Source organism: Paramisgurnus dabryanus, chromosome 1, assembly GCF_030506205.2.
Source record: "Paramisgurnus dabryanus chromosome 1, PD_genome_1.1, whole genome shotgun sequence".
In the NCBI taxonomy this organism is placed as follows: domain Eukaryota; kingdom Metazoa; phylum Chordata; class Actinopteri; order Cypriniformes; family Cobitidae; genus Paramisgurnus; species Paramisgurnus dabryanus.
The window spans coordinates 53,859,009-53,924,923 of record NC_133337.1 but is presented as its reverse complement, the minus strand read 5'-3'; the positions used below and the strand labels follow the sequence as shown (position 1 = coordinate 53,924,923).

General features: G+C 39.1%; 1 protein-coding gene across 1 annotated transcript; it reads left to right on the top strand.

The window, feature by feature from the left end:
* The first annotated feature begins 21,483 nt into the window (after positions 1–21,483).
* On the top strand, positions 21,484–48,197 carry jcada (junctional cadherin 5 associated a). The gene is made up of 4 exons (XM_065242336.2): positions 21,484–21,619; positions 37,450–37,915; positions 41,067–45,115; positions 46,666–48,197. The coding sequence occupies exons 2-4, from the start codon at positions 37,563–37,565 to the stop codon at positions 46,698–46,700; spliced, it is 4,437 nt and encodes a 1,478-aa protein (XP_065098408.1). The 5' UTR covers positions 21,484–21,619; positions 37,450–37,562; the 3' UTR covers positions 46,701–48,197.
* Positions 48,198–65,915: the final 17,718 nt, after the last annotated feature.

Sequence of the window (65,915 nt, the reverse complement as noted above, 5' to 3'; positions counted from 1 at the left end):
AGAGAAAACAATGCGTCTATATTTGCAGCTGGCATGCATCGGGGCATGTGGTTTCGTTCATAATAACTATTAATCACAGTTTTGAAGGCCTGCTGAATTGTGAATGTTTTGTTGTTTAATTATCAATCAAATATTTAGTCATGTCTCGTATGGTTTTACAGAATATCTCAATAAGTCTGTGTTTTAATGACATGATATATTACACTACCATTCCACTCTCTTGGCAGAGATGTATTTGAAATGTATAACGTTTGAATTGGACGTTTATTATAAATTCAGGAATCTCAAAATGTCTTCAGGGCAGTGCTCTCTTCCACCAGTGGCTAGGAAATCAAAACATAGGCGTGTGGCATGGAAATAAGGAAGTATGAAACAGTTTTTTCTTTTTCTTGTTTGGCTGGCGAAGAGATCCAGCGCAGCCAGAAACACATGGTTTTTATTAATCTCACGTCCAGTGCGGTGAACAGCTCTCTGGAGCTCCTAATGACCTCCCAGAAAGCATTTGTACGTATAAATGTCAACTGTATTATATTTATGTGTTATTTTGGTTTTATCCGGAATGCATCAGCTATGTGTGAAATCTATTCTGCGCTCAAGGAAGATTGATATTGATATATTTTTCAAGTGCTAGGTATTACACTTTGAATTCAGGCCAAACCACTTAACATACAGGCTGCATTTTGGATTTTGATAGCGTATTAAAAATGTATCCAAATTTGACATATTTGCAACTTTTAATTGGTCTTTGTACATTTATTTGCATACAATTGTGATTGCTATTTTCTTTGTTGCATGTTTATAATTATATGGAATATATGTGTACAAACCTGAACCTGCTTAAAGAGGACATTCACAAGACTTTTCTAAGATGTCAAATAAATCTTTGGTGTCCACAGAGTACTTATGTGAAGTTTTAGCTCAAAATATCTCATAGATAATTTATTATAGCCACTTTGTAGGTGTGAGCAAAAATGTGCAGTTTTGGGTGTCTCCTTTTAAATGCAAATGAGCTGATCTTTGCACTAAATGGCAGTGCTGTGGTTGGATAGTGCAGATTAAGAGGCGGTATTATCCCCTTCTGTTCTGACATCACAAGGGGAGCCAGATTTCAATGACCTATTTTTTCACATGCTTGAAGAGAATGTTTTACCAAAACTAAGTTACTGGGTTGATCTTTTTCATGTTCTAGGTTGATACAACCACTGGGGACCCAATCAGTGGTGTAGCGTCTGGGCATGCAGGGTATGCACGTGCAAATGGGCCCGAGCCAATAGGGGGCCCGGCCCTGGGCCCGCCCCAGCTTTTAATACAAATTTTTTTTTCAATTTAATTTTTATTTGTGGCCGAATAAATTTATTTTTGTATGCATATCATGTGTAGTGATTTCTTATTTCTCCGTAATGTCTAATTTCTCCGTCATTTCTTGTTTGCATTTATAATTGTTTGTACTCCACATCTGCCTTAGACTATTACGCCATAAATTTTTTTACATGACGCATCGCCATGCCAAAAAAAAGAAAACACAGTGTGAAAGGTTACTATAGCGGCTATCTACATGAAAATTAAGGATGGACAAATATAAACATAAAAGTGGGGCCTTAAAGAGAAAAGAGAAGGCGGAAAAGTTAGTCACGAGCCAAAACATTTCGTTTTTCTTTATTTAAATCTACCCTTTAAAGTAAAAAAGTAAAGTAAAAATATTTGACTACCTCATTAAAAGTATATGTTGTTAACAGACCTACGCGCCACAGTTAACAGTGCCAACTGGCAAGGTTGGGGGGGGCTTTGGCTTAAGGGGGGCTTAATGTTTTTTTTTGCATATGGGCCCGGGACTAACTTGCTACACCACTGGACCCAATTATAGCACTTAAACATGGAAAAAGTCAAATTATTATGATATGTCCCCTTTAAACCTTTGTCTTAAGCTATCATGCGAGAACTGGATATTTATTTCAAAAATGTAAATCTGGGTTTGATTTGTGATATACTTGTTAGCTACGGCTAATATTTTAAAGGTTTAAAAAGCGTACCCTAACTACATTTCTGAATAATGTTTTTAGTAAGGTATGTTTGTTAAAATTTGTTATATTTCCTAATTAAACTAAGGCCTAGTCCTGGTTTAACATAATCCCTGTCCGGGAAACCGCCCCATGTTTTAGTCGGTTGTGTTTCATTAAAATTAAACCTCAAGGACCTCATATATCGATTTGGCATGCCGTGCGCTTAACATAAATAAGTACCAATTTATTTTTGTATGTGTCTGCTTCGTACTTTTAAAAATCCCGCAAAAAAATGAGAAAAAACAAACGGCTCTAATGGACATTCCACAGAAAGATGCAGTGATGTACCAGGAGCAATGTATTTTAGGTTATGCAAAAGTGTAGGCAAAGGTATGTGGACCTGGGTTGTATTTTTATCTCTCTTATGCTCTCGTACCTATGGCCTTAATATTTTCTATTTCTGGCTTCCACAATGGAAATTTGCAGCTGTGGACTATGATTTGGAACATCAAGTATTCCGATAATATCAGATGTGGATTGTGCGTACGTGTGTACATTATACTTTTATTTGAGTTGGCGTACTCTGTTTTCTCATTCCTGTATACAGGTATAGTAAATGTTTTTCCCGTGAATCAGCCGTGAGGGTTCAGTTCCAGACCTGGCCATACTCAGTCTGTTTTTTTCTCTCACACAGTCAGTCCTTTTACGTATTGTGTCTTCGCAGAACTTTTAACCTCTTTATCATGGCTAACGCCGATGCTGCTTGGATTGACCTAACCGGTGAGGTTAGAGATGAAGGCTGGTGTAGTTCAAAGGTTAATACAGGGATCACCGGGTCATGTGACCTCTTCTGTAGGGTTTGTGTGAAGAGTCCTGCTTGATTTAGGGCAGTAGGTTGCATGCTTTAGTAATGACATACATTTCACACTAATCCATGACTTGGCCAAAACCAACATTTGAAGTTTTCAAGTTTTTAAGTCTAGTTAGACAGAAAGATAAAAGACACATAATCCATGAAAAAAGACTTGATGTCCGATGTTAAGATAGTGGTAGAGATGGGTGGGGAGGAATGATAAATCCTATGATGTTATCACTCTTTTGATCACATGCAGAAATTGTTTTTACAACCGAACCTACAAATGGCGTAATTACACCCCTTATGTGTTTTATGTGCTGAAGTGAGATTGGGTGGGGGTGAGGTGGAAGTAAATGGTTCAGTCCAAATAAGGAATTGAAATTAACCACAATCAAATATAGATGTTGTTGACTGTTACTGCAGAACCACTGAGGATAAATGGGTGGCCCTCAGGGGCCAAAGTTTTACCCGTGCTCCAAATCAGGGTGGGGAGGAGAGGAAACAAAGCATAATAAATTTTCAGAATCTGTAAGTTCTATAAAAGTCTATATACTGTGAAAAATAACACACAGTGGGCCAAAAAAAGTATTTATTGAGCAGTGAAGCAACACTTAAACATTTTTAGATGCCTTTGAACCATACAACCAAAAAATCCATAGGATAATTTTAAAGCAAAACATTAGGTATAAAACAACACAAATAATTCAAAATTAGGAAAATTCTGGTTGTTAAATGCTAATGATGAAACGATATCGATGTGGAGGTTACTTTACCAAAGCATCTCTGTGAATTTTTTTGGGCCATAGTACATTGCTGTGTACTATGATGTTATTCTCAGATAAACTGTATGCTTGCTTGCTTGTCACTGGTCAAGTGTTGAGAACCTGTTATGCCACTGTCTTGTGATTGGCTCTATTTATAGACTTCTGTTTTCTTGGTTGGTATCTGTGTTGATGATAAGGATTCCGATATCTCACTTCCCCGCTTTTTATCTGTTGGAATGCAAACAAGCTATCAAATGTTGCACACAGCAGAGGCAAACTGGGAATTCTGTAGGCAAGGAATTTTTTTGGAGGGGATGAGATTATTAGCTGATGGTTATGTAAAGGTCACACTTTGTCGAAGAGGAATTCCCAGACTCAGGGCAGTCACTGGCTGGTATTCCCACAGTGAGTATGTTGGGATGGGAGGAAGGATGGGCGGAGAGTGTTACTGTGAGGTCATTTCATGAGGTGGGAAGATGGGCTGGGCTGAGAAGAAACATACTGTGGATAATGGAAAACTTCTGTAACTGTTAACGTTGAAAATCCCACCTTGTGAACTCCCGATTTTTTTGGACATATTTTGACCATAAGTGGTCTCTCTCTCTCTCTCTCTCTCTCTCTCTCTCTCTCTCTCTCTCTCTCTCTCTCTCTCTCTCTCTCTCTCTCTCTCTCTCTCTCTCTCTCTCTCTCTCTCTCTCTCTCTCTCTCTCTCTCTCTCTCTCACACACACACACACACACACACACACACACACACACACAAGTAGCAATGTGTCTGTAAATTGTTTAATCCAAAGATCCATTGTAGCCTTTCTAAATGGTTAGTCTAGGACTCAACATAGGCTCAGACAGCACGTCCACAGTCCATTGACCACCTTATGCACATATTTCATACAAAATAGCAATGATTCTGTGAAAGCGTTCATTCCAATGTATGTTTTTTTTAAATCAGTCAACTTGGAAAGAATGTTTGAAGTATCAGGTTGAATCGGAAATGCAACCTAGTCTTAAAGTCTCAATCTAATGATGAGATTAGGAGTATCAAAGTTTGATTTCAATCTTTGGCATGACCTTACTCAGTCAATACTAAAGATATCAAAGTTATTATTACACTGAATGTACTTTACATTATGCAGGATAACTTTATGAGGAAAACACTATGGGGCGGTTTCCCGGACAGGGCTTATCCTAGTTTCAGACTAAAATGCTTTAATTTAAAAACACCTTGTCCTGATTAATTTTAACATATTTCGTTGATATTGTTTTGTCTTAAGATGCACACCTTTAGTGTTTTTTGTAAGGTATGTTTGTACTTCTTAATATTAAAAAGGCTGTGTACTGGATTAACCTAAACCCTGTCTGGGAAACCGGCCCTTAATCACAAAAAATGGCATCGGCTGGGTTTTCACAGGCAATATATATGTGATATTAAGTATTTTAAAAAAGACATTGGAGGGGCGGTGTTTGGACTCTTCACAGTCCATAGCTTTTCCACTGTATGTTTACTCTACAGATATTCATAGTCACATCATTTAGATTAATGTTTACATCCAGGAGTAGCAATGTCTAATCTACACTAGTCAACATTTGAAGTGGATTAAAACAATTAAAACCAATACACAATAATTTTTGTTTTAGGGCAACTTGATTAACTTTTTTGATCCACTTCAAATGTTTACTAGTATATTTAAGATAAACCTGCACCTAAATAGCATACACAAGAGTTTTTTTTTTTAGATCAGATTTGTTTCTACCTGTATTGTAAATGGGCAGTTTATTGCCATAATAAGTCCAGTGTGGACCAGACTTTATGCTATTCAAAAGTCTGGTTTCTTGAGACATTCATCATTCATCCCACATACTGGACCAGCAATGAGACAGAAAGAGAGGAAAAAAGAGGCAAACAGGGATTGGTGCTAGACTGTGTGTTGGTGGTCTGGCTGCAGTTTGGCAGGACCTCATTGTGGTGTAGTCTGGGCGACCCAGCAGGTGGGTCTGAAGGAGTAGCGAGCCATAAGCTATAATATAAGCTTGGCATTCGACCTGCCTACTCTTGGGATCCAAAACACGGAGCTCCTCATATAAAATTGAAAAAAACTAAATATCCTTACTTTGCAGATTTCAAATTAGCTTATTTGCTTTACCAATGTGTGGTTTTGAATAGGGATGAGACAGTTTTGAGTGATGACTATATAATTAGATGTATGATATATGATAAGGCATACAGTAGTAGTAGTAAACCACAGAACAGTGCCAACCACCTTTAGCCGCTGCTCACCAGTCTGGAAACAGAGCTTTGAATACATGCAGGCTTATAGTGTGTCTGTGCCATGTTAAAGCTGTATAAGGTCAGGTTTAAACTGAGAGAGATAGCGCCACTCAGGCTTTTATCTGTGCGTGTGAGATCAGGTTTTACAAGGTCTCCCCAAATCCCACAGATTTTAACAGGCACATTCCCACAGCACTACCTGTGTGTATGTGCTCACATACTGTACTGTTTATTCATTTTTGAGTGTGAGGCTTTCTTGATCTGCTCATGTGAGTGCATTTGTGTGGTCTAAAAAGTAAACTTTGGATACATAAGTCACTTTAAATTAAATGTTTTTGCATTATACAACACAATATCAGTAACACGTTACTATGAGGTTGTGGGCTATTAGTTAACATATAAGTTTATTAATGCGCTAACATGAACTAACAAGGAACAATACGTTGTCTAATGCACAATGAATTTAAAGCAACACTAAAGAGTTTTTGCTCTTTTCTCCCCCTACAGGTTGGAGGCAGAATTGTCCATTACCACTGTCGTAAATAATTGTTTGCCTCCCCCGAAATGAAACCCTTTTCTTTGCAGGCTCCGCCATGATGACCATTGAAAAGCTGTATGAACGCTAGGTAATGGTATCTTTCTTTTAAATGTACCTGCCGAGTATGCTCCACCCACAGCCTGCAGGATGCTTCACTGCCGTAAAGCAAGTTTTTGTAGTTTCACTCACACTACAGGACCGCGACCCGACAGTTGGAAACTTCTTTAGTGCAGGTTTGGCCCATAGAGGGCTGCAAAGCGAATGTGAAAGTGCCGTTCTCCCTGTTTTGAGTGGATGAATGACTGAAACTTTTTTGGAAGCGTTATTTTAAGGTAAAAAAAAACTGGAGTTGCTTTAAAGCAGACATATCATGCTTTTAAATCTGTCCTTTTTACATATAAATCATCTATTTGTGGTCTATATAAAGCGAAACTGCAATGCTTGGGTCTGAATTCCTCATTATTATAGCCCCACAGGCCCCCTTTCTACCCCTTTCTGATGTGCATCTGAGAGCAACTCGTTTTGGTACTGTCTTTTTAAATGCACGTCATACCCTGCCCCCTCTCCAGGTTGCAGAGGTGACACTCGGTTAAACTCCACCCCGTTCAGCCATTTTTGTAGTTTTATAGCAGAGATACGATTATCTAGCGGCACAGAAACTTTTTATTCACTCGTTATTCACAAAATGTCAACAACGGAAGACTTGTCCATCCAGCCTTACATGTTCGCGCCAGAGTCGGAAATGGAGCGAGATGAAAATGAAGACGACGAACCTGCAGAACAACATCTTCATATGGAGGTATCGCAATGGTGTGTTAATGCCGGCTGTCTTATTTCAGAATATTTACAATTATAAAATTGACTATTATTCTTAGTTAATTGTAAGTTGTTGTAATATGCTATAACTTAATCCCGGGTTGATGACCACATGCGACATCCGCAGGCTGCAGCCTTCGGATTGAGAAACAGCACTGCTAAACCATGACAACCGTGTACTTTACTGTTTTTTTAAGTTATTTACAGCTTACAGAAGTGCTCTGCTCGTCGTCTCCAAAGATAGAAGTAATTGCCCCCTCAATCAGACGAAGTCTATCGGCAAATCCTACTTTATACTGGTGGAGGTTGGTGAAATAGTTATCCTTGAAGTGCTTCGCGCACTAAAAAATGACATTTCCGTGAAAAATAAAACTCAACCAGGCACAGGTTCAACAACCGAACATTTTGATTTACTCTCTCGTAACTTCTGCATCCTTGAGCTTGGACTACAATTTGCAGCGAGAAATTGAAAATGGCGGATTGCTCATAGTGTTGGGCTGGAAGTCGATGTCCTTATTTAGCAGTTCCGCTGCAAATACTGTGACGTAATTGTTCAAAAAACGTAATAGATAATAGAAAAATCAGAACCGGTTGGAAAATATGACCAAAACAGAATATAAAGATATCAACAAAGCACCTGAAGAGATTAATTTCAACTTTTATGTACTTCTAAACACTACAAATATACAACAATATGCATTTAAGAGCTAAGAAAGTGGATTTAGCATGATATGTCTCTTTTAAGTCGCACTCTGGGTAAAATCAGGTTTTTATTGTTATTAATATGTCTATCCCTTACAAAAACTAACCATGGTTTTACTACAGTTAAGACAAAAACAAAAATATGCTTACTCTAGTAAAACCATGCTAACCACAAAATAACCATGGTTTTACAACCATGGTTTTCAAAAACCATAGTTAAACCATGGTTAGTGTAGTAAAACCATGGTTTTGTTGATAGTAATCAATACACCAAAAAACATGGTTACTACACTTACCACAATAAAACCATGGCTAATTTTCGTAAGGGACGTGTTGTTTTTAACGTTTTAAGAAAAGCCATGTGCAAATTCATCATTCAACCCTATTGCTGTGTATTTTTCCATAAAATTAGAGACTCGTTTCCATGGTGTAAAATCGCCCTGGCTTCCAAAGTCACAAACAAATTTGAACGCATGGATCAGTTTGAGTTATAGATATTATGTATGGATGCTGCATATACTCGGCGCCGAAACGATTGCAAAACAGCTGCTTCAGCTCTGCTTCTGTGCTGCTCACACTTGCAGTGTGAGTGCTTTAACCTATTAACATCAGTGCTAAAAATGCACAGTTCACGTATGCATTGCGTGAAACCGAACTTAGCAGTTATTTGTATGAAACTTCCGAATCTAGCATCTATTTACTTATATATCTATGGACTAAATTGCATATTCATATTCATATGTATGGTCCGAGCTGTGTGATTGAGTAGGGGCGGGGAACAATTTGCATATTCATATGTATGGTCCGAGCTGTGTAATTGAGTAGGGGCGGGGACTAATTCACATATTCATATGTATGGTCAGAGCTGAGTAATTGAGTAGGGGCGGGGACTAATTTGCATATTAATATGGATGGTCCGAGTGTGATTGAGTAGGGACGGGGACTAATTCGCATATTCATAGTGTGCAGAGTTACATTCAAGCTGTTTTTAAGCATGATAAAATTACTTTTACTATTATGATGCTCAAAGATGAGTTTTAACTGATAAAAATCTTGACTACAGGGAGACTTTAACATAAACAATTGCATTAGCATTAACTAACAAAGATTAATAAACTCTAAAAACTATAATAAAGTTCATGTCAGCTAATGCATTTAGTAATGTTAACAAATACATCCTCACTGCAAAGGATTACCAAAAATAAAAGAAAGTATTTTATTGTAAAGAAAAATTATAAAAGCATTTTTCAGGCAAACATTTCTGTCGTTCAGTCAAAAAAAGTATAGTATTAAAATATGGACACCTCCTGGCTGGCAAACAGAATGGGAGCTGACTTCATGCATCTACTAAAACTCACCTGGAGACCAGATTCCTAGCAAAAGATGGCTCAAAAAAGTAACATTGATTTTTGGAGAAAAGCTCTGGCATGTCTGGTTATCCGAGGACACCGGGTGTAAAAATCCTGTATCTAATGTATAATTTAACTCATATACGTGTAACTTAAATTGGAGCAACTGTATATGGACGTTTGTAGGTGTTTTCTAGTTTAACAGCTTTTCCTTTAAACCAGACATTGGCCGAAAACCCATAAACTCATGCTTTTTAAACACACACCAAATATAAATTCCATATAGCTTTTTTACAACAAAAATGCCCCTTTTATATTTTTGCCAAATGGGTAATATGTCAGGATAGAGTCTTTGTCTTTTTATCCCCTCTCTTCATCCTTCTCCATTGTTTACACGGTCTTGCTTAGCTGGAGGAGGTTTCAGACCGCAGACCGGCGTGTTGCACTTGGACAAAACCGAAGCAGCAACAAATTCTCCTCAGTCACACTCAAAACAATCCTCTATTAACTCACACTGTTGCTGATTATATTGGCTAATATTACAGCTCAGATTCACTATCTACTTTATACATTGGTGTGGTCAAGAATGTTTTTGAAAACAATTATTAATGGAATGATTTAAAAACAATGACAATTTATAGCAATTCTATTATTGTAGATTAAAATCACACTAAGAGGCTGAATTACCCTGATCTTTCTCCCTCTCTCGCTCACACACCCTTTTCTAAATATCTCACAGCTGTTCTTTACACTGTAGTTGAGAAATAAATGTCTGACACGCTCTTCTAAGATGGGCTATGAGTTATGACAGTCCTTGAGAAGGCAAATGTCTCCCATATACACACACACACACACACACACACACACACACACACACACACACACACTTTCTCTAACTCATCATATTTCAGTCACCAGCATCATCTCTACACAAAGACTCTCTGGATGAGTGCTGGGGGGGCTGTTTACCATAAAGTCTATTTTTACTCTTTTATGAACTTGCCTATGTGTGATGCATATCAATGCTAAATGGCTGCTGTATGGATGAACCCAATGGTCCTAACATGTACCATTTATGTACAGATATGTATACATTTAGTAACAATATTTACCTTTGAGGAACTCTTTAGATGCAAACGCCCCAGTGACTGCTAGGCACCATTTTGACCCTTTTTTTTTAGACATTGTGATATACAGTGGGGTCCAAAAGTGTAAGATCACAATAGTATTTTTCGATTTTTTACACTTTGAAAAAAAATGAACGAACTGCAATTACAAATAAACATATGCTGCGTTGCTTAAACCCAAATGCTTGGTTGTTATCAACAACCCAGTATAGGTTTATTTGTAACCCAACTCAAAATGTCTAAGAATGTAAATATTTCTTCTTCATTTTCTGTAAAAAAAAATTGTAAAATGTGACAATTTGCAGATTGTTTTCTTCCTGAGCTTATCCTTTGGGAACTGAACATACAATATATCAGACCACATACATCTTTCTCTTTTCAGTTTAATAATATTTTTACTTTAACTGTTTATTAAGATGTTACCACATGAAACAAATGTTTAGGTTAGCCCACATTTTATAAATTTTTTTTTACAAAACTGTCTATACATTAACAATAAGTTACATATTTTCAATGTGGTTTCAGACTTTGGGATCCCACTATGAAAAGCAGACGCACACTTCAGATAGGTCACACATGTGGGGTGTGATGCAGGGAGTATTTGGTTGTGGACTTTACTGAGCGTAAAATGCACATGGCCAAATGCAAAAAGGTACAAGAAGGTACAAAAGTTGTCACTGGGGCGGTACCTTTTCAAAAAGTAAAATTTTGTACCTAAAAGGTGTATATTGGTACCTCAAAGCTACATATCTCTACCAAAATGGTACATATTAGGAAATTTTAAAAGGTACTGTCCCAGTGACAACTTTTGTACCTTAATTTCTGACAGTGTGAAGCCTCAATTGAAACTGCATTGTATGTTTGTTCGCATGTAAAGCTTTAGATCTCTGCTATGTGATGGTTTGATGTTCACTGGGGATATCTGCTTATTTTAAAAGTGATGGAATATTTCAAGCTTCTTCCCTCCCTGGTCTTCATTTAAGGATGAAAGAAGGTTTCTGGGCGACGTCTTGAGGTTCATGGCTCGATCCACTAGAAGAAAACACATTTGTCATTGGGTACATACGGTTTAGTGGGGAAAAGCCACAGGGTTTTAACAGGGCCAGACTGGAATGTGTCATCAACTCTCGTTATGTTTAAAACTGTATCTCACAAAACTGTCGTAATGTCCTCTTACTGTGTTTTTAACTTTTTATAAAGTAACACGCTCAATTTTTCACCGATGTGGAATGTTGTTTTTGTCTGCATGTTTTGTTTTAATGAAGATTGTTACGCTCCAGATGGTTGCTATCTTAAAATGTCTTTTGACTTATCCTTCATGTACACTCCTTTCTTCACCCAGTACCTACTATCCAGTTTACTTCTCCTTTCCCCCTATACTCCCTTTCTCTACTCCATTCCTTTCTGTTTTCTTTTATGCTAAATGTAGGAAGAGAATGAGACAGAGCTGACATCACTCAAATCCCAAATAACCCTGGTCAGTTTAATATTACAGTAAATATTTACACCATTACAGCTACATTTATGTTCTTAACAGATACTGTCTCTGCAAATAAGAAAGACATAAGGCAGTGTACGTGTTGCATAAGTGATGAATAGCATTACAGTTCCCCGCCGCTCACGGCAGTCCAGCACACACACAGCAGGCGGATAGAGTCCCAACGCTTAATGTTTGCATTTCACAGTCCACTAAAAGTGGATGAGGGTTTAAGGGAGTGGGGGGCGGCCAAGAGTCCCCATGATGAAAACTGCTTTATATAAACACTAAATAAGTTTACGTTTAAACGTAGGGGACTGAAAAATAAAAAAATGAATATGTAAGTGTGTGAGTTCATGCTGTATATATGCTCTTGTTAATAAGTTGCTGAGTTGAATAGAGAGGTTAAGTGTGTTTTTACAGTGTAGTGGTTTTGAGGCTCAGACTGCATTGTAAACATGAGGGTGTTTTCCACACACACACAAGCTAGAAAGCAGCACAAGCTCTGTTAAAATCTCATAAAATAGATGTGGCTTGCATGCAAAATGAAACTATTAAACATGTCCATTTTTCCATGAGAAAATTTGGTGTTTGTTGTAATTTATAGCACACAAAGTTCTCAAGATGATGTTTATCAATTTACACCACTGGCAGCATCAAACGAAATCGTAAACTTTTTGTTTAGTCGAAGTGACTTAACCAATAGTGTAAGTTTGGGGCGGGACTACCTGTTTGAAGTCAGGATGAAGATATTACTGTCAAATTTATTTTTGCATTTCTGTTTGTTTTTGAGAGTGGAGCAGCAATTACACACTTGGGTGTGTCTTGATATTGTGCTTTTAAAGTGTTTAACTATTCTAACTTTTACAAAAAATGGCAGTGGATAGGCAGAGAAAGCTTGACTTATTGTGTCGATGGATCCTAATTGCTTAAGGGCCTTTCCATGTAAGCTGGAACACTATGTCCGGTTTAATATACCTGTCATATATCATGCTAATGGACTACATGTCTCATATAGTCTCAGAAAAAAAGTATATACCATTGCAGTAGGCAATGTATCTTAATATTTCATATAGAACTGCACTCAAAAAAATTGTTTGTTCAATCAACATAATTGAATTAAGGAAAACTTTTCCACGAAATTAGATTAGGCTTGTACAACAAGAATACAATAAGTTAATTTAAACAAATAATCTTTTGTTGCACCAACTTAATAAATATATTTATATTGGTCATAAAATATCTTGTTCAATAAACTAAATTCAGTTAAGGAAAACTTTTCCACGCAATTATTTCTGGTCTGTTCAACAAAAACAAAACAAGTTAATTCAAGCAAAAAAGTCTAGTTAAACCAATTGTCAGTTTCTATATAATTCTAATTAGCATAAGCACACATTAGCATGCTAATGACACATTGGATGAACATGTGAAAAGAGACTGATCTTCAAACAGTCATTAACACAGTTATTGCTTTTTAAAATAAGTACGTATGTCACATCCACAACTTAACCACAAGCGCCACTCTTCTGTACGATGGTAACCAAACAATTCGTAAAAATATAACACAAAATCTTCTAAATCAATAAGATAAACCAACATTAAACACTATAAAGTGTTTCTCTTTACCTAAAAATGCATAAAATAACACTTAATTTAAAAAAATACTCTCCAAAGGCAGTTGCATGCAAACCATGCTGGGAAATACAGATTCACGGCCCAGTAAGTAATAGCAACAAAAATCATTAATGTGGTCCCAATATAAAATTATTGAGTTCATGTAATTTTTTTAAATTTAAGCAGATTGAACATTATAAAAATAGGTTGAGACAAAAAAAAATTGTGTTGTATAACTTGTTTCATTTAAGTAAATTAGACAAGGTGCAAAAATATTTTTTTAATATGTGCATCTTTATTTCAAATGGTAAAAAAAATGATGTAGTTATCATCAATTTAGTAATGTTTTTATTTATAAACATACTTATAAACTGATTACAGGCTTACTGACTTTTTTACAATTAAAGTCCCCATGCTATAAAACTGACAATTCTTATTTTTTATGGAATATTGCAGTGTTTATTAAAAACAATTTATCTGACTGTGTCAGTCTTTTTTAATGTGTCCTCAAAAACTTGAATCAAAATCTGAAAATGTACTTTCGCCTCCTTTTATGGCAATCATTCTCTGATGACCTCAGTTTGATGGCTAGGGCGGGAGCATCTGTTAACTCCACCCCCTCCAACTGTCAGTCAGCTGCAAGTTCTATTTCTGAATGAAACGCCTTCTTCACTAAATAAAATCAATTCACAGTAGAAAACACAAGTCACGCCCGCTAGATTCCCTCATGTGATATCACGTTTCACTCGGAAATACGTCACAACATGAAGTCAATCACAACTTCTGGTTCATTAGGACTTTAAGGGCAGTTAAAGATCTTTGCACATTGGGTCCGGAATTTTCGGACGAGTACGACCTCATGTTGTGTCAATCATGCTTACACACTGCCTCCGAAACTTTCATCTGGCGTAAAAAATATTCAGATCAGGTTAAATTGTCTGCATTTTTGTATCCGTAGCAAGCATTTTGAAATGTGTTTTGACAACAGAGCCACCGTACAACTGAACGCCAAAATCAAGAATAGCATCTGACAAGGTGATCCTGGCTGCACAAAGTATGACAAACACAGTAAGGAACACAAAGAGAAGAAATATAAAGACAGATAGAAAGTGGCATTGCTATTGAACAATTCGCAGTGAATAGTGCTAACTTTATGAAGATATGTTTCGCTAATTATTTCGCAACAGATAAATACATATGCGTCGGATACAGTGTGCAAGGTTTGTGTGCATAACGAATTTGCAGGATAACGAATACGAAAAAACTACTACGAAAATTACGGTTACAGTGTAGTCCCCAGGAGTCTTTCAACAGCCAAAAAGGATTTATGTGGGGACCTGTTTTGTTGTTGTAACATGTATATAACACTTATTTTTATATATTAAATACGTTTCTTACATGTTTAAATTACCTGCACTAGCATGTATTTACTGCAGCTGTGAAGCACTATGAAACAAAATAATGTTTAAATTGAATTTGTATTTAAATATTTACATTTATTGTATTTAAATAAGGAAACTACCCTCTTTTATGGCTTTCCTGTAATATTATTATGAATTGAAGACTGTTCAGATCTTATTTGATAAGCTGTGTTGTCTGGCTTTACTGAATGCAGTTCTGATAGCCATCTATGCTTACATCAGGCCAAAAGACTGATGTCAGATGCTCAGCATTACAAAGCCTAAAAAAACAGGAAGTATTTTCTAATCTGCCACTGACACGTGGATGTTAGTCCAATTCCAGACTCTTTTCACCACTGTGATGTTTTTGATTGTGTCTCTAAATCTGTCAATTGTACACTGCACAAATGAGATCTTTGTGACGAAGGTATGTGGGGAACGTTATCCTGAAATTTCAGAATACAAAGATTTTAGGATTAGACAGTTTAATGTTTGTTATCCAGGAACACATATAGCACATTTCACACATATGTCCTCAATGTTCACTCAAGGACAGGAGAGGAGATTTTCATATAACGCAGTAGAATGGCAGTTATGTAATACCATGCGCTGGCACCGAATTTCACGCTGGCAGATGATGGGTCCCCGAGGACTTCGATCACTCTCTCAGCTCTCAGTTCAATGTGTCTGAACACTTAACAAGACATGACAAAGTGTGCTGAGGATCTAGGTCAGCTATAAACTTTTTTACTATTTGTCGCTCTGTGTGTGTGCATTAGGCACGATATCTAACTTTAAATTCAGCTGCTATTGAGATTTTACTGTAGATTATACATTTTATGTATAATGTTGAAATAGGATCCATCTCTGCACCTTCCTGATGTGTTTCATTATGGAGTTCTCTTATACAGAAGTTCTCAATATAAGGTTGTGGGCTTGTCCTACATCAAAGTAGATCAGCAGGAGCCCTAATATCAACAGCTGGCAGCTGTTCTGAGGTTATTGGGCCCTACATGCTCCTCATATGTTTAATGTAACCCCTCTGCCAGTGCTCTGTCCTACCTCATGATATCCAGATGCCCCAGCTGAGGTAGAAACATAAACTATGCCCCGCCTTTAGTCTCTGATCTGATGCTGCCACCCATCTACAGCATACACACACACATACACCACTAACAAGGCTATTGCTTTCTACAGGCACCTATTGGTCTTTGTCAGCACAGGTGGTAGCCAAAGCAGCCTTGAGTGACTTTATAGATTTGTTCTGGACTGGTCGAGGACAGTTTTGTAAAAAAAAGAGAAAAAGAGGTTGTGTATGCGTTTGTGCGTTTGTCCTTTGCTATATATTTCGGGTTTTCTGAATCTTTTCCAATTTTAGGCCTGCATGTCATTTATAATACAAAAGGAATTTGCATATTTTATGTGATATATGGGAATTGTGTGATAGTGTTTTGTTTGATTTGTGAATTGTTTTAGAGGTTTAATAAAAATAAAAAACAATGAATCTTCAGTTCGGTCAGCCCGAAAGGCTTTTATGCCATAAATCAAGCTCCCCATATCTTTTTGAAGGCAGAATTGAGTACAAGATAGATGAAAATGGGGTCACCGTACGAATGTAAAACAAGATGTCTTTCAAAGAGTACCAATGATGGCTATTCAAGTAGCATACCAACAGAAGTACTATTGTTTATAATCACAAAAATCACAATTTAAATAGTGATGACTTTTGTGATTAATTGATTGATTAAGTATTTGTGTTTTCAGTCAGGAAATAAAAAGCATTTTTAAATGTTGTTAAAGTGAAAGTTCACCTAAAAATAAAACTTTATCATTATTTACTCACCATTATGTCATTTGATCCCCCAGTGTCTTCCGTGTCAGAAGTGTTGTTTGGGGTGGTCACCTTCCACTCCCATAGTAACCAAAAAACCCTTCAAGCTATAACAACACAAAAGTGTTAAAGGGGACATTTCACAAGACATTTTTAAGATGTCAAATAAATCTTTGGTGTCCCCAGAGTACATATGTGAAATTTTAGCTCAAAATACCATATAATGTATTATAGCATGTTAACTCTTCACCGCCACTGACAAGTTATCTTGTCAATTAAAGGCGCAAAAGAGGATGTTTTTCGCCAACTGAGAATCTAAAAACAGTTACTGAGTTTTTTAAATGAGCGCATCTTAGAACAGCCTCCATCCTTCACAGCTCATTTCTAGGTAACGCCTTCCAAAACTCGTGCACGAATATTTGAACGAGTGTTTGTTTACCACCGGCATATGCTGTGTCACGTCAGTGGATTCATTATGTGAAATGATATGATAATAAACACATAAGACGTTAGATCAGTCGACGCTAACTTACTCCCATTTCAACTAGCATGTAGCAGACTGGTCACTGCCTTACAACTACAGTACAAGAACAACGTCAATATACTTGAATAACAGTACAACAATAATTATTCCCCAAAGTAAGAATAATCACTGTTACCTGTCGCGAAAAATTTTGCGAACTGCGCGTCTGTCTTGACACCTCTCTGTTCCTTCATTGCTCTCCAGCGTTGAAATGTTTCTCCAATAACGACTCTGTTTACATTACGTTCTTCTGACAATTTTCTCCTATTCCCAGCGGCTTAAAAAAGTCTTTCTTTTGCGTCCTACTTCGAGTTTCTTCTATACCGTGGTGCAAATTCGAGGAGGAAAGCAGGATCGACAATGAAAACAAACCGAAACTTAAGACGGAGTTTCTTCCGCTATACGCATGCGTCGCCTGTGTTTAGTTACTGCGCCGAGTCGAAGTACTCCCAAAAGTGCTATTACGCATAAAATATAGTTCCTCTTTTAAATCCGTATAACTACTCGTCTTAAATAGGAAAAACGTTGATGTGTTTGGTCACTTCTAACTTTATCTCTGATTGGTACCATTGAATGAATGGGGCTAAGCTAAATGCTATCGAAGTGTCGCAGCGCGCTCCAGCGCTTACGTGCACGCACACAGATGAAAGAGGGATGTATCAACTCTTCGTAGTTAAGGTAATAACATAGTTTAATATTGAAAATGAGTAGACTATTCCTTTAACGCCTTAAGTGTGCACAGATGACGTATATTAATATTATTACTTTCAGTGCAGCTTATAAATAGTCTTTTATCATTTAGTAAAGACAGTTTCAAGTAATATTGCAAAAATGTATAAAACAAACATCCTCTTTTGCACCTTTAAGAGAAAACCCTTCCCTGCCAATGACGAGAATTTCCGGCTTTCCGCAATACTGGTATTATCAGTTTGTTCTTTCATTTGATATATTGTATGTTTATATATTTGAAGAAGAACATTTTCTGGAAGGCATTAAACCTAAGTAAAAACCATGAAAAATGCTGGCACTGGCTGGCAAATGTTTTTAAAACGCTGGCAGGGAAGGAGTTAAAATTGCCATTTTGTAGATGTGATCAAAAATTTGCCGTTTGGGGTGTGTCTTTTTAAATGCAAATGAGCTGATCTCTGCACTAAATGGCAGTGCTGTGGTTGGATAGTGCAGATTAAGGGGCGGTATTATCCCCTTCTGACATCACAAAGGGAGCCAAATTTCAATTACATTTTTTTCCACATGCTTGCAGAGAATGATTTTAAAAACTAAGTTACTGGGTTGTTTTTTTCACATTTTCTAGGTTGATAGAAGCACTGGGGACCCAGTTATAGCAATTTTCATGATATGTCCCCTTAAAATAAATGACTCCACTCCCAGTGTCCTGAAAAAAATGTACTCATCTACTGTCTTGTTGTGGATATCATTGTTGTTTCAGTTGTTACACATTATTTTAAAGTAAACAACCTAAAACAGTTCAAAACCAGAGAATGTGAGAGACAACACTTTAAAAAACATGCATTTGGGTTCTGAAGATCAAAGAAAGAAAAACATTCAAACTGAATGAGGGTGAGTCAGTATGACAATTTTTTTTTTTTTGGGTGAACTCTCTCACAATTTCAGTTCAGTCAACAACTACATCATTGCTCGCCCAATCATTGCTCAACTTCGAATGCAAATTACACTCGACCAAAACATCCCAAAAATGTTCTCTCTGGTTTCTCAATTTCCTATTTAACAGACGTGTCAGCAGCAATCGACGTGGAGACCGTCGAGTCGTTTCACTTAAACAAGTCTAAGGAATGGATAACTACACAGCCTGGTATTTGGTTCAGAGATGGTGCGGGTCCAGTGACCACAGGCCACTGTGCAGTCCCCAAAATAGCCGCTTTAAATTGTAGGTTCACTTTGGCCACAGAGAGTGGGGAGCCTGATTTCAGTGAATGTTAAGAATATGTCTACGAACACTAGTGGTTATTCCTGCAAATCCACATTTGGAAACATCATTTTACAAAAGCAAACCCCTGCATTGTTTTCCAGACTTTTTCCCCTTGAAACCACAAGTCTGTGTTTTGCCGCCTTATTCTGTCTGGCCGAATAATAAGATGTTTATGAAAGAGCCACGATGTTGCAAAGTATGTCAACCCACAAACGCCCAGCTCTGTAATGTAAAGATGAGACGTGAGTCTGTGTTTGCTTTTGTTTAGTTTAACGGTAATTGTGGATGAGAAATTCCCATCCGACACAGTTGATATTTTCATGCTTCGCCAAAATGAGCCGCTTGATCTATTTACAGATTAACTGGAAGCCAATTAAATAATCTAGCTGACAGTTTCTAGCTGACAGACTGTAAGTGCTAAATGAACCAGATCAGAGCTGAGCAGACAGTCCAAGGTGAAGCACACTGGCCGAGAGGCACCGAAACCTTGAGTGAGAGACAATCTTTCTGTTTGCCATGCCAAGTTGTGTATGTTTATGATTGAGGGGCCGGAGCTATGCTAGCTATCACAGCTGATTGATTGTCCTCCAAAGCCCATTACCCTGTGTTCAGGCTGCCAAGCCTTCTCTTATACACAAACTACATACACAGACCTTCAAAAGCTAACACTTATCTTATTCTATGTCCTTGTCGACATTAATAAGTAATCAGTTATAGAATTAGTGTAATGCTTAAAACATTCATTTCTGATTGATTGGCTAATACATTATACGATGATGTTATGTCCTTAATATGTCATTGGGAGAAAAAAAATACCAGATTCAGGCTATATGCTCGGTGAATGACTGATTCACATTAATATAAAATATTCATAATACACCCTATGTCTTGGGGGACTGTTTTTAATGGACATAACGTTGATATATCTCATTGCCTTATTATAAGTCTCCCTGACATTAATGGTTTCCAGGTGCGCATAAAATTAATTATTGTGAGGTCACATGAATTGTTGTATAGGCTACACGTGGCTTGACGTGTCCAAGCAGATAAGATATTCTGGAACTTCCCACGTCCTCAAAGGAATAGTTTTTTTGTACCTCCGTATTGTATATTTTGGGTTCTGTAATATCGGCACCGGTAGACCGGTCTCTACAAGCTATGACTTAATAATGTTTATCTGAACTTTAGTGGAAGGGAGACAGACCTAAACAATGGATAGATTTACAGGAAACAGATAAGCAGCAACTAAGCAATTTAAAGTCGGCTGAAATTATCACAAACATTTAAGCGGCTGGAGGTCCATGACCTTCCGAGTTACTTCAACAGATGTCTAAGTGTAGTATGACCTCACAAAACAAACCTAGTGATTTCAGTGGAAACACAAGTAAACCACAGCTCAGATCAGCTCCGGTGATTTCTATTTGAGAAGGGTAGATGGTGCATACCCACTCCTATTCCAAAAACTCTGTGTGGATTCAGTTATATGTAACATCTGTGTCAATATTATGAGATCTGTCAGCCTTTTTGCACTTTTTAAATTGCTCCAATGGAACAGCTTTCCATCTGTAAATGGTCAGCAATGAAAACCCTCAGTCAGGTTTGGGGTAGTGCGTGTGTGTGTGCAGCGTGCGCGCGTTTGGGTGTGTGTGTGTGTGAGAGAGAGAGAGAGAGAGAGAGAGAGAGAGAGAGAGAGAGAGAGAGAGAGAGAGAGAGAGAGAGAGAGAGAGAGAGAGAGAGAGAGAGACAGATAGAGTATGAGTATATGCTACTGAACTATGCAAAGCTTCCAAGAAGAAATTTTACCCCTCAATATTTCCTGGAACTTGAATCACTGACACCAAGTCTTAAATCATTGAAGGATGTAAACAACAAACTGTAAATTTTCAAAATATGCCCTGATTTAAAAAAAAATGATGAAATCATAAGTAAACAATACTGAAGCTTTTAATCACATTAAGTGTTCCTGTAACTAAGTGAAGGGCAAGGGTTCGATGGAACATGCATGCTGATAAAATGTATACTCTGTGATGCACTGGAAGTCACTTTAGATAAAAGCATCAGCAAAATGCATAAATGTAAATGTGCCACTAATGCATTATTAAGTGTAAAGTATTTTAAAAGAATATGGTATCAAAAAAACAATTGTAATTCCAATGTAAGCATGAATCCTGAGAATGAAAAAGACTCATATGGGGCGTTTGTGTAATAGTGGAATGGGATGGGGTGGGGTGTATTTTAGATTCGTCAGTAAAAGTTTACCCACACACATTGGGAGGAACCATTCCCCTCTCCACCCGACGCACAGCAGACACATCCCTCTGCTCTGCACAACCCTCAGATATGCACAGCACAACATCAGGAACTAAAAACAGGATTCCCTGGGACCTTAGAAAGAGCACATCTCAGGTACGTGCCAAAGGACATTATATATCTTCAAACGGGCTAATTCACGAGGCGTTTTTAACGTGAACGCGCTTTCATCTACTGACGCTGGTAACCGTTCGATATAGGCTAGGAATGACGCGTATCGGGATAAACTTGCGAGATAACGGACTCAAATCTCCATGATAACATTCACTTGTGAATCTAGCGTCCTGTTATGTGCCTGTATCTGTACTGGATACGTACAGGCATGATGATATTTTGAACAGGGATGAATTGCACGCCACTATATATGATTTGTTAGCATATTTGTCCCGTTTTATCTAAAAAACATCCTCTTTAAAGCAGACTTGCTTGCTGCTTGTCTGAAATTATGTGTTTAGAGGTCGGGCGCAGTGCGCAAGATGTGTGTGTGTGCTACATAGCGAGGTAAATGGTGAAAATACAGTGCAGGGATGAGGTTTATCCTTGACATAGCATGATAACTTTGATGTCAAGTTATGTTTATTAAATCCTTTAGGAAAATGAACCATGGTTTTACTGTGGTGAAAGTGAACTAGCTGTTCTGATTTAGCGGGCTGATTTATATTACCAGAGTTTAACTGTTTTACAAATTTTGTGTTTCTATAGGGTACCTGTAATGATCGACTGAGTGGTGGTTTACTGTGGTTTTAAAATAAAAAAACATATGGTCACTCTATAATTTTGTTTTCCGTAAGGGATGTTTTAACAACTTAAATGAAACCGCATGGAAAGCGGCACTCGCATCCACGCACGCGGCTTGTGTGTTGTGTCATCACGCGCGCAACAATCTTTATTTATTTTTCTTTTTTTTTTTACTCTCATGTGGATGGTCATTACATAAGACAGCTTGCCATTGGTGTGTTGGCATTTGTCATTAAAGTGTCCGGAAAAGCGGCCTCCTGTTGTGTTTACACAGACTGGTTAGTGAATAACTTCAAAGGGCAGGCATGTCACGTGCAGAGGAAGCGACCTGTGTCAAGCGCGCGGGAGGCGCGAGGTCAACAACTCTGCCCCGGATGGCCACTCAATTGCGAAGCTACCCTTACGAAAAGTGAAATACGGTTTTACTACAGTAAGCAGAGTTTATGGTAGTCATAGTTTATAATTTAACCATAATATTTGTACTGTAGTACATAAAATGTACTTAAATCATGGTTCATTTTCTAAAGGCTTTTGTTGGTCTGTCAACTGCTTTTGACCTTGACTTAGATGGCAGCGGAGGAGTATGGTTTATTATGAACACTTATCTATGTGAAGTAATGTTTTCTGATCGGAGGGAAATTCTGGGACAGCATATCATATTTTTGAAGAAAAGCGTGTTTTCGACTGCCAAGGTCCAGTTTGGAGGCTGTTGGAAGTTGTCTAAATAATCACGTCTGCACGTCTGTCCTCATGTGGCTTGCAGATCTTTGTTCTCAATATAACCTGGTTGACCAGAGCAATTGTGTCCAAAGGCTCAGAACAAGAACTCAAATGGTTTTATGAAGCTATAAACTTAGAAGCTGGTCTTGAAAGGTGATGAAACAAATGGTCTTTTGACGGCAAATGTGAATAGGTCAAGTTGAGGTCTAAGGCAGAAAACTGAGTGAAAGTTTGTCACAGTGATTATTTATAAACTGATATTGTGTGCACATCCAGTTGATGTAATTCAATTGTATTGCCCTAGTAGTCTATATTGAAGTAATAGTCAGCTTTATTATTATAGTTATATACCCAATATATTGATTGAGCTATGTATCTTTGTCAAGTAACAAGGACCTATGAAGACATACATCCATAGCCTACCTAAGTATTCCTTAAATCTGAAGGAATGGGAGGTCAGCGGAAGGACGAAAGAGGAAGAGAGCTGAATCACACAGCATCACTTATCTAATGGTACGTGGAGAAAGGGCTGGAGTCTGTTTCCTGGAAATTTGCTGATAGCACTATTATACACACGCAGTTAGTCACTTAAAGTGAGTTTTTTATGAATGAGGTGATGATGGCTGTTCCTTACCAAACAGGCTGACCAGAGTGACGTTATCAGTTTTAATCTAATATTTCCAGATTAAAACGGCTCTATAAATGAGTCTGTTTTATTACATACAGACTGTGATTGAATGGGGATTTTGAGCTCGTTTAATAGACTTTATATGTTTACAGTGCACTTTCAGTTATAAACATGCACAGGGAGCACAAGTGATCCTTAATAATAGAGATTAATTGCCTCATTCAGAAAACATTTTGCTTAGAGAACGATGTCTCGGAATCGATTTTGTTTGTATTGCAGGATAAAAACATTAGACAGGTTTTGAATTCTGAACATAATCTTGTTTGCTTCTATAAATATTTAGCCATGACTCAAATTATAGACAGCAGTTTATTGTTAAAACAGGACTCAATAAGGTCTCAACACATTTTTTACATCAATCAATGACATAGTGTTTAACCTTGTGTGTGTTTGTTGATTTAGAAGAGCGGAGTAATGAAGACATGCTCTCTCCACACAAATTTACTCCCCTCTTATATATTACATAGCAATAAAAGTGGGACAAAAGAACATGTACTTTAAAATCAGTCAAGCTATTTGGTAGTGAAATACATTAAATAGGCAAAGTGCAACCATCTGCAGATGAAACAGTACGGTAAAATAATGGCCTAATGGCAATTAATATAGGGAATAGCCCTTGTGTACTAAGAAGTCATACATTAGAGGCTTTAAACTCATATGGAAAACAGATGCACTGCTGCACTTTTCCTACATACTGCTGTATGGATACCTCTGGTCAAATGCATTTGCCTGGTGATTAAGCTCAGGAGAGAAATACAAACTGATAAGGATCACTGGTCAGCTTTTTCCTCTGATGAAAAGAGCCACCTGCTGCAATATCCTGTTAAGGTGTGAAGGGTATGAGCTATTAGAAGATGCCCTATTTAATTTTATATGTATACACATCTGCTATTGCACTTTTTAAATGATAGTGTATGGTCACCAATTTTACTTTAGCAAAAGACGATGTTTGTTGAAATAAGCTTTGTTCCCCTTGATTTGAGATAATATTTTTTGGCAGGATAGTAGAAGTAATTAGCAGAATGCTTATGTGTTCCAGTTCTTTGATCAGAGTGTGTTTGACTGATAAACCTTGTCACTGTGGTCTCTTGGATAGTCAGGTTAACTAAGAAAAGGCTCCAGATTAAGACCCTCATTGCGAATAAATTACAATTAAGCCTGCTGCAGGACTTAACCATTTGCCCTATAATTCATTTCCTCTCTGAAAAGAGCTTTTGTCAAAGGCTTTTTAACCTTCTGTCATTAACTTTTGTGTGTATATTTGAAGAGTTTAGTTCCAAAACGCAATACATCCATTTTGACAAATTTCGGTAAAAACATGTTTTCTATACCAAGAAAGTGACAAGATGAAAACCACTTTTTTCTGTTACAAACTTTCACATAGCATCTTAAGGTTATAAAAACATAAAAAATTCAAATCCATAACTTGATTTTCAAAGATTTATTATAAAAATTTATTATTTTTTCCACAAAATGCAATAAATCCAAGTTTTTTTTTCAAAATTCTATAAATCTATTGAATCAATGTATAAATGTGAATTAATTTTATATTCATTTAGTTGAACAGTTGTATACACTGATTAAAAATAAACATTAATGGCATTAATCAAAACACTTACTTTGTCATATTAGGAACACTGTCATTGCTGCGCGGTTATACTTGACGTCGTCCCTTAACATTTTTCACAGCGATCAGCTGTGATTCTCGTTGACTTTGAGTAAAATTATGGAAAGTTTTTCATTAGATCCCCTGGGGTCAATGTGTTAGCACTAGAGAAGCTAGATGCTGTCGGGAGAACAAGCGATCGTCTCCCGAGTGCCTCTCGTGTAAATTATTAGATGTTGATCTCTTACGTTTCTTTCCCGTCACAGAAAACCACAGGTTTATCAATGCTATTAAAGTATTATTTTGTTTTTGTTTGTTTGTTGATCACGAAGTACAAAGTAGATAAGGAAAACTAGGACTCCGTGTACTCAACGCGCCGCCATTGTTTTTTTACATTGCGTGGAATGGTGTGCTGTAATTTGTGGAGCGGATTTATTGCATTCTGTAGAAAAGGAGGAGTGGCGTTTATTGCGTTTTGGGAAAAAAGGGAGAAACGATGACAGAATAACACGGCGGATATTGGATTTAGCATAAAATTAAGAATTTACTTTTAAATACTGACCTGATATAATACTGATTTTGGCAGTAACTCATTTTTTTCAAAAATGGCATTTATTGCGTTTTGGAACCAAACACTTCATTTGTTTAAATTAGGGATGCACTGATGTATTGTCCTATAATCGGTATCGGCAGATAAACACAATTTTTCCCACTGTTGGACATAAGCCAATTTTTAAAAACCAAATTATCAGGGCATATTATTATATCATGGAAATTAAAAGGGCATAAAAACGCATCATAACTCGTGCAGTGAGATTATTTTGAGTGACATGACCACTGCAGTTTGTATGCTCTGCACTTTTAGGATTTTACAACATAATACTTTGAAACAAGGAGTAAAAAGCAAAACTATCAGTATCTATCAGTATCAGTAGATGTCATTCTAAGTAATAAAATGTCAGTTTCGGCACAGACGGTCCATCCCGATCTTAAACTGATACTTCCCTAGGACAAGACACAGCAAAGCAGCTGACCTTGAAAGTATCCAGGCAATGATTTTTTGTTGCAACACATTTCAGTATCGAAAAATAAAACCCTAATCCACAGCGATGGTTGTATAAACACTCCAAGCCACAATTTTAAATGTCATTGCTTTCTAAGTTTCATAGAAGACATTTGAGATGGCATGTTTTGATCTTTCCACACACCGCAGAAACCTATTGCTAAAGTAAATAAGCACAGTAGTCCTTTTTGTAATTCTGAAATCAATGAGCAATGTGTGGAATGAAAACTAAATGATATTCAGCCGTGTAGAACACAAAGAACGGGGACTTATTGGTTTGGCACTGTGGTTATAGTTCAAGTCTGGTAAAGCTTTGCTTTCCTGCTTTGATGATTCTTTGGTTCTCCTGCCAATTGAATTACCAGAGCCTGAAAACATTTCTCTAGTGCCACCAGCGACACCATTCTTGTAGTCTTTTCTTTGAAAACACGCTTTTCAGGGAAAGCTAAAGGGTCATTTCCACGGCCACAGCTCAAAAATAACAGGACTTTTTTGAGTAGCTGGCTATCCTCAAAGGATGCAGATTAGACCTACTTCTTGAGAGTCATTGACTGTTGTTGCAGACTGTCATTACATTCTAGAAGTGGGTGAAGATGAAGCCTGCATCTTCTGTGTGGACTTTATTTATAGTTTTGGATAAAGACACTCCCTTTTAAGTTCCTATTTAAAAAAAAAAAAAAAAACTTATTTCTTTCTCTCTGTTGTCTGTAGCAATTATATTTCAGCTCAAGCTATTGTACTGCTCTCTGTATATAATATATAAGGCTCCTCTGTTAAATTGTTAAATTATTAAATGTAAAGGCCCAATAGATCAGCACATTTTTATATAGCTGTATACAGAACCCTTTTCTAACGTTGCAGTTGAACAAAGCCTACTGTCAGAATAAATGGTCAAAATATATACCATACACTCTGAAAAATAAACAGGTAAAAAGGGTCGAGCCCAGCCTTTGTGTTTAATTAACCCGAATTTTTATATTTGACCCAACAATGGGTTAAAACAACCCAGCATTGGTTACAACCGAACAGGCTGGATTCGTCCCCTTTTGACCCAACGTCGGGTTAAAAATAACCCAACATTTTTTAGAGTGTAACTGTCATTGAGGCTGTATTTTTTCAAAAAGTACACCTTTGCACATAAAGATGTGTTCTGGCCTTGAGAGATACCGTGTGCATCACATGTTTTGTCAAAATAAGTGCCTGCTGCACATGCGTAAAAACCGTTTATGATAAAAGAGACGCTCACGTTCACAAAATAATACTTTTATCATAAACCCATTAGACGCATCTGCACCAGGCACTTATTTTGACAAGACACGTGATGCACACAGTATCTCTCGATGCGCAGAACACATATTTTGAAAAAGGAACCACACACATGACAGGCTACATACATGTTGTGACTAACTTTGCATCGAGCACCCTCGAAAAAATAAGTCACCGGCTACCACTACATATTAGAATCTCAGAGGTACTGCCTTAGTAAGGGTACATAGTGACGATTTTTTTCTAACTGTATAAACTTTAAAAAATGCTGCGCTATTTTCAACCCATTCTTGGGCCAAAAAAGGACCGTTGGGTTAAATTAACCTAGAAAATGTCCATATTTGACCCATTCATGATGAAACAACCAAGCAATTTGGGCTTAAAGGGACACTTCACCCATTTGCATTAAGCTTTGTATAGTTAGAACCCCAGTCATGTTTTTGAATGGTCGTTCATCATTTCCTCAGTTGCCGCTGAGACAGGAGAAATACAGATTTTAGTGTTGACTTCCTTCTTTTAATGATGTAAAAATCATAATTTTGCATCATTGAAAGCAGGAAGTCCAATATCTTTGTTGAGGGGGTGAGACTACAAACACCCCTTTTCTCGGTCAAATAGGCACAAAATTCGAAATGTATGTTACATTTTGACTACAAATATGACGCACTTTCAATAAAGATTAATGTTTTTACGGGTGAAATGCTCCTTTAAACAACCCAGCAAAGATTTTTACCCAGCGGTTGGGTTTGTCTCTTTTTTATTCCAGCCGTGATGTAAAAATAGTACAGCATTTGAAATCTTCAATCTTTTTATGTAAACATCTTATTGATATCCTTGATCTTATTTATGACAAAAACAATTTAAATGGTAAATGTGAATGATCAGTTTACACCTTATCGGTTTTTAAAGCAGAGGAGGCAAACATTTGAAACACACCCCGCAGTCTGCATAAGATCCTAATGCAGATAAATGAATGAGCAGGCCGTGGATAGGGAAAGATTGTGTGGAGTTGCCAGTACATTATACTTGTGTGAAACCGAAATGAAATAAAATCCTGCTTTTGCCAAGATGAAGATATTTAAGTCAGCCCAAAATACAGCTTGGGTGAAGCATTTTTCTTCTGTTTTGGCTTCATCTCTTTCCTCTCACTATCAGTATTCAGCTGTCAAGTTTATTCAGCCTTTTCTACCCATAGCCATTGGCTTTCCCTCAAACCATGCACATCCTCAGGAAGCGGAGGTTAACTGTTATGATGTAACAGTGTTAACGATGAACAGACCGTTGTCCAAATGTGAACACGTGGCTCTTAAGGGACAGCGTAGGAGTTTTTTTGGAACAATAATGGGGTGTGGCCCTCTTTTTATAGAACTGTTGTCAAGCTTGTTGTTTTTTGTTTGATAGATGCTCAATTTCCAGTCTTATTTGCATTGAATTAGAAGTGAACGAGATGGCGTGTCAACGAGCAGTGGCTGTGGTTTCGGGCTTTTCTGTGCAGGCCATTACTTTCATATTTATGTCACCGTTATTAGGCAATTTGTGAGGAGACATTAGTCTGATGAGGTAATACATCATGAATCTCAACGTAGTTGTTCTGTCACTCCTGAGATTGAGACAAGTTAAAATCGACATGAAATCAAAATTGGCCCTGTTTATGAGCGCTCCTGCTTTTATTGGGCAGAACTCATCAGCGCACATTATTCCAAAAAAATAAATAAATAAATGTCATACATGCTTTGGCTGGAAAACAACAGCATACAATGCAAATGGTCTATATTTACTATTTGTGATAAAATAGAACTGTTCTTTCAAAACTATAACAGGCCATTATTATTTATAATAAATAGATAACTTTATATAACTTGCTAAAATGCAATATATGCAATATGATAATGTTTAAATCTTTAACATCAAATTAAGGCATCCACCTAAAACTTTGACTTTAGTTTGCATAACATTTTGATGTATTAAAATCATTTGGTTATTTCAAACCATTGCGATATGCACCTTTGCAATAAACCGGTGCTTGCGATATATCTTGCAGCCCTATAGATAATATTAACTACTATGTAGTTTATGCATTTAAAGGAATAGTCTACCCTTTTGCCATATTAAACTATGTTATTACCTCAGCTTAGACGAATTAATACATATCTATCTTTTTCCAATGCGTGCACTGTACAGCGCGTCGTGAATGTGTTAGCATTTAGCCTAGCTCCATTCATTCCTATGGTACCAAACAGGGAAGCCACCAAACACTTCCATGTTTTCCCTATTTAAAGACTGTTACATGAGGAGTTATACTAGTAGTAGTAAGTATGGTGCCACAAAATAAAACTTTTTTGGTATCATAGGAATGAATGGGGCTAGGCTAAATGCTAACACATTCATAACGCGCTGTAGAGTGCACGCATTGAACAAAAGATAAGTATGTATTAATTTGTCTAGGTTGAGGTAATAACATAGTTTAATATGGCAAAAGAGTAGACTATTCCTTTAATGTCAAAAATCCTCTTATACTTTCCACCCTTAATCTGAAACCATCAGCCTCTATTCAACACTCACTTTTCCTAACAAACCAAAACATTCCCAATGAGTAAAAACATATCTCATCCTACATTTTGTCTCATTTACTGTACATTTTTACTTGTATCAAATTAACAAATATAATTGCGAAAAATTATTTGTGTTTTTTTTACTTTAGGATTAGTGTAATCACAACTTTTGGGAGAATCCCTTGCTTGTTAAGTAAACAAAAAAGCTTTACTTTGAGAGATAATGTGCTTTGTCTCTTCATAAGTTTCTTTCCTTAATGTTTTTCTCAAACACACTTCAGAAATCTCACTAAGTCTAGAAAAAAGGAGTTGACACCAAACTGTCATGGCAGCAGCTCTGGGCTCTGTGGGTGTGTTGGTGAGGGAAATGCGGGGTGGGGAGGATCTGAGATCTAAAAATGTGTGTTTGTTTATGAGAAAAGCATTTTTGGCTCAACAGGCAAAACTTCAAATCTATAGAGATAAAGTATTCTAATCTTAGAATGAAGCGTATAGTCTTTATAGGTTTTTATTTTAAGATTAAGCTGCAAATTAAAAATGCAGAAAACAAAGGGTGATGCCGAATGTTTATTGTTGAAAAGTCTAAGGAAGCCAAAGTTCTCAATATCTTAGTGGAATCCAATGATTCACTGTTATTGTGGAGTTTTGGCTTAAACCATCTTAATGACATCACTGGTCTGCTTGTGCTTTTGTACATTTTTAGCTGGCAACATGTGTTAGTCATAAAAGCAGGTCATTAATAAGAAAAAAGTTTGCAATCATCTCAAAGATCTGCAATTGTATAAATGTACTCGTGCTCTCAGCAGCAGTTTGTCATTAAACTTATGCTGTATTCTGAACCAGACAGACTTTTCTATGCCATTAAACATCCCCATGGACCATAGAATTGTTTTAGTTTTTGCCAAAGTCTGGCTTTTGAATGTTGCTGTGTTTTCTGTGGGATGTAGACGTGTGTTTGTGTGGTGGATTGAATACAGAATGTTGTGGGGTTCCTATATTGTACAATGGCATACAAGCATTCAAAATAAAGATTTGCAGATAAATTAATAATAATGTTTGTGTGAGGGTTGGGTGTAGTGGGTAAAAAATATATTTTTGGTCAGTATAATGACCAAATCAATAGAAAGTTTTTTCACCTCACTGCTTAAAAAAGTGGTCAGCCCAGCTGTCAATGGGGCAGTACCCTTTAAAAAGGTCCTAATATGTATCATTAGGTACAGAAATTTATACCAATATGTACATTTAGTACTTATATGAACTCTTTGGGTCCAAAGCTGTACGTTTTAAAAGGGCACTGCCCCAGGGACAGCTGGGGGTACATATTTCGACCATTGCATGATGGAAAGACAAATGCTTCTGAAAGATTAGGCTTGTGGTAAGTGATGTCTTTGATAAAACTTATATGTAGAGTTTTTTCTTTGGCTGAAGAAAGGAGCAGTATAACTCCCAGAATAATGGGCTGTGAGAATTACATTGCAACTGCATAAAGAGAGACGGAAAGAGGTAAAGACCAAGCATCATAAAGATCAAAAAGATTTAGATTGTTCTTCTGTAAAACATTTAGGCATGTTGGTCATTCCACCAAATCTGTGCCATTTCTGTCCCCAGGTCATATACAGTCTTGTTCAAAATAATAGCAGTACAATGTGACTAACCAGAATAATCAAGGTTTTTAGTATATTTTTTATTGCTGCGTGGCAAACAAGTTACCAGTAGGTTCAGTAGATTCTCAGAAAACAAATGAGACCCAGCATTCATGATATGCACGCTCTTAAGGCTGTGCAATTGGGCAATTAGTTGAAAGGGGTGTGTTCAAAAAAATAGCAGTGTCTACCTTTGACTGTACAAACTCAAAACTATTTTGTACAAACATTTTTTTTTCTGGGATTTAGCAATCCTGTGAATCACTAAACTAATATTTAGTTGTATGACCACAGTTTTTTAAAACTGCTTGACATCTGTGTGGCATGGAGTCAACCAACTTGTGGCACCTCTCAGCTGTTATTCCACTCCATGATTCTTTAACAACATTCCACAATTCATTCACATTTCTTGGTTTTGCTTCAGAAACAGCATTTTTGATATCACCCCACAAGTTCTCAATTGGATTAAGGTCTGGAGATTGGGCTGGCCACTCCATAACATTAATTTTGTTGGTTTGGAACCAAGACTTTGCCCGTTTACTAGTGTGTTTTGGGTCATTGTCTTGTTGAAACAACCATGTCAAGGGCATGTCCTCTTCAGCATAGGGCAACATGACCTCTTCAAGTATTTTAACATATGCAAACTGATCCATGATCCCTGGTATGCGATAAATAGGCCCAACACCATAGTAGGAGAAACATGCCCATATCATGATTCTTGCACCTCCATGCTTCACTGTCTTCACTGTGTACTGTTGTTTGAAATCAGAGTTTGTGGGTCGTCTCACAAACTGCCTGTGGCACTTGGACCCAAAAAGAACAATTTTACTCTCATCAGTCCACAAAATGTTCCTCCATTTCTCTTTAGGCCAGTTGATGTGTTCTTTGGCAAATTGTAACCTCTTCTGCACATGCCTTTTTTTTAACAGAGGGACTTTGCGGGGGATTCTTGAAAATAGATTAGCTTCACACAGACGTCTTCTAACTGTCACAGTACTTACAGGTAACTCCAGACTGTCTTTGATCATCCTGGAGGTGATCATTGGCTGAGCCTTTGCCATTCTGGTTATTCTTCTATCCATTTTGATGGTTGTCTTCCGTTTTCTTCCACGTCTCTCTGGTTTTGCTCTCCATTTTAAGGCATTGGAGATCATTTTAGCTGAACAGCCTATCATTTTTTGCACCTCTTTATAGGTTTTCCCCTCTCCAAAAGTACGCTGTTCTTCTGAACAATGTCTTGAACGACCGATTTCCATTTTCAAATGCATGTTCAACAAGTGTTGGCTTCATCCTTAAATAGGGGCCACCTGATTCACACCTGTTTCTTCACAAAATTGATGACCTCAGTGATTGAATGCCACACTGCTATTTTTTTGAACACACCCCTTTTTAACTAATTCAACTAATTGCCCAATTGCACAGCCTTAAGAGCATGCATATCATGAATGCTGGGTCTCATTTGTTTTCTGAGAATCTACTGAACCTACTGGTAACTTGTTTGCCACGTAGCAATAAAAAATATACTAAAAACCTTGATTATTCTGGTTAGTCACATTGTACTGCTATTATTTTGAACAAGACTAGGGCTGTGTTGAAAAAATCGATTCACCGATTCTGAATCGATTTTCATGTTAATCTCTAAAGATCGATCAGTAACTCAAAGAATCGATTTAATAATTAATAACTTAAACTTGCCGCGTCATTGAATTTACGCATGCGCGCAAGGTGGAAGGACATTAAAAAAACGAACATAGCCGTCAGGAACGTTAAGCAAGCGGTTGTTTTGAAAACTCTAGAAACGCTCAAAGCTGCGATCTACATGTAAAATAATCCACTCATAACAAATGAACGAGTTATTTGTGTAATTTTTATAATAAGCGCCATGCAGTGAATCCACCGCGGGTCTCCAGTGAAACTCTCTCTCTCTCCCTCCCTCCCTCTGTGCTCATGCAGCCGGTCTCTGACGGGCAGAGGTTTCTTGAGGCGCGCGCAACGGGTCGCCAAATAAAGAGTTCTTCTTACACATAATAATGCTAATAGTTGTAAAGGTTTCTGAACTTTAAGCAAGCTAATTACAAAACTCGCGTTTATATCAGTGACACGTGCGCTGTAGTTTGACGCCTAATTTGCTTATAGTACAAACATCTTTGTTCAGAAAGACGAGAAAGAGACGAAAATGTTAACGTGTAATAGAAAGTAAAGAGCGTCAAAACAGACTTCATCACATCATAGCACCCGTCATAATATCTATAAAGAGGTCCGTCTCTCATATACAGGTATTTATCCTGTCTGTAGGTTTGTGCATAAATTTATACCTGTTCATTTTACATACTGCCTATTTTTAATGTAATGTATGCATAAATACAAAATACAATGCATACTATAGCTTCAATAGTCTTTAAAATTAATAACTCAATTAAAAACAAGATTCTGTCTATCAAGACTTAATCTGTTGTTATCATCTGGGCATTTTCACTTTAACATTATTAACTTTAAATTGTCCATATTTTAAAACTGTGGTGAGCAGTTAAAAGCTATAGTGAGTGGCAAATAACTGCACATTTTTATAATCCAAAAAACTGAAAAACATGTATACCATGAAATATACTGATAAAATGACTCATGGAATAGATTTTTGGTCATGCCATGCACCCCTATCTGGCACCATTTCGGGCTTTTTTCAAAAACACTTATCTAAATCTCGAAGATCGGATCAGATCGGATCGGATCGAATTGAATCGAATCGAACAATGATAATCGATCCAAGATCTTGAGAATCGGAATCGAATCGATTCTTGAAATTTGAATCGAAACCCAGCCCTAAACAAGACTGTATGTATAAAAATGTGACCCACGGTTCGGCTCGCATGTGATTCGCTGATTAATACGCAAATTTAAATAGGGAAAGTTTATCATTTGTAAGTGTTTCAAAGGTTTGCAAGTGTTAACATTCAAGTGATTTTAAACAGTTTAACTGCAAAAAGGCGCTAAAGTGAGCAGTTTACTTTACGCACAAACGCACGTGCGGTTGAATGCGTCCAGTCCAGCTCGAGTCCAACGTAATCATCCTTCAAAGATCAGAACTCTTGATGTGTAAACTTCAGAGAGTTGCGCTACTCTCTCTCATACTGTAGTGCATTAAAATACATTTGGCTAATAGAGCAATGAAAACAACGTAACGTTTTTGTTGTGTTAGACTGTTTATGCTGTGCTGTTTGTAATTCGCCCTCCGTCTGTGTTTGTGCGCACGCGTTTAAGGGGACTCGGAGAGATATGCAGTCTGTGAATATTTGGTCTTAAAGAGACAGTAAGCCCAATTGACCCACTTCAGTCTGTGTCATTAATGTTAATTAAACAACACAAGACAAAGAGAAATCACTTCTGAAGCTTTAAAAAATAATAATTACATTTAATTAATACTAGGTATCGGTATTGGCCTCGATACCACATTTTCTAAAGTACTCGTACTCGTTAAAAGTCCCCTGATACCTGGAATCGATACCACGTTCTGAGAAATGTCTATGTTTGAGCGGCGTGTAAGGGGTAATGCCTCTTGTGTTGTCCAAAGAGGCAGAGTTTACAACAAACTGGAAAACTAGTCCTTTATTTTTTTGTTAAATTATATGACTAAAGCTGTTACCTGTAAATTGAAATCATGTTTTTTATTAAGTACTCAGTATTGGTATCGGCAAGTACTGAAATGCAAGTACTCGTACTCGTATTCCAAAAAAGTGGTATCGGTGCATCCCTAATTAATACAATGTAGTGTTATTATTCATTTGATTTCTGTATCTAATGATTTTAGACCTTACTTAATGTGCAACTTTGTTCTTTTTTTATATATATGTTTGTAATTTCTTGATTATTAGATTTTTCCCATACTTTTTTTTGCTGATCCGAAAAATTATCCGATCCGTGCCTCAAAAACCTTAATGTGATCCGAACCGTGAGTTTTGTGATCCGTTGCACCCCTATTGAAAAGTCATAATATTTTAGATAAATGCACATTTAAGTTATTTCCCCAGGATTTCACTCAGTCCTGTTACCCAACATGTTCCTCCCTCTGAAAATTAAGAAATATCCCGCGAGTCACATTTTCAAGAGGAAGTGACATTATCTGGATCTTCTGAAGGTCATGTGAAGATCAAAAGTCACTTTTCTAATGTTCTTTTCTGTATATATTTATGATATTGATGTTAATGTCAATCTTGTTCAGTCCTGTTACCTATATTATTTCTTTGATGTTATCGGATTATTTTAAAATAAAACATTTTGGTAAATCACTAGAATTTGCTAAGTGTCTTTATGCTTTTAGCACATATTTACTGCTGCTATATTTCATGTTTTTGCTAAATCTGTGCTAAAAACTCAGTCCTGTTACTTTCAGTCCTGTTATCAAAATGCCTCCATAAGAAACCATGTTTACAAATAAACTAGTTACCTGAGATTGACCAAGAAAGTAAATTTTTTTTTATTAGATTAAGTGTTAAAAAAAGAAAAATATCAACTTCAATTTTGATGAGTTAGTACATGCAAATGGCACCGATTCGGTGGAATGACCCATGTTGCTACAATGTCTTCAGTGAGAAAATAATGTGACTTTATTTTCACGCTTTTACCTTGAGACATCACCTGACTGTCACCTCATTTCTTATCTGTCTCGCTTTCAAAAATCAATAAGTTAGCATCAACAGGGACATCTTAGTGTATCTAAAGACTGACAGAAAAAAAATGATGAATTTGTCCACAAAAAGATTTTGCTTTTGAAAGATTATGAATGCTGAACTGAGAGACCATTCAGATATTGCAAAAATCTAAGCTCCGGACTTCACCCTTTGCAGATCAAGAAACCAACAGTAATCTTAATAATGATGGGAGATTGTAAGCAATGTTGTAGGCATCTCTCTGTTTCTCTCCCTCCTTCTTGTTTAGAGCAAGTTAGGTAACCTCTCTGTAAGATTTGTTTGTTCATTCCTCTTGTCTATACCGTTTAACCGGCATCAGTTTATTCTGTTGGATATTTAAATGCACAGATGTTGATCTTCCTAGATTCGATTTCGTTTCTCCCTTCTAGATTTGATTTATGGATATGGATTTGAGATTTAGTTGGTACCGACAGCAAACACACATACACACAGACCCCTTGATGTCATGTTAGTATGCACAAAATTATTTGTCTGAGCTAATCAAATGGTATTTTGCCCCAAGTGCAGTCAAACCTGCACACACACACACACTAGAATTTGTTCAGATAATCACAAATTAAACTGTTTAACTCTATGGCTCTGGATTTTCCACAACACCTGCAAGTTTTGCAAGTGAGGTATCCAGAGATCTGGATAGATTTTATGTTTTGGCTGAAGAACAGAAGAAATTGTAGAAGGCAGGGTGTGAGGCAAAAAATGGGCTGGTTCAGTGGATAGACAAACAGACAGTGAATTCTCTTGTGGCATAGCAGGGCTTTTTGCTCTCTATCCCTTCTGACTGGGGGCAATCAGCTATCCTCTTAAAAAAGACAAAATCGTTTTAACCTCACCTCTCTCTCTTTCTCTCTCTCCCTCGCTCGCCCTCTCCTTCTCTCTCATACTCCTTATCTCTCTCTTCCCCCTCTTGCTTTCTCACTGTCCTGTTTTCTATCTTTTCTTCATAGTGATGGCCTCTCCTGTGCAGCTGTTCATGAGCTTGCTTCATCTGGTCTAGAAGCGGAATTCATCTGACACTCACATCCACACGCCACTAAAAGCAACAACACACTGCTTAGCCATGTACAGCGTGGAAGACCTTCTCATTTCTCACGGATACAAAGTCCCACAAAGGAACAGCAACAATGTCCCCGTTTCACACTCGTCGTCCCCCCACCCCGCAACCTATGAAAAACGTCTGCCAACACGAAGCGACAGCCGGTGTGAAATCGAAGAGAAGCGGAAAGGACACAGCGCGGTAAACGGCTATGAGGGGGACCATGTTTACAGCGGTGGAGGAATCAGACAGACTCCTGCCAGGGGATTCCCCAGTGACACAGAAAACAGGGTCAGAAAGCAAAGAACGCAAGACGTGGACAACGGTAACCTCCGAGATGGACGTCTGCCTGAAGATAGTCTGACCACAGACAGCGGGTGAGTTTTTACCTTTTTTTCTATGCATCACCTTTAACTCTCTTCCAGTTGTTTCTTTGATCTGAGTTTGAGAGTGTTATGTAAAGGTTGGAGCTGTCAAGGACGACTTCTTCTGTTTTTATTCCTCCCCTCCCCTTATAATCTCTCATATTTTTGTTTGCTCTTTCATCTTCATGTCATTTTTTTCTAAAATCATTTTCAGTTTCCTTTACTCTCTTGCATCCCTGCACTGCTTCATACCTCACTCCTCCTTACCCTGTAGCCGATGAATTCATTAACTATGTTTAGCAGATTTTTGCAGTGCGGTTTTTATTTCCTCTTAGTCACACGGGACCGTGCTGGGGTAAACAGTACTGAAATCCCGCAGCACCCTCTACTGAGCATGCTCAGTTCTGCAGGCAGAGCGAGCTGTAAACTACATTCCCACGAGCCCTTTGTGAGCTCAATATTCAGTTCCTTATTCCTTATAATCTTTTATAAAACGCTGTTATTAATAGCACGATCAAGATAAATGTGAATATCTGCATCCTGTCAGCCTTATTGTCGCAGAACAGCTTCAGAGATTGGTTTGTAAAAAATACATGTTTTTAGAGGTCACTTGATTTTTTACGTGAACATTATTATTTTTGTTTTCATTTATATACATATGTTCATTAATCAATCAATTCATCAGACAGACATAATGTCCTTGTGTCAATGTCATTGATAGACAGACAGACAGACAGTGACTGACTGACTGACTGATTGATTTTTGAACTGATGGGATATTTAATGTTGCACTAATCACTGCAAATCAATTCAGACAACATTATTGTCACGCTATTAAGCTATGGCCCGCATCTTTGCATTTTCAAGTAATTGCATGGTGTTTCAGACTCAGCAGTTCAGGGCAGCTAATGGACGCAGCTCCGCCACTGACTGCTATTACGCTATGATCCTTCAATGGGTGCAGGTCAGGATTGTTTAAGATGCAGATCATATGCTTCCTGCTGCCATGATATTGATGAGAAAATAGACCTTCAGTGCTGACTCAACTGCTTGCACCAGGCTACAGCAAGCCATGTTAATTCCCTGCTTCTGAAAAAAGGCTCATTTATCTTAGTTTGCTTGCACCTTAATAACCTCCAAATCTATGGTGCCTCTGGAGGTCTGCTGCTTTGCTGACCACGTTGTCAACAACAGCAAACTCATTCCTTAGTTTTGTGTTAGTGGGATGTCACTGTATGAGCTTGCATAGTGACATTTAATGCTAAATTGTGGCTTGCATTACCAAGACTTTAACATTGTATTTTACAATAACACAGTACCAAAACTGACCCAAGTAAACAAAATGTCAACTTAAAATGCACTGTAAAAAATAATTTGCTGATTTAAATTGTTTTGTTCAATCAGATTTACACATCATTTTAACTTACTATTATTTATCTTGACTAGAGATGAGTTGTTATAACTTATAAAATATATTTGATAAAAGTCAACCTCATTTTATAAGTTGTAGAAACTTATCTCTTATCAAGATAAATAATAGTAAGTTAATTGAACAAAAAAATTAAGGCAGCAAATATTTTATACAGTGTGCAATTATTGAATCGATCTATTTAAGGGATAGTTCACCGATCAGAAGCCCCATTGACTTCCATAGTACACTGTAAAAATCAACATATGTTACTTAAAGGGATTGTTCACCTTAAAATGAAAATTCTGTCATAATTTACTCATCCTCATGTTGTTCTAAACCTGTATGAATTTCTTTTTTCTGATAAACACAAAAGAAGATATTTTGAGAAATGATGGTAAACACACAGCAGTAAGTGACCATAGACTTCCACAGTAGGAATAAAAAAATATGCTGGAATTTAATGGGTATCGTCAAATCTGTGCTTACCATCATTTATCAAAATATTTTCTTCATCATTTATCACAAAACTTTCAAAATATTTTTCCTTACTATAGAAGTCAACGGTCACTATCTGCTTTGTGTTTACCATCATTTCACAAAATATCATCTTTGTGTTCATTAGAAAAAAGAAATTCATACAGGTTTAGAACAACATGAGGATGAGTAAATTATGACAGAATTTTCATTTGAAGGTGAACTATCCCTTTAAACAACTATTCAGGTCAAAACTTAAAAAGTCTGTTGATTTAACTTGCAAAACCAAGTTGTTTTAACTTTATGCTGCATTTTTTTTTACAGTGTAGTTAAAAAGAATACTATGGAAGTCGATAAGGCTTTGGTTACAAACGTTTCTCAAAATATCTTTGTGTTCATTAGAACAAAGAAATATGCTACTTTAATATTATATGTATTTATACACATTATGTGTCATTTTGTGTTGATTTTGTGTTAAAATAAATTAAAGGGACAACACAAATTGTGTTAAAAGTAACACAAAATGTGTTGTTCCAAAGAGATGTGTGTATTTTGTGTTTTTACGCATTTAGGGTTTGTGCCAAAACTAACACTGATTGTGTTGTTTTTAACACATCCTTTCTAAGAGTATATATACAGGTTTTTAACAACATTAAAGTAAATTATGACATATTTTCATTTTTGGGTGAATTATCCCTCTAATATTACCATAAACTATATGCATTTTTCATTATTATTGATGATGAATGCTTGTTTTTTATTTGACATTTTTGTTTACTTTGGCTTATAAAAACAGTTTTGGTACGGTGTTATTGTAAAATTCAATGTAAAGTCTTGTACATCGAACAGTAGGGCATATCAAGCAATTTGTCCTTATTGACATCTGCCTGTATTTGCTCTTTAGGGGATAGATGATACACCAGAGTATTGCAGTGTTTAACATGATGAACCCCAGTTGACATCAGTAACAAAATAAATCATTATGCAGGGTTTTCTACTCTTTTAAAGCATCACTAAACCTGTTTATTTTGTACCTTATTCTGCATGATATATTGTGTTCTTTATCTCTGCTGTCCTTGAGTCTTTTAGAAAAGATGTGTGACCTACTTTTCGATTTTGACCCACTAGTTAAGAACCACTGAACTGAAGTGCTAGAATCAAGATATTTTTTTGTGTATAATTAATATTCATATTTTTGTCTTAAAATCTTAAAATACTTCTGCTACCGCCTGTAGTATAGCTTTTGAAATGTAATATTTGACATTCTTTTTTGTGCAGGTTTTACGAAAGCCACAGAGGAATACATTCCCAGCCTAGATCTGAGCAAGATGTGTCCTACTGGCGAAGAAGAGGTCAGGACTTCAGTGTGCTTCTGGATTATGCCGACTACAGGGACCCACGTGGAAGTTCAGGAGGGGTTCCCAACAAGCCAGAGGGCATGCAGAGGAGACCAGAATCGGCCTTAAGCACAGAGGAGCATAACCGTGTGAGACAGCGCAGGGCAGAAAGCACACGTGCCAGGGAGAGAGAGATGGCCCTGCACCAGTGGAGAATTGCAGCTGAAAGGAAATACCAGAGTTTGGGAACGGAAGAATGGCGTCCAATGACCAGCATGAGTCGTCAGCCATCCGAAAATGAGGTGGCACAGGAGCAACGCAGGCCACGGACAGCAGAAGGAGCTGTTCCACTCAGAACCAAAAGCAAGTCTCAGTCACTGCCCAGAATGGCTCTTCAATCAGAAAACCTACAGTACTTTAGCATACCAACCTCCGGGCAGGATTCATATGGAAGCTATAGGTTAAATGGCCATCATACACGAGAACCTCATGGAAGACATCTTAGTGATGCAGAGAGAAGGGAGAGGTATACAGACCGGTCAGGTGCACAGTCCGCACCACCACTGAAACCCCGATTCAGTCGACCTCTTAGACCTCCATCTTATGAGGTGCACCAGCAGATGCGTGGGAGCGCCGAGATTCTTACAGGGGATATCCCCCCTCGTGCCAGAGACAGGACTCCACTGCCTTTCTCGAGGCAAGAATACTTTGTACAAGAACTTGGAGGCTCTGGCTCAGAGCCCCCTGGTTATATCCCTCCGCCATCCTACAGGAGGCAGCCTGTGGTTAAAGCAGGGCACAGAACTTATCCCATCTCAATGGGTAACCACCAGTACAGAGGTGACCATTATATGCAGGGATCTGCCATGACAGAAGTGCAGGAATGGTTTATCAGGCAGACTGGATTGGCTTGGCCAGATCATTACAGAGATGGAAGAAGTATGCCCTGCAGGAGACAGGGATATCCCGGCTACGGCGAAGAACGGATGGGTAATGTTCAATACATTCCCTTTGATGACCCTCGCGTCAGGCACATTTCAGGAACAGGAATAGATGGCAACTCTTTGACAGACGCAGACAAAATCAGAAACATCAGAAACGAGATTCCAGTCAACCACATAACTGAGAAGAGCACTGAAAGTGCATTTCCACTCAAAGAGAAACCATTGGACCACACTGAACCAAGTCAGAGCAATATAAGGGTCCCTTCTGTTAATGAGAACAGTATGCAAAGGGAAGTCTTGAAAGAGACAGAAAGATCAAACACAGTATCAGATCCAAACTGCAATAGGGATCCAGCTGACCATGGCAATACAATTGCTCTTCATATGACATCAAATCAAAGTTACATTGAGACGGTAACACAAGTAAAGAAAATTGAGCCGAAAACTGTTGGTGAGAATAAGAAAAACTCGAAAAAGAGGCTCAAAGAGACAATGTTTTGCCTGGTTTCTGTCCCTATAAATATGCAAGCAAACAAAGTTGTCTCTGACCCAAATAACAATGAAAAAGTGGCAAACTCTATAGAGAACACAGCAATACAACCTGACAACCAAAACCTTTCAATAACTCCAGTTATCAAAGACTTGCAATTACAATCCAGCAGCTCACTATCTATTAAAACCTCTAAAAATTCCCCATTGAGGAAAGAGGTTGTAGATGTTAGGTCTTTTAATGCAAGCCAAGACGATGAATTGTTTTATGCAGGATCCTGGCCTGGTGATCAGTACAGGAACCAGGAAACTCAGACAGGTTCTCCCGAAGTTTCACGAAACACCCATTCTCAAGGAGCTCCTGTCCAGATGTCAAATGACTTACCCTCCCTTCACGCTACCACAAATAATGAGGATGGAGCTAACTGTAGTGCCAACTACGGATATCCCATGATTGGTCAAAAAGATCTCAACCCTTCCAGCAACAGTGCATTTTCCAGAACTCGTGCTGGCAGCAATTCAAGTATAAAGAGCCCCACTTTATCCCAGTCATCACCAACACCACCGTCGCCAGACCGTCAGCTTTTGCTAAGAAAGACTGCACAGAAAGATCAAACAGCAGATGGCCAAGAAGTTTTTGGACAGTTCCTTTTAAAGCCAGTGAATAGAAGAAGATGGGATGCCATTGGGGAGCTGGAGTCTTTTAATAAAGAGATACAAGATCAGACAGGCAAGTGTCCAAATGTTGACCAAAATATACAGGAGCTGGATGACGCATTAAACAATATCCTGGAACTAAGCAGTGCTAGCTCAGAGGTCAACAATAGAGGAGAGGAAACAGACCCACTTAGGTTAACGGAGGAAACTGACCAGGCGTCACATGTAGTGCAGGTCACAGAGAAGCATTTGAAAAGAAATAACTTAAATGTAATGTCAGATTCAGGAAGTAGAGGCAGAATAGCAGGACACCCAGAATACTCCTCCAGGGCGAAGATAAACTTGGAAACCCAAACCCAAGAAATACACGAGGCCAAAGGCAACATTTATGTAAACTTTGAGGTTCTCCAAAAGGAGCATATGAATCCAGGAATGCATAGGCAGGATATCACAGTGCCGAAAGAGTGCTTGCTTAAGGATGTTGGCTTAACAGTGTACACCGCCATTCCAGACACGGTGACGTCAGGATCACCCACATACATGAGTCCTGAGTCTCCTATGTTAACCAGCCCTTCAGATAATTCGGAGGTCTGTGAGACCTTACATATTACATCATCAGACAGTAGCGGAGATCTAAGCACGCACAGCCCTGAGTTAGCTGAAGGTACTCAAAGCTTGAACAATAACAATGTCTTTAATTCCGAAGCCCTCAATGAGAATAAAGCAGGAGGGGAAGCTGGCAAATCGGGCAGGTCCTCACGTATCCGTACAATCAAGAGTCTCCATTCTAGGTTCAAAGCAAATTACGAAGACGACGATGACAATTGGTATTCAGAGTATCTCAGCTGGAGTAATGAAAAGACGCTGGCAGATGAACACCTTGAGACTCTATTGAGTCAAGAGAAGGCCAACAGCATGCAGACAGAAGACTTTAGTAACCTTTACCAAGTCCAGTCTGCCAAAGGCATTCCTGAAAACGAGTCCATTGAGGAACGTGCTGCCAGGATACTTGGCATTGCCGTACCAGTTGAAAGCCTGGTTGTTGATCAGGGCGATGAAAAAGAGGCAGAAACCACTTCAGAAGTCACAGATGGTTTAGCCTTTCCAATACAAACCAAAGAGATTAGCTCAAATGAGGAGACAAAGAATGTCAGTAGAGAGTCTGAGGAAGTGCCATGCAGGTCTATGGAAAGTCATGAAGGTGGGACAGAACAGAACAGTTGTGAGGTAGAACTTGGAGTAGATCCAGAGTCTAGAGATGGTTTACTTAATGCAGAGAAACACGGCCACAAAGTTCCCTCTGGAGTTCTGGAGTTGCCCGAGTTTCCTCCAAGTAACTTATGTTTGTCGCTTCCACTGACAGAACATGAGGAGTTGACCTTAACTGTTGGTGGAGGAGACATGAAAGTTTTTGATGAGGTTACAGAAGCACCATGGGACCATTTGCAAGCATTTACTAATGATCAAGCATCCCTGGAGCACAGCATCTATGCAAAAGAAGAAATCAACAGGGAGTCATCAGTGAGAACAGTCACCAGGATCACCCTGGCCAAAGAGACTGAGGAAGAACAAGGCTCTGAAGATGAAGAAGAACTAACAGAATCAGTTAAAGTGGACCAAACACTGAAGCAGATGGACCAATTTATTGAGTGTGCAGCAGGAGAAAACAGGGACATTACCAGTTATATGCATGAGGAGGATGAGGCTCAAGAGGAGGAGAAAGTGACAGCAAATGACCTGATACAAGACAGATCAAGTCAGCCACCAAAGTCTATGGCACGTCCAATCCCACAGCCTCGTAGTGGAAAGGTTGCAAAAAGAGAGATTACCCTGCCACAACCATTCAACATGGATAATGTGGTGTCTGCAATAGAGGAGGACGACAAACTATGTATCTCAGGTCAGTACTATTATTAGTTTACTATTATTAGGTTTGTGAGGCTGCATGTAAAGTCCTATTCACTAATATTGACTTAAGAGTATAGGTAAAATTAATATTTTAATGTATATTGTAGTATAAGTTTCAGTATAATAAGCACTATAATAGTGGAAATATTATATTGTATTACATAATTATATTACACAATTATGCAATTCCAGTGTTATGGATGTTACATTAAATATTTAAATTATAACTGTTCAGAGAATGTTTTTATTTCCAATTTATTTAACCATCTTTTTATGTTTTCATAAACCACTTATGATAGAGTCCAGTCATCAGAAAAATAGCCTGTGCATGTGTTTTTTTGTTTTAAATGAGGAACTTACAGTATACATTAGTGACAAAAAAGGACACTCCCAAAAGATTTTGTGACACGACATACTAAAATGCACAAACCAGAAGTAACAAAACCCAACAAATGCAGTTATTGTCTAACTGTGCTTATTTACACTGGTTGCACATGATTAAATAAAGTTTTCTTAAAATGAAATTAACATTAATTAACATTTATTTCAGTTTAAGAACTGGTGTACGTAATTGAATTATGTAGATCCAACAACTTTAAAAAAATTAAGAAACTTAATTTTATCATGTGCAACCAGTGTTTTTTTCAGTGTACCTTTATGAGTATATAACACATTGAAATGTACCTTTTGGGGTACAATTTTATACCCAAAGGACCTATTGCGTACTCTAAGGGGGGGGGGGGGGTCGCACACCGGATGCGCAGCTCAGTGCAGCGCCGTTCTAAAAAAAGCTGAGCTGCGTGTGCCGGTGTGTGACCCCCTTAAGGCAGTGGTTCTCAAACTGGGGGCCGCGAGATGGTGCCAGGGGGCCCCAGTTTTATGACATTTTATAATACATTAATTTATCATGTGTTCTGTGTAATTAAACCTGAGAAAAATAAGGCTACTAACCAACAGCACTAGGTTGTATAATTTTATATTTTTGGTTTTAAAATTGTAAGTTTTTTTGTCATATGGTATTCACCGTACATATGGGGGGCCGCACTGGGAAATTTTTTTAAGAACCATTGCTCTAAGGAACAATTTTGTTCCAGTTAAATTTTGGGGTACAAAACAGTTAACTGTTTAGATCTAACAATATATATTTAAGGTACAGTTATGTACCCCAAAAAAGTACAACATTGAATTTACTTAGCATACCTGAAAAGGTCCATACGGAAACTTAGGGTACCAAACCAGCAACAGAAAATGTACAGTTTTTCTGACAGTGCAGGGTTTAAATATACTGCTGTAATGTTAAATATCTGTTGCTTGATGTTCTTAACCATCATTAATAACTTAACCATTTAAATTTCGTTGCTATGCCACTGTATTTACATTTACATTACATTGAAGGGTCGATCAGTAATAAGGTTTCCTCACCACAAGAGGGAACTGTGGTCTGATGTATTATACTGTATAGACACATTCCTCTGCAAAGTAACTTCTCCTGTGTTTCTCTGCCAGAATGGTTTATATAAAATATGTTGTATTTGTCTTCAGATGCATATGACCCCAGTCGTGTGGAGCGAGTCTGAACTTGGACGCTGTCGAAGCAAACGTGTGACCTTTCTGGAATATCTGCTCTAATGAAACAGAACTGGATATCTTTAGGCCTCTCGCTTCATTAACAACAGTCACAGAAGTTCATACGCAGGCAGATGAGCTTCATGATACATATTAAGACTAATTTCTACATACTTCTTGATGGCTGTAATAGTTAACTATCATCGAAAGTCTATAATAATGAGATTTGAATGTATAATGTATTTCAAGCAAAGCTCAGACATTACACGAATAGTTACAAATCAGTCTGTGTAGACCTTAATCATTTTCTCAAGAAACTTAAGTTTCTCTGCACCAGCAAATGCTGGAGTTCTGTTGGACTGTCACAGAACACAGTGTCATTAATGTGCCATTAAGCAACAACAAGAAGAAAGACACAAATCCTTGCACTTCTTATTTCTGTAGTATTACCAATGAGAGGAAAGGGGGAGGCATTGATGTATCAAAGCAATGAATTGAACTGACGAGGTAGCAGCTAAATCAGTTACATTACACTGTGCTTTAAATCACAGAGCAAACTATTTTTGTAAGAAATGTTAAAAGGAAAGCGTGAAATCTGGTTTACAGGTGGGAAAAACTGGCAGCTAAGAAGAAAGCTGAAACAAGTCCAGGATATTTTGTGTGAAATCCTGCTCTCCAGCTTTAATCTTAACTGTATCAGACAGTATTAATTGTAATTGCTTTAAAATTGCTTAGACTGTGCACCCATATAGTTTTCATATCTCATATTATGCAGTTTGAGCTTTTCAACGTAGCAATCTGATAATGTATATTATCACCACAAAATGCAATAAAAAATAAATATGTATTTATTTTATTAAGCTATCGACTTGTACAGATGAAAATATATTCGAAAAGTATTTTGTATTTTAACTTGTGAATTGGTTTGCTTGCTTACAATCATTACGGATATATCATACCTGAATATGTTTATGATTATTATCCTGTAGTACTCTTGCAATGAAGGATTTTTTTGTGATGTGTGCTGTGCCTTTTGTTGCACAAATATCAGAAGTTATTATATGTTGTTTTGATGCATTTTATTACACATGTGAAGTAATCCGTATCTGTGAGTCAATCTCAGTTCTAAAAGTTACTAACGTGTAGTGGTTGTAAGATAGTTTACCATATTATTGCTTGGTTTTCTTATGTTTTATGACTCTTTACATGCAAGATTAAAGTGGGCCGTGGATCCTTTGAAAAGTTGTTTATAGCTGCATTCCACGACGGGCAGAAAATGAAGAAAAAATTTATTAGCACATCCAAAGACTGAAAATAGTGAGCTCAGCCAAAAACTTCAGAAAGTCATTGCTTACTTTATTATGGAAATAAGTGCAAATATTGTAATGTTACAGTAGTATTCCTATTGCTATTTGTCACTGCTGGCATTACAATAACTGCAAGTTCATGTAGATAGATAAATTCAACAAGTTGTTTAATAATATTGCACAATAAACCGATGAAACATTGCATTCTTCACATTTTTTTGTAAGTTAGCATTGCAGTGTTGTAAGTATGATTGTTTCTACCACTTTGTACAATTTTCTTTTCAAAATGAATAATTATATTGTTGCATAAAACATATATGGCATTTAATATCTTTTTCTATTTTCATACAGAAACTGTACATGATTATTTTGTATGGGTTGGAGTTGATTTGCCTTCTCTGCATGAGATAGGAGATGTAAACTGGGGTCAGGAAAATGTTTTGCATACAGTTGCATTTGGTACGACATTAAAATATATTCATTATACTACATTGTGCACATTTGTATCCGGCTTTGAAATTATTTAAAATTTAAAACAAGCTATTTTGGGGGTAAACGATGTGTTTACTTAGTAGTGTCTGATTCACAGTATTTGGTGAATGTGAATGAAGTGTTTGAGAGGAAATTTCTTTGTGTATTATGGTTGCTCATGAATAAACTCCTTCCATGGACTTGTTTTATTTTCATAACTTGGTTTCATATATCTAACGTAGAACAGAGGATGGGAAATGTGTTGAAAGCTTAATTAAAACTTTATGAAGACTTAACGCATAAAAGAAAGTAATCCAATTCACAACTTTAAATTGTAGTAATAACAGTGCATTACTGAAACAACTGAAACTCATTTAGTTCCTTATAGACTGCATTCAGTGTATTTGCTAAGTTTATTTTAAGGTCTTAATTTAGTTAAAAAACTTTTCTGCTGTCACATTCACTCAGATATGTGGAATTTTGTAATAAAGATGGTAGTCATAAAGCATCCCAATAATAATCATGCAAACTTATTGAAATCGAATTTCGAAAATGTCACAACATACGCTGTTTCTGCTAAGAGTAGTTGCATCATAAAGAGTCTTTAGTTTTATTAGATTTATAAAAGACAGGTAAGCTGTACTACTACTTTCCGAAAAAAGCCAACGTGTACTGTGTGTGGAGCGAGTCACGATCAGGCAACACACACAAAACATCGAACTACAATTCAGTACATGTCGTTTACATTAAATGCATTTATACCAATTGCCAACAAAACAGACATTTGATGCAGTTTTACATACCGTCTCTGTGGCTCATGATGCAGCTCACTGACAACGTTAGACAAACACACTTGCACAACCCCGCTTCTAACCCAGATAAACAAACTACATCCATGGTTCCCATAATGCTGGGTTCTTTCTCACAAACAACAACATACTTCTTTGGTGACATTATTGATTTCTTGTCAGCTCTTTGTGGTGTGTGTGTTTGCTACTTCCGGGGGAAGTGCCATATAAGGAATTCCACCAGGGGGTGGATAATCGGAAGAACCGGGAGAATTCATGGTGGGCCGCTTCACTTTTGGGCCGATCGAGTTTTTTTTACATTTGTCACGTTAAGTGAGTCTCTTAAATAATTTACACACTTTCCGCAGCGTGCAGCCTCTGCATGGGTTGTACCCACTGATCTATATAAATGACTGGATTGCGCATAGAACGCTTGACGTAACTGCGTGATTTGAAGCCAGCGCAGAGTTCGAGCCGCCATCTTGGTATACCCAACCGGCAGAGAGCGCCATTGACTTCCATTCAAAATCATGATCAAAATTTACCCCCTTTACCACGTATCATTTACACAAGGTTAATTTTTAGGATATGTGTACGTAAATTATTTGTTAATTCTGGTGTTATTTGCAATGTTTATGTTTTAATCGGGCAGGATAATGGATTTATAAAAAACCGTTAATGTGAGTGTGTCTGTTGCATTTGTTAATGACACGGGTATAAATAAAGTTTTTTTTGACATTCAGCTACACTGTGACGGTCAGCGTTATATCTCTAAATAAGTTTAGGTAACTTGTAAGTTTAGATAACATAATTACAAAACTAGCAAATTATTGCATGCACATACGGTACAAAGCATGATTATTTATTTAGATTTCAGAATGAGCACGTTTATTGTCATTAATACTAAATATGCTGCGGTCTGTCTGCTGATCTGATACTGTAATAAAGATGAATGTATAATAACTGTTTAAAACGCAAAATGTACAACTTTCAGTAAATAACTATTTACATGCTTTGGACGTTTGTGTTGTTATAATGTACAGGGTAACTTCACATATAAAAACGAAGACGAGTAAAGTGATGTTTTATCATTAAAATCCGATAACGTCCATTGATTTAATAGAACGTTTGGGTATACCAACATGGCGGCGCGGTGGCTTCACAAGTGTGACGTCATGCGCAATCCAGTCATTTATATAGATCAGTGGTTGTACCATGTGAGGGAGTTCTCCCCTCCCATAGAGTTGGTTCGGTCCATAGCGGCAAAACTTTTCTCCGGCATACCGTAACGGTACGCGTCTGAGAGGAAGAGGCCAGGAGGGCGTAAAAAACAGGTTGAAGAAAAAAAGCTGTTGGAGGAGGATGCTGCTCAAAGAGCCAAACTTACCGATTTATTTTCGGAAAAACAACAAACTAAAGTGGCAAAAGGTAACTTAAAGAGAAATAAGCCTAATGATCATGGGCGAGGCTAGCCCCTTTTTAGGGGTGCTTCAGCACCCCTAAAAAGGAGCTCAGCACCCCTAAAACTTGGAGCAAGAAATTTATTTATTCTAAAATGTTCGTTCGTCTTTGACAAGGTTAAATAATGTCCAAAACATACTCCGTAGTTTGTGGTTTAAAATGTATATGTTGAGGTAGAAAATGAAAACCTCCCCGCTTAGCAAATTGTGTCATCCTCTTCTTTTACTTCTCTGTACCATCGCTTAGCCCGAGCGCGAAACACACGCAGAGAGAGATTCAGTTAAAAGTATTGTGATGCAACTTTTTTGTTCAAATCTTACAAAATGTTTACGTTATGTTTATAATGAGCGAGTACATCACGAATCAATCTTTCAAGCCGTGTTTTTGTCTTATACTGAATCACCATGGTACACGTATAATAAGGGTTTATTTTCGGATTATTTTAGTCTGGCGGGGGTACCCGCGCGCTGTGGAGTAGTACTGTACCTGGGTGACTCGTCCATAGACTTATGCTGCGTTCCAGGCAACCTGTAACTCGTAACTCACGACTTCAAAACCACGACTCACGACTCTGAACTGGGAGTACATCGATCTAGTACGAGTTCACGGGTGGGAAGTCACGGGTTTGACTGCCGTTCCAGTGCACTTTCACCGGTAGAAGGTTGTAAAAACACGGGTTACTGGCTGCCTGGAACGCATAGGGTCGTGAGTCGTGGTTTTGAAGTCGTAACTCACGAGTTTAAAAACCTGCCTGGAACGCAGCATTAATCGGAGAGAAGTAGTGCCGGTTACAATGTTCTCCTTCCGCAAGACGCATGCAGTTTTGTGCGTCTCAGTGGGTAGTTGCATACAGTACGTGTGTCTACGTTGTTAAAGTTTATTGTATGATTTATCGTTAATTTGAGACTTATTTTAACAATCGGGAGTCATGTAAACATGACATCACGTGCGTCTTTTCTGGTCAGTCGTCATGAAAACATGGCGTTTGGAACAGAGTGAAAACAAACTACATATACCACCAGTACCGGTAAGTTATGTGTGAAATCACTAACTGTCTGACTATCAAACTAGACAATAACTATTTTTTTAGTTTATCACATGTAGATTAATATGAAGGGGATAACGTTTTTAACCCTTAGTGCAGAAGTCACAAGTGTTTTGTTTTAGACATATAACGTTAGTAAAGGTAATGGTTCAATTAAAGGACTGTTAAAAGAAAAGCTGCAAATTAAACTATAAATTAACCTACCATATGTTGTAGGCATAAAAGTTATAAATTAGGAGATTTGTCATTTTGACAAAGGCTCAAAACGACACACTGTATATCCACATAAAACCATACCCACACTGCTGCTGTAGCCCACCTTTTGTCCTGAGACTTTAATATGGCATTAATGGCAAAAAAGTGCTAGCTCGCCACTAATTATAAATAAAAAGGTTGGCAAAAAAATGCATCTAAAAACTCATCAGATTGATGCTTTAAAATATGTAATTTAAAAAAATTCTAAAGGGGAGCATGCTCCCGGACCCTAGAGGGGTAATTTTCTTCTCATCTTTTTCACCCCTGACCCGTTTTCATGTCTGAAAGGTCTCCAAAAAAATCTTGAAACAATTAGTTAGTTGGAGTTAGTTGAACTAATGTTAAAATGATAGTTATTTTACAATAAACATAGGTAATGATTAGCATTAGCAACGTAATTATTCGGCTAATACCGTTGTCAACCTATTAACAAGCCAATTTTTTTATTATTAAAATATTAGCCTTTTGTGTATACATGGCGATTCCAAGCAGCTTCTGAACAGCAGATAAGCCAATCCCCGCTGAAAATGAGGAGGCCGCGAGTAAACAATATATATTAAACCCTCAGGTTGTGTTCAGAACCATATACAGGCCCGGGGTAGGTAATCGGGAGAACCGGGAGAATTCCCAGTGGGCTGCTTCAATAGTGGGCCGGTCAAGGTTTTTGTTTTTTACATTTGTCATATTAGTCAGTCTATCTTCTCTAATAACACTACAGAGGTTTCTGCATTCTGACGCCGCAGCACGCAGCCTCTGCATGGGTTGTACCATGTGAGAGAGTTCTTCCCTCCCCTCCCGTAGAGTTGGTTTGGTCCATAGCGTGTCTTTTCCAAAACTTTTCTCAGGTAGGCTACTGCTGGTGCCTACCGAAAGCTGTGCCGGCCCACACCGTAACGGTACGCATTTTAGGGAGGATGGGTGGAAGAATGAGGCCACGAGGGGCTGAAAAAGGCATTGGAGGATGCTGCTAAATGTGCCAAGCTTAAAGAGGCCTCTTTAAAAACCGTTTTTACTGGTATTTTTTGATATGTGTTAGGTCCATATGTGTTTGTGTTGTGTCGTGAATGTGAAAATTAACTTCCACCTCCTCTGTCAGCTCTAGCCACTGAAAAGAAATAAGCGGAGAAATCAGGTCAGTTTGAAAAGCTTATCAGTGTGACGTGGAACTGATCGAGGTCATTAATATTCATGAGCTCTTCAACTTGAGACCGCACCCACATATTACGTGTAGTTGAGTTAGTTTTCATAACAACTTACATCACGGATGTCTAAACGTCAACCGTACCGTATTCGGGCCATTGTTTTTGTTGAGAGACATCATTACTATTAAACGAGGGAATCATAACAGTTGCTACATGTTTGGATGTTCAGAAGAACGCTGGATTTGAAGAGAGACTGCGATTAAAAAGCAATGCTCCTCTATCAATATTGGATCCGGACAGAATGGCGCAGCTTATGTGAGTAAAACACTTTAGTACTATGTGTCACTGTGGCGGCCGGTATTTTCTCTTTCGAGGGACGTGAATTCATGATGCACACGCATCAAATGTGAAAAAAGACACGTGTGTGTGTGTGTGTGTGTGTGTGTGTGTGTGTTTGTGCGTTCGTAACACGCGCATCGAAGGGTTTATGTAAAAGACGTGTGTGTGTGTGTGTGTTTGTTTGTGCGTGCGTGCGCTGCTACACGCGCATCGAAAGGGTTTACGATAAAAGACACGTGTGTGTGTGTGTGTGTGTGTGTGTGTGTGTGTGTGTGTGTGTGTGTGTGTGTGTGTGTGTGTGTGTGTGTGTGTGTGTGTGTGTGTGTGTTTTTGTGCGTGGGTTTACGATAAAAGACACGCGTGTGTGTGTCAAAAGAGTTTATGATAAAATATGCGTGTGTAAGAAAGACACTGTGTCTTAAGACACTCACTTAACATTAAACTGATTACACATGAGATTAAATCGAAAGTTAGTTTGAACGAAAAACTGTTATCCAATCATAGCAGTGGGCGTTTACTTCCAAGTCGTCAATGCAAACCGCCCATTAAAACGGATAATTTCTCTAACCAGCTTTAAAATCAGGGTACAAAATGGCCTATTACTTATTGCTTTTGATGTTTTTGGATGTAAAAACCATGCAAACGTCATGAGTAGACCTCAGACAACAGTATAAAGCAATAAAAAGACAGAGGAAGGGCACCTTTAAGAGAGATAGGTCTATTAGCACTAGCAACGTAATTATTCAGCTAATACTGTTGTCAACCTATTCACAAGCAAAATATAAAATTTAATTAAAAGCCTTTTGTGTATACCCAATAGATGGCTATTCATAGACTTTGCAAATATTATGTTGTTTAATATTGATAACAAAACTCAAGCTTGATCTGTGTATGCAGTAAAAATACTTTTTATTATTATTTTATTTTAATTACTAATTATTTTTGGTGAATTATTATTTAATGATTATTCCACCTTTACATTATTTGTTGAACCATGGTATTAATAAAAACTACACAATAGTAAGAGGTAAACTGTTTATCCAATTTGGAAAAAGTGCTAATTTGGAATTCCATCATGGAAAAAGTGGGCCGGTCTTGGGCCTGAAACTCCTGGGCTGAAAAGTGTCCCCACTCCGGCCCTGACCATATAACACCTTTTGTGTTCCCAGACATAAATGACCGGCCTAAAAAATTGCTTATTAATCACTTTTCATGCTATATATTTACCCAATATTGTGTTCATATTTTTGTTAACTTCTCATCTCAAGTGAAATAATATTTTACCTCTACCTTATTTGTTGAACCATGATATTAATAAAAACTATAGTAAGAGCTGAACTGTTGCTTAATTTATCCCATTTGAAAAAGTGCTAATTTGGAATTACACTATGTAAAAAGAGGGCCGGTCTTGGGCCTGAAACTCTCGGGCTGAAAAGTGGCCCCACTCCGGCCCTTTGGGGTATGCCTGCGCATTCTGTAGTTCTGTGTATTCTCTCATATTTTTTAATTTGCGCTGCATTGTCTGCTTTATATCCAATCTACAATTTAAAATTAAAAGCGCTCATAAACACAACAAGAGAAGAGCATCAGTAAAGCTCTGCACTGCATGAGACAGGTAATGTGCCAAAATCACCTCGTATATCAGCTCTTAAATGTAAATGTATGGTAATTTGGTCAGACGATGTCGCATTTATAAATCAGGATTTTAGCAGTAGGAAAGTAACAGCTGGTTGGATTAAACACGAGGTGTTATTGGGTCGTGTTTAGTCACTACTTTATACTCTTTCTTTATGTGACAACAGAACAGATAATTTGTGAAAATAGCATTCAGTTAAAATGCAATATAACAAACAATAAAAAAAAATTTGCGGTAGAAGACTGGCGTGGCAATCAGATTAAAGGGGGCCTTGGTGTTGCTATAGCCCTGCAGGGCCCAAAATCTTCTCAATCCAGGCCTGCATATGGACATCCTACTGAAAAAAAAAATATTTTTGAGATGCACACAAAAAATGCTGGGTTATTTTCAACCCAGCCTTGGGTCGAAAAGGGACACCCATCATAGGTTAAATTACAACCCAACAGGTTGGGTTTGTTCCTTTTGACACAATGCTGGCTTGAAAATAACCCTGAACATTTTAGAGTTAAAGTCGTTTATAAAAGCATTTAAAAATAGTTAAAAATCTTAAAGTAATGTACTATGTGCATTATCTTTTTCCAGGTGAGAGAGAAGAATTGCGCATCCTGTTACTAGGTTTGAGAGGATCGGGTAAAAGCTCTTCTAGAAACACCATCCTCAAGTGTAACGCTTTCAACACAGACATGCTGCTGAGCAGAGTCACACAGATCTGTGAAAAGGCTTCTGGAAACATCAGTGGCCAATCTGTGGCCATAATCGACACTCCAGGAATGGTTAAGGTCAACCGAATGGAAAAGCCTGTGATCAGGGAGATCTTAAAATCTGTAACTGCCATTGTCCTGATAAATAAACAAACAAACAAATCTCTAAATGATGTCATCGCCAGCTCAGACAAAGACCTCAGGGACTTCGTTTGTAAATGCAGTGGTGGATTTGTGGTCTTCAGTAACAAGGATGTGGAAAACTCTGAGCAGGTGAGCAAACTTCTGGAGAAGATTAAAGACCTTGATGGCCATTAATGGCAAAAGCTGCTACACAACATCCCTTTTTCCTTCCTCAGAAAGAAAGAGAAGAGAGACACAGAAGGAGATACTGCAGCCAGGGGCGGCGGACTGGGGGTGTAAAGGGTACCGAGTACCCAGGGCCCGAGGCATGGGGAGCCCTTAGAAGTCAGTTTCATATACATACATATACATGCACTAACATTTGTATAGCATTTATGTACAAATAAAAAGTTCTTGTGCAAAATTAAACTTGTAGTTAGGCACCGGTTTGTTATAAGGTCATTTTCATGTTGTGCAGGACCCCACCACCCCTCTCGAATCTATGACCCGCAGGTCAGGTGCTTCTGCTGTGGACCTGCGGTGAATCAGGTGATGTGATAGGAAGAGAGGGGAAGAGAAAGGAAAATCAGGGGCTCAAAAATGAAAAGAAAAGAAGATTAAAGGGAGAAAGGCAAATGAGGGCAAGCAGTTGTTCACTCAGTTTTTTAAAAAGAAAGGTGAGCTCCAAATGCATCATCGAACATTGATATTGTTTTAACATAAATATCTACTCCAGGTAGAATAGCATACATTTATGTTCGTACTCTATTTGAATAATATACCAATACTTTATAGTATCACACCCTACATAGCGAGCAAACAATATTTCTGGATAAATAACAGGGAGTGAGAAGCAGACGGAGGCGAAGCTGGGAGCTCAACACACTGCCACTCCTGGCAACTGCGCAGCTTGTCAACAAACATTGTGCACTCTGCCTTTAAGTACAGGTTTGTTTCTCAGTTTAATGCACATCTTAATGATTGAAAATGACTTATTTTAAAACATCATTCAAAGACTGAATATCTAGTTTGGTGGTTAGTGTACCCTGTGATTCTATAGTCTGCATTTATTTTAAACAGACAAATAATCATCAATGAACTTGTACTTAGCCTACACTTTAAAAAAGGTATTGTGACAATAAAGGATATTTTAGCAACCATTTGAAGCCATATATTTCAGTTTCAGACCCTGCAGGCCCCTCATCATGGCTAGGTGAAAGCAGTGACAGTGAGGTGGATGTGACAGTGAGACAAGGTGAGCTTGCCCTGCAGGACAAATAATTACAATCCTAACTGAAATTTATGAAGCATCACTTGTGAATGAAAGATTAACCAAATACGGTAACATAATTGTGAAGGATTTCACGACTTCTGTAAATGTCATCAAAAATACCAAAAGGTTTTTCGCTACAAAGCAATAACACCAAATGACCATGTGTCTAAAAAAGAAATTGGTGCACAGTAACATTCGTCAAACTGAAAGCCATGTTGAGTCGAAATCAGTTGCAAAGATGGGTTTTATAACAATTTATAAAAAAAGGAATGTACAAGAACATACACTCACCTAAAGGATTATTAGGAACACCATACTAACTACTGTGTTTGACCCCCTTTCGCCTTCAGAACTGCCTTAATTCTACGTGGCATTGATTCAACAAGGTGCTGAAAGCATTCTTTAGAAATGTTGACCCATATTGATAGGATAACATCTTGCAGTTGATGGAGATTTGTGGGATGCACATCCAGGGCACCAAGCTCCCGTTCCACCACATCCCAAAGATGCTCTATTGGGTTGAGATCTGGTGACTATGGGGATCATTTTAGTACAGTGAACTCATTGTCATGTTCAAGAAACCAATTTGAAATTATTCGATCTTTGTGACATGGTACATTATCATGCTGGAAGTAGCCATCAGAGGATGGGTACATGGTGGTCATAAAGGGATAGATATGGTCAGAAACAATGCTCAGGTAGGCCATGGCATTTAAATGATGCCCAGTTGGCACAAAGGGGCCTAAAGTGTTCCAAGAAAACATCCCCCACACCATTACACCACCACCACCAGCCTGCACAGTGGTAACAAGGCATGATGGATCCATGTTCTCATTCTGTTCACGCCAAATTCTGACTCTAACATCTGAATGTGTCAACAGAAATCGAGACTCATCAGACCAGGCAACATTTTTCTAGTCTTTAACTGTCCAATTTTGGGGAGCTTGTGCAAATTGTAGCCTCTTTTTCCTATTTGTAGTGGAGATGAGTGGTACCCGGTGGGGTCTTCTGCTGTTGTAGCCCATTCGCCTCAAGGTTGTGCATGTTGTGGCTTCACAGATGCTTTGCTGCATACCTCGGTTGTAAAGAGTGGTTGTTTCAGTCAAAGTTGCTTTTCTATCAGCTTGAATCAGTGGGCACATTCTCCTCAGACCTCTAGCATTACCAAGGCATTTACGCCCACAGGACTGCCTCATACTGGATGTTTTTCCCTTTTCACACCATTCTTTGTAATCCCTAGAAATGGTTGTGCGTGAAAATCCCAGTAAATGAGCAGATTGTGAAATACTCAGACTGGCCCGTCTGGCACCAACAACCATGCTACCCTCAAAATTGCTTAAATGACCTTTCTTTCCTATTCTGACATTCAGTTTGGAGTTCAGGAGATTGTCTTGACCACACCCCTAAATGCACCACAAGGACCACACCCCTAAATGGATTGAAGCAACTTCCATGTGATTGGTTCATTAGATAATTTCATTAATGTGAAATTGAACAGGCGTTCCTATAATCATTTAGGTGAGTTTATGTGTAATTGCACAAAATATGAGTTCAACAAAGGGTTAATTGAGGATTTGACACTTTGTGTGTGAAAATGCAGGCAGGATGTTTGAACAACTTTATCATCTCTACAAGGAGGCTAATGATCCATTAATTTATTTAAAGAAAAAGAAACCTGAACACTACAATGTCTTTCAAGGTTTCTGCAGAGGGGAAACCTCTGCTGCAGTTTTGGGATCCTTGATTTCTCGTGAACTGAAAGAAGCAACTGATCCAACCTGAAGAAACACATTTTGAAAACCATAGCAGAAGAAGAGGACTTTAACAAGTTCATAAAGTTCATTCATGGTCCCAGAAGCTACTTTGAAGATTTTATCAAAGCTGAAGTTAAAGAATACATGCAGGAGAGAATTCCTCAGCTCTTGTCATTTTGAAAACTAACATTAGACACAAGGAGCAACGTGTTATTACAGCTACTGAAACAACAACAGGTAAAGTCAAGAGTAAAAGAGGAGAGGCAAATATGTGTCGAAGTTTTCATGCTGTTTGAAAGATGAGCTTGAATACAATAACAAACATCTGATTGGTGATAGCTGTCAGGACATCACTGACTTTAAACTTCTGGAAAAGGCTGTACAGAAGGAACTTTGCCACATCCTAGAAGATCTTAACAAAGGCTTGACAAACCTCTCTGATATCAAAATGACAATGTTTAGGAAAACACCACATAAGATTTTGATGTAATATTTCTGTCAGTGTTGTTGGGTTCAGTGTCTTTTCTGTAAAGTTGTCTGTGTTAACACAATGAAGGACCATTCTGGAGATCATATTGCTCCCTTTCATCAAAACGTGGCATGACAGGGGGGAATAAAAGAATACAAAAAACATGCATACATTTTTGCACATCTTTAGTGTGACATGCATCTTTAGAAGTGACATGTTTTCCTGCCCACGTGATTCAGATGATACAGTTTTGTGTAAAGAGTTTGCAAACTGGTGCATCACACCTGATCTCTCAGAGCTGCCATACTGAAAGTGGTTTGTGTGTTGATTCCAGGCTGATTTGGAAAAGCACTATGACAAAACTTTTGAGGGTGAAGGTATAATTCCAGAAAATTGGAGATCCTTTACAAAAGTGCAAGTTTTTACTCAAATGGTACTTTAACTAGACTACTGTATTTCTAAATTGTAAACCTTTAGGTGGAATTATGTAAAATGCTGGGAAAACGCTACCTGTGAATTTTATTTATTTTCTTTTAACCTTATGTTCACAAATTGTTCTTAATAATTTAATCTGTTTAATAAATGTGTTGATGTTACAAATATGTGATGTTACAGTATACGTTTTTAAATCATAACTGGATAAAAGTACATAGGCAGAATGAAGTTAAAACAGTTTTTGCAATTCAATACTATTTTAAGTTTTCAATTGTGATAAGTTGGCATACCTTATAAAAACAAGTCAAAATTCTTTAACTTAATTTGTGTTGGGACAACATTGAACTGAAACTATGAAGAGGACTGAGTTCCCAGCATGCTTTGCTCTCATGACAAATGAAGACAATAAATGTTAAAATGAAGTTCTGAACTGTGTGTTTTTAAGCAAGATTAAAGTTATGAGGACATGTTAATGTTTGTTGTTCTTCAGTGTTGAAACAGAAGTTTTCTGTAATGTATATAAGTTTTCGGGGTTACCATGAAGTGTGAGTGTTTCACTTACTGTAGGTTCAGGATGAGCATGTTAATACCATTGTGGCATGTATCATGTGAACACCTGAACACATTCTGCACTCTAATACAAAGTATTACAAAAAAAGAAGAGCAAAGCAGAGTAATTTCTGATAAATGTTGAGCTACTATGATAGAACATGTTTTTATTCATCAAAAGACAATAATGGAGAATATGACATTTGTTTTGAGATAACAATTTTTCTCATTCACTTGGAGCATTTCTCGAAACATTCTTAAAATTTGCCAAATAATGTGTGCATTTTGTACAATTCGTACAACCTGTACAACGTCATGGATGTCCTGCAAAACCGTGTAACTTCAAAATCCTCAGTTCCCTTTCAGTCGGTCACTACGACGTCACGTCGTGACCGACGAATTGGGAACCGCTCCGCGGTGGCAAATCTACTTCGAGAAGCTATTAAAAAGGCCAATGAAATTGGCATGCAGATTATTTGCACCTGCCGCGCTGCCCAGCCGCGCGGGTATATAATGAGAGGCAGGTGCAGTAATCAAATCAGCTTTTCGCTTCGAAGCCGGCAGCATTCTGCTCTTGAGAAGCAATCCTTTCTGGGACCTCTGTGTGTGTCGAAGTTGGTAGGACAGACAGCACCTCAGCGGAGACTCGCATTTGTTCCACCTCTTTAATTTCTATTTTTTGATTTTATTTGAGTGTGTCGTTGCCTCTCCCCTGCGTGCTTCATCAACTCACGCATTACATCTAAAGAGTGAATTCCCTAAAAGAGCAACACGAGCTTGAACTTGTGCCTTCGTAAAGGCAGCCGTTCTCTCGTGTCACAGGTCGGGTGGCGTCCTTTTCAGGATGACATTCCGACCGTGTGCTTCGTCCGGATGCGGGCTGTACATGAATCCTCGTGACGGCCACGATCGTTGCCTCTCATGCTTGGGGCTTGAGCATGCGGAGGCAGCGTTTCGTGACAGTACATGTCAGGTTTGTCTGAACATGACTGTGGTGGATCTGCGCAGTCGGGTGGCGTACCTCCGGGACCGCCGCCCCCCTTCCAAGCCATCCGGCGCTAAGAAGGCGGCCGTGATGCTTGCGAAGGACGACTTGCGCATCACGGTGCTGAATAAGTCCACCGACGGTGGCAGTGAAGTTCGGCACCCTGATCCACAGCCGGAGGTGCCAATGGAAACCGGGAGCGCGTGTTCTACGTTGCCCTCGGGGACCGCTGGCACCACACGGGATTCTGTTTCGTCCGCAGCATCGGAGGGGGGGCCGTCTCTCTCGGACATTGAGTCTGACCCTCTGCCTCCTTCGGGACGGTTAGGGGGCGCTGCGCTCGACCCCGAGATGGAGGCCATGCTCGCTCGGGCGGCGGGTACGGTCGGAGTGGAGTGGCGTCAACCATCTCCACCCGAGCCATCCCGCCTAGATGATTGGTACTTTGGGTCTGCTAGAACAGAGCAGACCCAGCCACCGGTGCCTTTCTTCCCCGAGGTTCATGAGGAACTGACACGGTCGTGGAAAAATCCTTTTTCCTCCCGGAAGCGGCCGTATCAGCCCTCACCCCTCACCACCCTCAACGGCGGGGCCGCTAGAGGGTACACCGATCTCCCCCCGGTTGAGCGTCCCGTCGCGATGCAACTGTGTCCGGCCGGGTCCTCTTCCCATTGGCGAGATCGGCCGACCCTCCCCTCGCGGGCATGTAGGTACTCCTCTGCACTAACAGGATGTGCCTACCGTGCTTGTGGGGAAGCGGCCTCTGCCATCCATGCCATGGCATTACTTCAGGTACACCAGGCTAAGGCACTGCGTGACCTGGACGAGGGTGGTCACGATTCGGCCGCATTAAAAGAGCTCCGTGCGGCTACTGACTTGGCGCTCAGAGCCACTAAGGTCACCGCACGGGCGGTCGGACGTGCGATGTCCACTTTGGTGGTCCAGGACCGCCATCTCTGGCTGTGCCTGGCCGACATGCGGGAGCAGGACCGTATTAAGCTCCTAGATGCTCCGGTGTCCCAGGCCGGCCTGTTCGGCGAGAGGGTGGAAAATTTTGCACAGGCGGTTTCCACCGCTCAGAAACAGACTGAGGCCATTGCGAAGATCCTGCCGCGTCGGAAACGTCCATCTGCCCCTTCGACGTCGGCACCTCAGTTTGCCTCTCGCCGAGTCCCGCTCAGCAGCCTGCCAAAAGAGGTGGAAAACGTAAGGCTAAACGACCCTGAGACGGGCGACCTGGAGATGGGGGGGATCGCTCTACGGTAGATGGTGAAGGCACCACTCCCCCCACCGGAGGAGGGCCGGGTGGGGAATCCTTGGTTTCAGTTTTTTTCTGTTCCGCCGGCTTTTCAGCCGGCACCCACAAAACCACAAAAAGAGCGAATTCCTCTTCCTTCTCCAGGTCTTCAGAGGAGCGTGAGAGCTACGGACGGGCACAAAGCCCTATGTCCTCCTCCTCCTCTTTCGCCACCGGGTGTGTCACGACGGGTGAGTCTTCTACATCGAGATCTCCCCAGCTCTGCCCCCCATCAGGGGAAAAAGGTGAGTGGCACACCTCACAACACCTCCGTTGCTGTTATCACAGAGAGCGCAGCAACCGTTACATCCGCTCCCCTCGCCGCGGTTACTCCGGTCGTGCCGTTAATTCCCCTCGCTCGGTATCTGGGGGCGTGGGAAGCGCTTCCCAGCCCGTCGAGATGGCTTTTACGCATGATTCGTCTCGGCTACGCGATTCAATTCGCCCGGCGCCCTCCCAAATTTGCGGGCATTCGGTTTACTACGGTGAAAAACGCCGACGCGCATGTTCTCCGTGCCGAGATCGCTGTTCTTTTGGCGAAAGATGCGATCGAACCGATCCCTCCAGCCGAGATGAAATCTGGGTATTACAGCCCTTATTTCATTGTACCCAAGAAAAGCGGCGGGTTGCGACCGATCCTGGACCTGCGTTTACTGAATCGAGCGCTTCACAAATTGCCATTCAAAATGCTGACGCACAAGAGCATATTTCAATGCATTCGTCCAAACGATTGGTTCGCAGCCATCGATCTGAAGGACGCGTACTTTCATGTCTCGATACTTCCTCGACACAGGCCGTTTCTCCGCTTCGCGTTCGAGGGGCGGGCATATCAGTACAAAGTCTTACCGTTCGGGCTTTCTCTCTCTCCCCGTGTATTCACGAAAGTAGTCGAGGGGGCATTAAAACCCCTGAGAGAGAATGGTGTGCGCATTCTAGCGTATCTCGACGATTGGTTAATAATAGCCCAGTCCCGTCAGATGCTTTGCGATCACACGGACCGTGTGTTAAAACACCTCGCCCGTCTCGGTCTTCAGGTCAACTGGGAAAAGAGCAAACTTTGCCCCACGCAGAGGATCTCTTTTCTCGGTATGGAACTGGATTCGGTCAGTTTAACCGCACGTCTAACAGAAGCGCGTGTGCAATCCATTCTGACTTGTCTAAATTCATTCAATGGCAAGAGCGCGGTCCCTCTGAAACAATTTCAGAAGCTCCTGGGTCATATGGCGGCAGCAGCGGCCGTGACACCGCTCGGGCTGCTCCATATGAGACCGCTTCAGCGTTGGCTTCACGACCGAATCCCGAGGAGAGCGTGGCTCACCGGCGCGCACCGCGTAACGATCACACCGACGTGCCGTCTCCATTTCACTCCGTGGTTAGACCCGTCATTCCTCAGAGCAGGGGTATCATTAAAACAGGTCTCCAGGCATGCCATTGTGTACACGGATGCCTCCAACACGGGGTGGGGAGCCACGTACGACGGGCATGCAGTTTCGGGTGTCTGGACGACATTCCAGAGACGCTGGCATATAAATTGCCTCGAGTTGTTGGCTGTGCATCTCGCTCTCATTCATTTCAGCAACGAGCTTCGAGACAAGGATGTATTAATTCGCACCGACAACATTGCGACTGTTGCGTATATCAATCGCCAAGGCGGTTTGCGCTCTCGTCACCTGTCGCATCTCGCCCGTCATCTCCTCCTTTGGAGTCAGAAGAATCTGAGGTCTCTTCGTGCCATTCACATCCCGGGGTCGCTCAATACAGCGGCAGATGCGCTCTCACGAGCAGCGCGTCCCGGCGAATGGCGGCTCCACCCCCAGACGGTTCAGCTAATTTGGGAACGTTTCGGCAAAGCACAGGTGGATCTGTTTGCCTCCCCAGAAACGACACATTGTCGCCTGTTCTATTCACTGAACGAGGGAACTCTCGGGGTGGATGCACTGGCACACAGCTGGCCGCGGGGCTTACGCAAATACGCCTTCCCCCCAGTGAGCCTCATTGCGCAAACACTGTGCAAAGTCAGGGAGGACGAGGAGCGCATTCTCTTAGTCGCGCCGTATTGGGCAACCAGGAATTGGTTTCCAGAGCTCGCGCTCCTCACGACAGCCCCTCCCTGGAAGATTCCCCTGAAGAAGGACCTTCTTTCTCAAGAAGGGGGCACATTATGGCACCCACGTCCCGATCTGTGGAACCTCCATGTGTGGTCGCTGGACGGGACGCGGAGGTTCTAAATGATTTACCGCAAGCGGTATCCAACACTATTTTTGCGGCGCGAGCGCAGTCTACTAGACAGGCTTATAAGCTTAAATGGAACCTGTTCGTTGTTTGGTGTGCTTCACAGTCAGAGGACCCCCGAGAATGCTCTATTAGAGTCGTGCTTTCATATCTTCAGCATCGTCTGGAGAAGAGGCTGTCACCTTCTACCATTAAAGTAGATATCGCGGCAATATCCGCGCACCACTCACCGATAAACGGTAGATCTGTGGGTCAGCACGATCTTGTTATTAAATTCCTAAGAGGTGCACGAAGGCTGAATCCTTCTCGCCCGCCCTCTATTCCTCCGTGGGACTTGTCCATGGTGCTGAAAGCACTCCAGCTTGCCCCATTCGAGCCTTTGCATTCTGTGAGTATCAAATTTCTCACAATGAAAACTTTAACTCTTCTTGCACTGGCTTCGGTTAAACGGATAGGGGATCTTCATGCATTCTCGGTCAACGATTCGTGCCTTCAGTTCGGGCCCGATAATATCAATGTAACATTGAGACCCAGGCCCGGCTACGTGCCCAAAGTTCCCACCACTCCTTTTAAGGGTCAAGTGGTGAACTTACAAGCCCTGCCCCAGGAGGAAGCAGACCCAGCCATGGCTTTGTTATGCCCTGTGCGCGCTTTGTGTGTATATGTGGACCGAACTCAAAGCTTTAGAACCTCAGAGCAGCTCTTTGTCTGTTACGGTGGTCAGCAGAAAGGGAAGGCTGTCACTAAGCAGAGGATGTCTCATTGGATTGTAGACACTATCGCCCTCGCGTATGAAAAGCAGGGTGCCCCTTGCCCCTTTAATTTGAGAGCCCACTCTACTAGAAGTGTGGCATCATCTTGGGCATTTGCTCGTGGTTCCTCGCTAGCAGACATTTGTAGAGCGGCTGGCTGGGCGACACCTAACACGTTCACCAGATTTTACAGTGTTCGTATTGAGCCGGTA

Bases quoted from the DNA above. Each gene is read 5' to 3' on its own strand.
- jcada (XM_065242336.2), top strand. From the start codon at position 37,563: ATGTACAGCGTGGAAGACCTTCTCATTTCTCACGGATACAAAGTCCCA. The intron at 37,916-41,066 runs GTGAGTTTTTAC...TTTTTTGTGCAG, and splicing joins AGTCTGACCACAGACAGCGG to GTTTTACGAAAGCCACAGAG. The intron at 45,116-46,665 runs GTCAGTACTATT...ATTTGTCTTCAG, and splicing joins CGACAAACTATGTATCTCAG to ATGCATATGACCCCAGTCGT.